We start from the raw sequence: 71244 nt of genomic DNA, 5'->3' as shown, positions 1-71244 counted from the left end.
GAAGAACAGTAGGAGCCTGTTCCCAGTGTGCACATGCGCAGAGCTGCCAGAAGAACAGCTAAGAAATCAGGGTAAAGTCACAAGTGGAAGGTGATTGGCCCCTCCCATAGGAAATAAAAGAGGAGCGAAAGGTGAGTGGGCTTTGCAGGAAACAATTTGTTCATCCGTTCGTTTCAGGAGTGTGAAGATCTGTCCGTGAATCTCAGAGACTCTGCGCCAAGTCTTTCCTTGCACTGCACCGCGTTTGGAAAATATTTACCTGGCAGCTTTCCAAGATAGATAAGGTCTGTGGTTATAAATTCACCTTTGAAATACTGTTTACCAGGCCTTGCTGAATGTGAATAAGAGGAATTCACATTCGTTTAATAAAAGGGGTTTTGTCAGGACCAGGAATTTGCTTCGTGCTTTTTGGGAAAGCCTAGATCAGAACAATGGCTTACAAAATTAGGATAGGAAGAAAATGCTGAATAAGCCTAAACATTTTTTCCCAGTGGGGGGAAAATGGTCGTTAAAGCAAATCTCGCTTCCTGCAATGACTTTGTTTGTGGGACCTCAGCTGGGATGGTTGCAAACGGGGATCCCGTGACCCGGGGACAGAGCAATGGTCATAAATAAACGCCGGTTGGTGAACACTCCGAATTTTTGATCACGTAACCATGGGGGATGCTGCAACCGGGATTGAGTCACTTTTTTTCAGTGAAGCTGTAACTTTGAACGGTCCCTCAATAAATGGTGGTTCCCTGTACAGGAGTGGGCACAAAGGATGCCAATGAGGCCATCTCATACCTGAGGGAAAGCTAAAAAGAAAGGACAGCCCTCGAAGAAGCCCACCCACTTTTTAAAGTTCTCCCAAGGAACTTTTTATAGGAACGCATGGCACAACATAGGAGAACAAATCCTGAATCGGGATTAGATTCAACAGTCCACCTGCATTTCAAAGACAAAAGGCCACACTTTTGAAGTCAGCAAAGTCCACATTTTGGACAGAGAGGACCGCTGGTTTGAAAGAGGGGTCCAAGACCCCATTTATGTCAAAACTGAACAGCCCTCTCCTAACAGAGGGGGAGGGATATGACATCATCTATCTCCAGTTTACAACACAGTCCTTTCAACAGTTCCAAGAAGGCTCCACACCCATTTGCACCACTCCGGTGACCCTGAGGACACAGATAAACCACCAGGTGACCTTAACGACCCTCTAGGAGGAGGCAAATGACCAGCTGTCCGAAAGGAGTATAAATCCTTCCATTCCGCACCTTCCAGTCAGAGGAGAAGAAGCTTCTTGGATGAGAAGCAAAATTGTCTTCAAAGAAAAACCAGAAAGTTCAGTTGCCTCTTGGAAAAAAAGCACCTTTGGGACAATCATGACCTGAATGGATGACTGAGAATCTCTATAGATTTGTTCTTACAACAAATTATGAGTACTTTATATGTATTTCCAGAGGCATCTCCCTGGTTGAACCCAAACTCAAGATAGTTGTATGGTGGGATGAGCTTCAGGCTGTTGCAGGATCCAATCTGGGTCAGCCATCGGGACCAATGTTTAGCCTTCCAAACTCTTGCTGGAGCCCATCCCAAGGGAAGAAGGATGGGCTCCAGCGTCAGTCCGAAAGCTTAGAAGGCAGAATCTCTAGTCCCAGGGACTGGCCCAGATTGGATCCTGCAACATTATCCTGGGACACGGATACAGGTATTCCTTGACTTACAACAGACCATTTAGTGTCCATTCAAAGCTAAAAAGGCACTGAAAAAAAATTACTTGGGATCGTTTCTCACTTATGACCACTGCAGCATCCCCACGTTCACATGATCAGAATACAGATGCTTGGCAACGGACTCCTATTTATGACGGCTGCAGTGTCCCGGGGTCATGTAATATCCCCTTTTGCAACCTTCTGACAAGCAAAGTCAATGGGGAAGCACGACTCCCTTGACAACCATGTTACTCACTTAATGACTGCAAGTGATTGAGTTGACAAATGTGGCACTTTGGAGCCTGGGCGTGGCTTAGCCGTGTAGCTCTGAATCTGTGCAAAAGCTGCAAACTAATCTGCTGTCTGAAACTGAAACGAAAAACTGTTCTTTCCTCTGCAAGAAAGGTCGTAAAATGGCACAAAATTCCCTTAATGAACGTCTCACTTAGCAGCTGGAAATTTTGGGCTCAATTGTGGTTGTAAGTCGAGGACTACCTGCAAATTGTGAACTTTGTAATGTCTGAGATGCCAGTGAGAACGTTGAGCGTCCACAGTTCTACGGCCATAACATTGTTTTTAAGGAAAGATAATTTAGTTTGAACACATCTCTGTCAGAGTAGAGATATTCATGAGCTGGAATAGGGCTTAGTAACAAGGTCAGCCAATGGGAGCTGAAACACTTTGGAGCCTGGGTGTAGCTTAGCTGTGTAGCTCTGAATCTGTGCAAAAGCTGCAAACTAATCTGCTCTCTGAAACTGAAACGAAAAACTGTTCTTTCCTTGCCTGTGTGTTTGTACTTTCTACCATGTTGGAAGACCCAGCCATTGGTATTGTATATGTCTCATGTGTTATGACATATATAAAGAAGTTAATGAATCTTGTTGAATCAGTTACCTGTGTGTGCTTTCTGGATTTGATTTCTGCAACAAACTCTGACCATCTCGATCTGTCTTAAGTTTGCAGTTTAGGTTTATTTCAATGCTAAGATCAAGCCTGTTGCAAGATGAGAAACATTTTTATTACAGGAAAAGGATACCCTTCCTTCCCCCTAAAAAGACAAAAACAACCTTGCCAAGTGCACAAGAATTTAAAAAAAAACACCAAATGCCTCTTTCCTAAACTACAGAAGTCTTTGGTTGATATTCTGGTTGGCTTCTGTGGCAGCAGTTCCCCTGTAAGGAGTAGCTTATTTTTCATTTTGGCATATTAAAAAGCAGATTTTCCCAGATTGAGTCGGTAGAGGTGGCAAAGGTGAGCAAACGTGCTGCTAAGAAGTCAGATAATGAAGCCGGGATGAACAGAAACGGGATGGAAGTTAAGAATTGCCTTTCTTTTCTTTTCTTTTCTTTAATTGCAAAGTGCTTTAAGTTGACCCATCTTGAGAAAACAAGGTAGATCCGACGGTTTACGGCAAATATCCTTTTTTGAGAGGGGATCCATTTTTTTTGATCTCCTGTTATTTTTCTGCTAGCAGGCAATTTGTATTTGGCATTTGAACAGATTCCTCCGAAAAGTTATTATCCTGGGAGATCTTATTTTCAGGGAAACAGGGTAGTAGAATGAGAATTTCATTTTTCCAAAGGGAAATAGTACCTCCCCAGCTTTCGGTTAAGCAAAGTGCCTTATCTTGCTGGGATGCAGTGTGCAAACACATCTGTACACATCTGGGTGTTTCTTAGTAAATACCACCATGCTGCTTTACAGGTTTACGGATGGACTTTTTAAAAAAAAATGGTTTCAGTTTCTATGCAAGAAATCAGGGCTACTGAGCATCCTTAAAAAATATTTAAAAAACAGCAACTCTCATCCTTTTATCACGTGGAAAGAACCCTTAGACCCGTGATGGTGAACCTTGATACACGTGCCCAAAGTGGCACGCACAGCTATGTCGCCTGGCACGCATGGGATCACCCATTCCTCTTTCGGGTTTCTGGCACGCATGCACACGCGGCGATCAGCTGGTCTTTGTGCATGCAGCAGTGCCAGAAACTGGAAGAGCTGGTCTTCCGTTTTCCAGCATGAACATGCGCGCCGCCCAGTTGATCATCGTGCACGCATGCTGGCAGGCCTGCATGTGTGCAGCGGAAATCAGAAGTTAATTTTCCGGCTGGCAGATACCTGCTGGGCAGGTCCTCTTCCAGGTTGTGACCCAGACGAGCGCCAACGCACTCCCTTTTTGGCACTGAGTGCCGAAAAGATTCGCCATCGCTGCCTTAGAAAAAGAAAACACTGTTCAACAAATGTATGGGAGTATAAGCTTTTGGAGGCGGGTAGGCGGTTTGCCATCGTGGTTAGAAGAGGGTCTGTGGCATCGTTTGACTCGGGAGGGCATGGGACAATTTGCCGCAGCCGCGGGACAATTTAACAATTCTACTTCATTATTTAACAATAAGTAAGTCGTTTTGATTTTTGCCACTCACATTTCATTCCTCTCCCTCCTTTTGCACCCTTTCTTTTAAAGATTCGATCCCACGGTTTCTTTGGATATTAGTGTCAATCTTGTCCCATACAGAGATGGCCGTGGCGAGTGGATTGTGGCGAATTGTCATAGACAACCCCCCCCCCCCCAATATGGATTTGGTCTCAAAACCACCAGACATGCTAATTGCCTTTTCTTTCCTAGAGTAGCTTCACTCTCCGTCTGCAAAAACACGCGATGTAGAACCAAGGATAATGCTGCAGGAACCTTCTGCGACCAACAAAGCAACACGTTTGCCTTCCCAAGATGCCACAAGTCTTTCTCAACCTTGGCATGTTTTAAGATGTGCAGACTTCCATTCCCAGAATTCCCCATGGCTGGCTGGGGAATTCTGGGAACGGACGTCCGCACAATTTAAAGCTGCCAAGGTTGAGAAATGCTATGCCAGGCGGCCTCTTTTAAAGAGGAGCGAAGTTAAATCAGAAGGAGCACTCAATCGTGGGTCTTCCTTATTTGCGTATAAAGTGCAAGAAGCTTTTTTTTAAAAAAGTCAAAAAGCGATTGCTAAAAGAGTAAAAAATCCTCTCCTTTTTTTTTACCCCCCCACTAGTCTCAGCCCGGTGTTGGGAGGCGAAAACAGAGGGTGAAAAGTGAAGAGGATGGAAAATCTTTCCTTCCTGGTTGCTTTTGGTGTTAACGTTCAAGCAAACATCCACGCTTTAAATACAGACAAAGCAGATGGGGAACGGCCTCATCAATTCGAATGAAAGCCCCATTCACCTTTCTGCAATTTAGAACTGGTGTGGGGGGTCCCCCCCCATTTAATTCTTCATCTTTGAACACCATGCTTGCTTCTTCATCCGCCATCTCGCTCAAGGGCTCGAAATGGACAGAGAGAAAGCAGAAGTTGTCCCTCTTTCAAAGCGTATCCTGTTCTTGGAAAATTGTCCCATATTGTACACGAACTTAGGGAAAAGATTTGAAGAGCCCCAAATCTCAAATCCGGAGACGCAATTCTGGGAGCTGCCTCCCCATCTTTGCTTCTTCTGGGTTTTGACCACCGTTGACACCCCCCCCCCCCCGAAGCAGCTGCTTGTTCACACAACAGCCTTCTCCTTGTTGTGAGGCACGGACCATTTGGTACAATGAGAATTGGCTGGCGCCAAGCTGACCTTGGCAATATTCGGCTGTTTTATGAATTTGTGGCCCAAGTCAAGTGACGTACAGATTGTTCTCCCTTTCACATCTTCTGCAGGACTTGCAAAAAATGAAGACTCCAGGAGTGGGGACTCTGTACCAGTGGTCGGATCCTACCGTTTAACAACCGGTTGGGAAGATCACGCGCTTCGCCCGAACCGGTCGAATCCCACCCCTGCTCTACACCAAAGGTCTATTGCGTTGATCTCCAGGATCTTACTGATCTTCTCCAGATGGTCACCAGGTAGCAATTCACAGCATGATCCATTCCCACAAATGCTTGTTTGGCATGTTCTCAGCAAGGCAATGATTTCCAAAGAAACGGGACTGATAAATTTAGGAGTCTGTCTCCTTTCAAGGTGTCAAAGGTCGCTCACCCTATTCCGTCTGAGGGGTTTCCTTTGCACGTACCCACGCTTTACCCTACTCAATATCTGCTTCCTTCTCATTGAAGGAAGGTTTACCCTGTGCAAATTTTCAGTAGTCCACGTGCGTCCATCAGGGATCTTATTTTTTAAAAAAAAATTCTTTTCAGTCACTGATGGGACCCGTTTTCTGAGAATTCTCAGGCATTAGGAACGGCAGGCAACGCACCGAAAATCTGCCTCTTTCGCCGCGCTATAACTGCAGCCCGCACAGGCTACGTGGTACCAGGCGTCGCAGCCATCACACTGGACCCACTCCACTATCTCGTCTTGGGGAAGGCGGCACCGGGGAGCTGCACATGGCTGCAGGGAAGACAAAGTCTGGGAGAAAACTTGGCCAGCGCTTCCCAGAGGATTCTTCCGAGGCCGGCCACGTCGCTTCCTGGAAAGAACCAAAACAGAGATAACACATTTGTAACACATCATAATCACACCCAGGCGCATTCCTGAGATGGTGTCAGACCTGCCCCAACTTAGATCCTTAGGAAAGAAAGGCCCTCGACTACCATTTGGTTGAAGTGATAGGTTCTTTTATTAAAGACAAGTGGTTGCGGCGAAGGTAAGGCTAGATCTGAGTATTCCCATGCAAAAGGCTATTATTTTCCCCTTTCCTTGGCCCTCCTCCCTTGACCAGTTCAACCGTGTCCAATAGCATCTTGATTGGATGTTTTGGGAAACGCTCTGAAACTGGGCACTTCTCTCAGTGGTTTCACATTCAGTTCCCATTCCTAGGCATCCTTGGCGGTGGATTGGGCTGAAAGAGAGAGTGAGTGGCCCAAAGTCACCCAATTGGCTTTCTTGCCTAAGGCAGGACTAAAACTCATTCCTGATTTCTAGCCTGGTGCCTTAACCACTACATCAAATTGGCTCTCAGACAGAAGTATTTTGTTAAGAGAAGTGAAAAAACAGAAGGGATTCCCTGTCTAGTTGGGTCCGATTCCAGGACAAGATGTTCATCTCTGTTTCTTGGCCGAGGGAGCCAAGCATTGTCCAAAAACATTTTCTGCGGTCACCTGACTAGCATGGCTGTACACCAAAGGCACACAGAACACTGTTACCTTCCCACTGAAGTGGTATCTATTTATCTACTTGCATTTGCATGCGTTCAAACTGTTAGCTGGGCAGGTGCTGAGGCATGGCGAAATTCAATTTTTTTTACTATCGGTTCTGTGGAGGTAGCTTGGTGGGCATGGCAGGGGAAGGATACTGCAAAATCTCCATTCCCTCCTCACTCCTGGGGGAAGGATACTGCAAAATCCCCTTTCCCTTCCCACTCCTGGGGGAAGGATACTGCAAAAATCTCCATTCCCTCCTCACTCCTGGGGGAAGGATACTGCAAAAATTTCCATTCCCTCCCCACTCCTGGGGGAAGGATACTGCAAAATCTCCATTCCCTTCCCACTCCTGGGGGAAAGATACTGCAAAAATCTCCATTCCCTCCACACTCCTGGGGGAAGGATACTGAAAAAATCCCCTTTCCCTCCCCATTCCTGGGGGAAGGATACTGCAAAAATCTCCATTCCCTCCTCACTCCTGGGGAAAGGATACTGCAAAAATTTCCATTCCCTCCCCACTCCTGGGGGAAGGATACTGCAAAAATCTCCATCCCCTCCCCACTCCTGCGGAAAGGATATTGCAAAATCCCCTTTCCCTCCCCACTCCTGGGGGAAGGATACTGCAAAAATCTCCATCCCCTCCCCACTCCTGGGGAAAGGATATTGCAAAATCTCCTTTCCCTCCTCACTCCTGGGGGAAGGATACTGAAAAATCCCCTTTCCCTCCCCACTCCTGGGGGAAGGATACTGCAAAATCTCCATTCCCTCCCCACTCCTGGGGGAAGGATACTGCAAAAATTTCCATTCCCTTCCCACTCCTGGGGGAAGGATACTGCAAAAATCTCCATCCCCTCCCCACTCCTGGGGAAAGGATATTGCAAAATCCCCTTTCCCTCCCCACACCTGGGGGAAAGATATTGCAAAATCCCCTTTCCCTCCCCACTCCTAGGGAAAGGATACTGCAAAATCTCCATTCCCACCCCACTCTTGGGGAAAGGATACTGCAAAATCTCCTTTTCCTCCTCACTCCTGGGGGAAGGATATTGAAAAATCCCCTTTCCCTCCCCACTCCTGGGGGAAGGATACTGCAAAAATCTCCATTCCCTCCTCACTCCTGGGGGAAGGATACTGCAAAATCCCCATTCCCTCCCCACTCCCGGGGAAAGGATACTGCAAAATCTCCATTCACACACCACTCTGGGGCCAGCTAGAGGTGGTATTTGCTAGTTCTCTGTACTACTAAAAATTTCCTCTCCCGGTTCTCCAGAACCTGTCATAACCTGCTAAATTTCACCTGTGAGCTGGGGCAAGGAACGGAAGCTCACCCCTTTGCAGGAGAATGGTCCCAAACCCAGATTGTCAGCTTTTCAGCTGACAAGCTCAGTGTCTTTGCATTTATATTGCATATAAATCCAATAAAACTCCAACTCCAACTCAAACTTTAACTGTGCCCCTTTAAGAAAAATAACGTTGCATATAACATAGAACTTAAAGGGACTCACCCAGTCGGCGTGATGTGAAGCTTTGGTTCTACATCTTCCTTGATGTTGTTGCTCCCTTCTTGCACTCTTTGCTGGAGCCTCAAATTGCTACTCTGGCAACACCGGTAAGTCCCCAAGCGCTGCTCCTTATCTGGGGGTGGCTGTTCCTCTTCCAGGCGTGCGATTTCATCCTCTAGTTCAGGAAGCACCGTGTGAGCTGACTTACGGCGGTTGCGGGATGGTTTCGGCTGGGCGGGAGGATCCGTTAATCGACTCCGACTCAAAGAGAAAGTAAAGGGCTGGGGCTTCAGCTTGCTAAGGCTGCCGATGGAGCTGAGGATGAGGGTGGCTTTGGGGCGGCACGAGAGGGAGGTGGGCGAATGACGGGATAGGGGACGGATGCGATGGTTGTCGGAAGGCAACACCGGCCGAAAGCCAGAGGAAGAAGCCCACGGGGCTTTGGGTTCGGTGATAGCTGCAAAGTCTTGCGGACGGACGCGGACTTTCTGGAAGAGGAAATAAAACTCGGAGTCGCCGTGCGGCGGTGGCAACACACAACCCTCAGGCACCGGACTGGGATGGCCGAAAGTCAGAAGGTCTCCGTCGTTCAGATCGACCCGTTGGCCATGGGACATGCGGAGAGCGTTGATGTATGTGCCTGAAAGGATAATTACACGTGGAGGAAAAATGTTACGTGTAGTCTAATCCTCAAGGTATGACCAGCCGCTAAACAATTGGTTGAAGTCACAACAGACCCCCAAAATGTACTTATGATCCAGATGTGAAGTTCTGATGGGCAGTTCTCTCCCCCCCCCCCCCCATGATCATATTTTGGGCACATGTATGGCCGTTTGCAGCATCCCACATTGGATGACATGACCCTGATTGATGACGGTTTTCTGTCAGAAACCGGCATTTATTTCCAGTTTCTGGCAAAAAAACACCCACTGCAGACAATAGATTCAGCATTCACTTAAGAATTATTGCCCCACCAAAAAAGTAAAATCAGGCCAAGCCTGTGATAACCTGCTTAAGGACAGGTATGACTTACAATCATAATTCTGAGCTCAAGTATGGTTGTTAAGTCAAGGACTATAATGAGCCACGGTGGTGCAGTGGTTAGAATGTAGTACTGCAGGCTACTTCAGCTGACTGCTAGCTGCAGTTCAGCAGTTCAAATCTCACCAGGCTCAAGGCTGACTCAGCCTTCCATCCTTCCAAGGTGGGCAAAATAAGGACCCAGATTATTGGGGGCAATAGGCTGACTCTGTAAACTGCTTAGAGAGGGCTGGAAAGCACTGGGAAGCGGTATATAAGTCTAGGTGCTATTGCTACCTGTATAGGTAGTCCTCGACTTACAACAGTTCACTTAGTGACCATTTGAAGTTACAACGGCACTGAAAAAACAATTTATGACCATTTTTCGCACTTACGACCGTTGCGACATCCCCCCGGTCACGTGATTTACATTCGAATGCTTGGCAATTGACTCGCATTTATGACGGTCGCAGTGTCCCAGGGTCACACAAACACCTTTCGCAACCTTCTGATCAGTCTATGGGGAAGCCAGATTTATTTAACAACCGTGTCACTAACGGAGCAATTCCAGTGATTCACTTAACAACGGTGGCCAGAAAGGTTGTAAAATGGGACAAAACATCTATCTCACATAGCATAGAAATTTTGGGCTCAATTATGGTCATAACCCCCGAAATAAGCCTTATTTCGGGGGTCAACTTGGCCTTATTTTGGGGGAGGTCTTATTATTTTTGGGGAGGTGGCGAGCGTGGTCACCTCATGGCTGCTGCTGTGTTGCAATATTTTCGGGGAGGGCTTATTTTGGGGGGTGGACTTATTGTAGTGCATGCGCTCAAAAGCCTGATTGGGCTTATTATCCAGGGAAAGTCTTATTTTCAGAGAAACAGGGTGCCTGTATTGTAGTGTGTTTAATATCAGGCCTTTTGGAATGTGTATTTCTCCTTCAGAAATGAACTTGAGTTTTAAAGTAGAAGGTTGACGCCCCTTATATAAATATCACCTGTACTGGTCTATGCAATTATTCAACTTCTGAGTTGTGGGTTTTGTTTTGAAGTCCTCAAAATAAATGAACAAATAAAAGCAATTCTTAACCCTCAAAAATCCAGCCATGCTCAAATTCAACACATTTAGGAAGAAGTGTCTGAACTCTTTGGTATAGTGGTTAAGGCACCGGACTTAGAAACCAAGAGATCCTGAGTTGGACCAATCACTCTCTCAGCCCAACCCACCTCACAGGGTTGTTGTTGTTGTGGGAAAATAGGAGGCGCAAAGAGTATTATGTGTGCTGGCCCCCTTGAGCTATTTATAAAAATAATGGTGGGATGTAAATAAACAATTAGGCCAGGATTTAGCAGTGCAATACAGGTAATCCTCTACTTATGACCACAATTGAGCCCAAAATTTATGTTACTAAGCGAGAGATTTATTAAGTGAATTTAGCCCCATTTTATGACCTTCCTTGCCACAGCAAGTGAATCGCTACTATTGTTAAATTAGCAAACACAACTGCAAAAAGCTTCCCCATTGACTTTGCTTGTCGCAAAAAGTGATCCCATGACCCTGGGACAACACAACCGTCATAACTATGCGTCAGTTGCCAGGCGTCTGAATTTTGATCACGTGGCCACGGGGACGCTGCAAGGGTCGTAAGTGTGAAAAAGTCACACTTTTCAGTGCTGTTGTAACTTTGACCACTAAACATTCATTTAGTGAACTGTGAACACTTCACTAAATGAACAGTTGTCAGTCAAAGGCTATTTGTGTTCCCAAGAACTCACCATAACTGCTGCAGTCCACCAGGCCAACTCGCCACTCCCCAGCCATGCTGTCGGCATCCCGTTCTGCATGTATCTCCGCATGGACCCGGGAGATCAAAGCCGGGTTCTGGTCGGACACCAGAATGACATCACAAACTTCATCTCGGCGACCCAGACGATAAACGCAGCTGGGCTTGGCAGGTCGGAAAGTGTAGAGATCCCGGTTTGGCAAATCCCCAGAAGAGGCCGGGCCCATCCGGAGCAGCTGGAAGCAGGGCAGAGCTTCAGAAAGCATGGCTAGAGCTCCTTCAAGCCAAAGACGAGGTCAGGTGACAAACAGGTGGGGCAGGGGTTCAATCACTCCACCTGCAAGCCGGCAAGTTGACTTCCAGCTGTGGCAGCTGCAAACTTTTTTTTAATGGAAAAGCAGAAATAGCAGGTGCAAGAGAAGAGGGTCAATTGCAAACTGAGATGGCTGCCAAAAATTGGCCACATGCCCCAAATCACAGGCTGTCGTGCAATGACAGGTTCATCTCTACCTGAAGATGGGTGGGTCCTTCCATCAGCTTCCTGGATTAAACCCAGTTGATTTAACTACAAAGAAAAAAAAATAAGGCTCCTTCAGTCATGCAACCGGTTTCATCTCCTCATGACACGCGTTGCAAAGACGGCTTCAGACGTTTTAAGGGCAATTATTTCCTCAAGAGCAATTTCGAGTCAGACTGACTCCTGACCCGCATTGCGGGTGCAAACACCCGTGTCTGCCACTCGCCATGGGAATTCTTGCATGAAGTCTTTCCCCCCCCCCCTCCTTCCCTTCTGCAGGAAGGTTCCAGGCTTCCACTGCAGGGACAATAAATAACTCGCGATCCTTTAAAACTACCCCGCAGGTCCCGTGGAAGTTCGTGGAAAATCAGCCCCGCTGGGTCTTTTCGAGCATCCTCGGGAGAGGGAGGATGCAGATGTCGATGGACCGGATCGAAACCGGCTCGGCTTTTCTCAGCAGGCTGAGGATCCTTGGAATGAATTCGAATTTATATCAGCGGCCACAAAAAAAGTTGCAGGTTTCTTGTCCGTCGGTCTCTCCGATTTTTGCCCGGCAGCGAAGTCGACCGCCCTTCCTTTGCAAGCGTTCTGGAACATCCACGCCCAGGCAACGCGGTTCGGTTCTAGAACCCTGGCGATGTCGTAGCAATGAGAGATCTTGGGCAGAGTGGGAGGGGGGGGCGGGAGGGTTCTCGAATCGCCGTCTCCTTGGCGACGCCTCGAATCGCCCGAAAGGAAGGAGCTCCCGTCCGCTTCGCTTCTGGCCTCCTTGTCAAAGCCGCTCCCCGGGCTCCGAGCGGCGCGCGCTGCCTTCCGATTGGCCCGGCTGGAGCGAGGGGAAGGAGGAGCGGCCGTGGCCTCCGACGCCGATTGGCCGCTCGATGAGAAAGCCTTGCTATCCCGTTGGTTGGAAAGGCTGGAGGGCGGGTCGGCGTGCATAAAGCGCGCGCGAGGCCCGACGCAGGGCTGGGGCGGAGGAAGGCCCTGAGTGGTTGGGATCGTTAGGGTGGGCCTTCGGCATCGTTGGCGCGTTCGGCCAGCGGAAGGCGATTGGGTGGCGGGAGGAGGAAAGAGGGGAGGGAGGGGGGAGGAGCGATAACTATTGGCGGGATGGGCCGCTTTGGCCCCGCCTTCCGAGCTTCGCTTTCTAGCTAGAAAGTTGCCAAGTAACAGGAATCCTCGACTTACTTCGTTTAGTGACCGTTCAAAGTTAGAACTGCGCTGAAAAAGATGACCCAAAAGTGTTTTTTTTTCCCAAGAGGCAACTGGACTGTCTGGTTTTTCTTTGAAGACGTTTCGCTTCAAAGAAGCTTAAATAAGCTTCTTCTTGGAGTCTTAAAAGAAAAACCCAAGAAAGTCCAGTTGCCTCTTGAAAAAAAAGCACCTTTGGGTCCCAAGTCACTTTTTTCAGAGCCATTCTAACTTTGAACTCTTGCTGAATGCACTGTTGTAAGTCGAGGACTACCTGTCTTCAGTTTTGACAAGGATGCTTGTCAGTTCTGTAAAGATTATGAGTCCTCCAGGTCATGGACGTCTGCGACCCACCACATGTTTATTGGACCCGTGTCCCTCCTGGCTTGTACTGGCATCCTGGGAGGTTACACGTGACTGGCTCCTGGTCCTAGTGAACACTTCGTTGGGTGAGGGGTCTCTACCAGCCGCCTTGAAAGAGGCGGTGGTGAGACCCCTGCTCAAGAAGTCTTCCCTGGACCCGACGGACCTAGTCAATTATCGTCCAGTCTCCAACCTTCCTTTTTTAGCGAAGGTTGTAGAGAGTGTGGTGGCACAGCAGTTCCCACGCCACCTGGAGGAAAATGATTATCTAGACCCGCGCCAGTCCGGCTTCCGACCCGGGCACAGCACGGAGACGGCCTTGGTCGCATTGGTGGATGATCTCTGGCGGGCCAGAGATAGGGGTTGTTCCTCTATCCTGGTCCTATTAGACCTCTCGGCGGCTTTCGATACCATCGACCATGGTATCCTGTTGCACCGGCTGGAGGGGCTGGGAGTCAGGGGCACCGTGTTACGGTGGTTTGGCTCCTACCTCACTGACCGGACGCAACGTGTGTTGGCAGGGGAGCAGAGATCGACCCGGAGGCCTCTCACATGTGGAGTGCCACGGGGTTCGGTACTCTCGCCTCTCCTGTTCAACACATACATGAAACCGCTGGGCGAGATCATCCGTGGTTTTGGGGTGGGATATCATCTGTATGCTGATGACACTCAGCTATACATCTCCACCCCAAACCACCCCAATGAGGCCATCGAAGTGATGTCCCGGTGTTTGGAGGCCGTACGGATCTGGATGGATGGCAACCGACTGAAACTCAACCCTTCCAAGACGGAGTGGCTGTGGCTTCCGGCGCCCCGGTTCAACCAGGTGTGTCCTTCTCTGGCCATTGGGGGCGTGCAACTAGCCCCTATGGAACAGGTGCGCAATTTGGGCGTCCTCCTGGATGCCCGGCTGTCCATGGATGACCATGTAACAGCCGTGGCAAGGGGGGCGTTCCATCAGGTTCGCCTGATGCGCCAATTGCGCCCCTTATTGGACCGGGATGCCCTACGCACAGTCACCCATGCGCTGGTGACGTCTCGCCTGGACTACTGCAATGCTCTCTACATGGGGCTTCCTTTGAGATGCACTCGGAGACTACAGTTGGTCCAGAACGCGGCCGCGCGGGTGATTATGGGGAGGACTAGATTCTCCCCTGTAACACCTCTCCTGCGCGAGCTGCACTGGCTTCCTGTGGTCTTCCGAGTGCGTTTCAAGGTCTTGATTATGATCTTTAAAGCGCTCCATGGCACAGGGCCTAGTTACATGCAGGATCGCATCCTGCCCCACACATCCCTACGACCAATCCGCTCTCACAGAGAGGGACTTCTCCGGGTGCCGACCGCCAAACAGTGTCGGGGGGCGACACCCAGGAGCAGAGCCTTCTCTGTGATGGGCCCAGCCCTGTGGAATGACCTCCCCCGGGACATCAGGATGACTTCCGATCTCCGCTCCTTCCGTGTACAACTGAAAACCCACCTCTTCCAACTATCTGGCCTGGCTCAACCGTAATTTCCTCGTACTCCTCCTGACTGTCTGTTTTTAATCATTTTGAATTGGATTGTACATGGGGTATTGTAACTAGGGTTTTTAATGGTTTTTAACTGTCTATGTATTGTATCTGTCAACCTCCTCCGAACATGTGTGTCCTTGTACTTATGTGTGTCGTGGATTTATGTAAATGTTATATGTTTTTACTCCATTGTACGCCGCCCCGAGTCCTTTTCGGAAAGGGAGCGGCTAATAAATTTAAATTATTATTATTATTATTATTATGGTTGTCCCAAAGATGCTTCCCCCCCCCCCCAAGAGGCAACTGGATTTTCTTTGGATGAGAGACATTTTGTTTCTCATCCAAGCCTTCTTCAGCTCTGACTGGATGGTGGGGAATGGAAGGATTTATATTCCTTGCAAACATTTGCATCCTTTATGAGGGTCTTTGATACACTTGGAGGTTAATCTGTGTCCTCAGGGTCACATGAGTAGTGTAAATGTTTCTTTTAGTCTGCAATTCCCCCCCCCCCCCCCTGTAAATCCATTCCTACTTGCACACCATTCAAAGGGTGTTCATCCCAAATTGTATGGCTAAAGGTCTGTAGAGATTCTCAGTCATCTAGGTCATGGTTGTCCCAAAGGTGCTTATTCTGGAAGCAACTGGACTTTGTTTTTTTCTTTGAAGATATTTCACTTCTCATCCAAGAAGCTGAAGAAGCTTCTTGGATGTGAAGTGAAGTGAAACGTCTTAAAAAACAACAACCCAGAAGTCTAGTTGCCTCCAGAATAAGCACCTTGGGATGCTCTGCAGTTGATCTTTGCAGGTGGTGGAAACAACAGGGCTGTTTGGTAGCTCCTCTTGCTTCTCTTATCTCTGCCTTTTTCTCCAAAGTTGGGAAAGCAAATGTCAGCTATCCCAAAGGTGCTTTTTCAAGAGGCAAGAAGCTTCTTCAGTCTTCAAAGAAAAACAAGCCTAGTTGCCTCTTGAGTAAGCATCTTTGGGGCAACCATGACTTGGATGACTGAGAATCTTCAACTAATTCATATTCGTGACCATTGCTGTGTCCCAAGGTCACATGATCACCTTTTGCAATGTTCTGACAAGCAAAGTGCCAGATTCGCTTAACAACGGGTTACTAAGTTATCAACTGCAGGGATTGACTTAACAATGAGGCAAGAAAGGTCCTAAAATGGGGCAAAGCTCACTTAACAAATGTCTCACTTAGCAACAGAAATTTTGGGCTCAATTGGGGTCGTACGTTGAAACTACAACCTGCATGGGAAAGCCGAGGATACCCTTGAACGATGGGCAGGAGGTGACATGGCGAGAAAATCTGCAAGAAAGATTTCTTGTCTGAAAGAAGAGCTGGATGTGGCCGCTTTGAAGGAATGAATTGAAAGTAATCAAGGAGAAAACCCATATAGAACTAAGGAGAAATTTCCAGATAATTAGAACTATTAATCAAAGGAAGGACTTGCTTTTAGAAGTTGTGGTGTTCCATCATTGGAGATTTTTAAGAAAAGACTGGACAGCCACATGTCTGAAATGGTATAGGGTCTCCTGCTTGAGCAAGGAGTTGGACTAGAAAGCCTCCAGGGTCCCTTCCAACTCAAGTTATTTAGTTATTTATTGAGGTCATCAGTCAACGGTCAAAAGAACACCCTCTTCTGTTCTTCCCTGTATTGGAAAAAAACAAGCAGCAGAGGAACACACCAGGCTGACAATCATTTCTGAAGGACTTCATCCTGCCCTCTTCCTAGAAAACAGAGACAGATATTTCTCTGTAAATGTAATATACAAAAGGTGGCATAGGGCCACCAGGTCAGGTACTTTTAAAATACAGCAGGTATTGTAAATTGGAGAGAAAACGAGAATGGTCTCTGTTTAAGAACTTTTGAGCATTTAGTCTGCTTAACACACTGAAATTATTCAAAGCAAAATGGGAGCACCAGAACAGACATTTCCACCAAACCAATCAAGATTCAGTCAAATCAAGAGATGGTTAAACATAAAAGTATCCCAAATCCTCTAGTAAGCAGGATAAAATTCCCTATTCCCAATGTTTAGCAAATGTGGAATCTCCATTTTCATAGTTCAATTAAATCCCTTCCCTGCCAATTTTTCCTGCTTTTTCCAAACAATAATTCCTTAAAAAACAAATCAAGAAAGGTATGGAGTAGGTCAGGGAGGGAATAAACCAATTTGGAGTGGTTATGTGGAATAAATTTGCTCACATGGAAACACTAGCCAGTGTGCCTTTGAGCCTCTCTGTTTTTTGTCTAGAAATGGTGAGCATAGTTAAATAAGCATGAAGAGCTTATTTCACTTATTAGCAGATTCTTAAACCGTGGCAGTAAAAGTACTCAGAAAGCTAGATGTTTTCTTAAAGAAATGGCACTATGTGTCAGCTATCTGTATTTTCTAGAGGGTAACTGGTTCTCTTTGGTCTAGGTGACAAATTCCTTTAAGAGCATAACATCTTTCCTTTTTTATTTGGTGCAGCAAAGAATGAGTGGTTGAAATTTAATCTAATGTTCTTTATTATATAGCATTTACAGAGTTCATGCAGTCACTGATATACAGATTTACTTTAAAGCATCAGAATGTGTGTGTGTGTGTGTGTTTTTGTATGTATGTAAGATATATGGACAATACAATATAGGATAATATATTAAGACAAGACCATAATAAAATCACCATAATATGAAGCCATAGAATTACAATAAGATGGATGTTATAACTTGATATCTAAAGAAACTAATCATTACCGTATTTTTCGCCCTATAAGATGCACTTTTTTACTCCAAAAGAGGGTGAAAATCTGGGTGCGTCTTATAGGCCAAATGTAGCCACCTGGGCAGTGGTGGGTTTCTGCCGGTTGGTCAATGAACCCGGAAGCTCCGCCCCTGTCACTCACTCGCAAGTCCTTGGTGTTTTTTTTGCATCGGGGCTTGCTGCAAGAGAGAGGGAGCAAAGACCTTTTCTCTCTCTCCAACGTTCTTTCTTTCTCTTTCTATCTTTGTCTCTCTCTCTCCCTTCCTTCCTTTCTCTCTTACTCTTTCTTTCTCACTCCCCACCTCTCACACACACATACGTACCTTCCAGTTGGCAAAAATTTCTGTTTTGCCAGCTGGGAGGCTGGCAAAGAAGCCTCATTTTCCCTGCCGCCCGTGGCACTTCACTTGCTGCAACTCGGACAATGGGGAGGTGGGAGTAGTGCTGTCCGGGTTGCAGCAAGAAGGATCGGCTGCGGGAGTCCGGCAGAGCAGCGTGCGGAGCCGCGCGGAGCCCCGGGGAGACGGGCTCTGCGCGCTGCTCTGCCGGGCTGCCGATCATCCGCTGACCCCTAAAGAAGGATCAGCTGCGGGAATCCGGCAGAGCAGCGTGCGGAGCCGCGCGGAGCCCCGGGGAGACGGGCTCTGCGCGCTGCCGATCATCCGCTGACCCCTAAAGAAGAAGAATCGGCTGCGGGAGTCCGGCAGAGCAGCGCGCGGAGCCCGTCTCCCCGGGGCTCCGCGCAGCTCCGCACGCTGCTCTGCCGGACTCCCACAGCCGATCCTTCTTCTTGCTGCAACCCGGACAGCGCTACTCCCACCTCCCCATTGTCCGAGTTGCAGCAAGTGAAGTGCCACGGGCGGCAGGGAAAACGAGGCTTTTTTGCCAGCCTCCCAGCTGGCAAAACAGAAATTTTTGCCAACTGGAAGGTACGTATGTGTGTGTGAGAGGGGGGGGGGGAGAGTGAGAAAGAAAGAGTAAGAGAGAAAGGAAGGAAGGGAGAGAGAGAGACAAAGATAGAAAGAGAAAGAAAGAACGTTGGAGAGAGAGAGACACAAGAAAGGAAGGAAGGAAAGGAAGGAAGGAAGGAAGGAAGGAAGGAAGGAAGGAAGGAAGGAAGGAAGGAAGGAAAGAAAGAAAGAAAGAGACACACAAGAAATGAAGAAGGAAGGAAGGAAGGAAGAAAAAGAAAGAAAGAAAGAAAAAGGAAGAGAACTTATGATCACAATTGAGCCCAAAGTTTTGGTTGCTAAGCAAGAGCATTGTTAAATGAGTTTCATGAGTTTTTACAATCTCCTTTCCAGCAGCATTCACTCAAACCAGATGCATATGAGGGGGTTACGAGACCACCAGATGAAATATGGGGGTTAGAGAGCACCAGATGAGATATGAGGGGTTATGAGACCACTAGATGAAATATGGCTGGATAAGAGAGCACCAGATGAAATATAAGTGGGGAGGGGAAATGAAGAACATATTGGTAATATTGACAGTTCTTTCATTTCTGGATTTCTTGCTGTTTCTTGCTCTGACTGTTAATGAGAGTAAAGATAGTTCTTAATATGTTACAGTTGACATAAAATTGTTCTTAAACTGCTGTTAACTTTATACAGTTGATATAAAATATTTTACTATAGTATTTGGTTCATAATCTTTTTTGTCTAGATTTTCCTCCTTTAAAATTGGGTGCGTCTTATATTCCGGAGCATCCTATAGGGCGAAAAATACGGTAATTGCTTCTGGTGTGTGGCTCTGGTGAAATCACCCCAAGTGCTTTAAAAGTGGATGTAATTAATTCATCTGTTAAGAACAATATAGCAAGGAATAGAAAGGCCTAACTGTGTTGTTTAATATCAATTGGTATGACTTTCAGAGATCCTGAACTATTTTTCCACATCCAAAATGTGTGAGATCTATGATGGTCTTTATGAGACAATCCGAACTTGATAAAAGTAACCAAGCATTTCAATAAATAAAATAACATAATAATAAAATAAATTTATTTACATTGTTTTTATTACAAATATCTGCTCTCTCATCTTTGCTTCTCCAATATTTTCCCCACTGTATTTTTAAGTGTCCATCATGGTGCTTGTATTTTTGTCAGGCTTTTCCTCCTCCATGATAGCAGCACCCAGAGTTTGTAAGTCATCCAACACAGCAAATAGGGATTCTGTGAAAAGAAATTTTTTTTAAGGATATGATGTCATAGAGGCAGGAAGTATTCAACAAAATCCTGGACCGGACATCCTTAAGCTAGAAGAAAAAGTAACACAAAAATGTAGAAAAGATTCTGAAGATTTACAAATAAGCTATCAATAAGAATTGCAAAGGATTACACGAAATCTATACCTTTAGATAGAGGACTAGTTCCTGTCTTTCCAATTGACTTAGCTGGGACTGCTGACTGCCGATTCTTTCGATACTGGGCTAATAGCCCTTCTTGCCTCAAGGTGGCCTGTAAGAGGAAGGAAGTAATTTTAATGAAAAGCCAGCAATGGGGTAAACAATTCCCCCTTACTGCTTGAACATACCATTAACACGTTTTTGTCCCTCTCAAGCTCTTTCAGACGTCCTTCCAGACGGGCCATTTCCTGTTGTGTTGCAGACTCCTGAATTGTTGCCAGTTCCTCACTCCTTGCTTTGTCTCTGGCTGTCTGCCGCTCAGCTTGCCGTAGGGCAACCACTAAGGATGTAAGCACATTTAAAGGCTTCATGTTGCTGAGAGTGAGGAACACAAGCCTCTTGCCACTAGATACTCGACTGCCCTAAGGTCAAGTCAACCGATGCAGGCCATCTACTGTGAATGGCAGCATCTCTCTGGACGTTCAGATAAAGGTAATTCCAGGCTAAGCATAAGAGTTCTGGGTAGAATGGGTTTCCCCCCTGAATTGCAATCTGCCGTCCAGTCCCTTGATAGTGAGACAGGTAGCATGTAAATTTAATAAATAAGCAAGGACCTGAGTAGTCCATTTTGCAACCTTAACTGTAGCTCAGCCTTGTGTAAAAATCTTCTGTTATCCCTTTACCACAAAATACTTTTTAAAATATTTCTGCCACAGATAAAACATCTTCAGCCTTCTTCCATTGACAACAGTGTGACAACTCTTACCTGCTTTGGCGTGTTCTCTCCGTGCTGTATTAAGTGCTTTTTCCATTTCTGAGAGATCCTTCCGCAGTTGCGTTTCAACTTCTGTTACTTTTTCCTGCAGGGCTGAGGAAAAAACGGCATTGACCTTAAATAAATGCTTCTCATTACTGTGTGTAACTCCTGTTTTTCTAAGCTTTTTTTTTTTTAATTTTTAATTTTAAACATAAACACATCAACAAAAACAAACACATTACTTAAAACAACACAGGAACTAAAGATTCTGTCATACAGCAGTTCCATATCGGTGTATCTTTACAATTAGTATCTTCCCTTCTATATGTTTATCTCTTACATTCGTGGTCCCCTTAGTCATTACTCACTTTTATGTACAATTCCATACTTATTTATACTTAGCTGTTTATATCATAATATCGTCTTTACTATCATTTAGACTGTACATTAGACTATCATTACATCTTAACATGTCTTTACTATCTCCTGTCTTATCACTATGTCCTAATGTTCTACTACATCGTTATTTTACATTTCCCTGTTTCTTATTTCTGTCACTTAACCATTTATACCATTTTTTTCCAAATTAAATAGTATTCTGATTCCTCCTTTCCTTGTATTTCCTTCGTCTATTTGTCCTTCTCCATGCATTCCAAGATCTTATCACCTTCTCTTCCTTTGGTACTACATTATTTTGTAGTATACCGTATTTTGGGTATATGTTATTCTGGCTGCAGTTATATGTAGGATTTGATACAGTGTTTCTCTGCTATGCTTTTTTGTGGCTATACCTAATAAAAACCTTCCAGTGTATATGATCCCCCGTTATTTCTTCGAATCACTTTTTAATTTTGGTCCAGTATTTTTTCACCATCTCACATGTCCACCATGTATGGCAATAAAGCCCATTTAATTTTTTACACTTCCAACACATCGGTGATATGTTTGGAATCATCTTTGCAAGCCTCCCAGGAGGTAAATGCCATCTATAAAACATCTTGTACTGGTTTTCCTTGTATGCAGCCAACATGGTCAGTTTCAAATTTATTTCCCAAAGTTTTTCCCATTTTTCCAACTCTATTTTATACCCAAAGTTTTTTGCCTACCTTATCATTGTATTTTTGACGATTTTGTCCTCCATTTTATATCTCAGCAAGAATTTGTATATTTTCCTAATCAGTTTTTTCTCTGTGCTTTGTAGTATTTTATTTAATTCAAGTTGCTCCAATTGAAATTCATATGTTTTGATATCACTGTTACATCTGGATTGGAGTTGTATGTATGTGAGCCAATCAATGTTTACTCCCTGCCTTTTTAATTCTTGTATGGTTTTCAAATTCCCTTGACCTTTTATTAAATCTTTATATCTCAGTAGTTTATCTATAAAATTTGGGTGTTTCGATGCTTCTATTGTGGATAGCCAATTTGATATTTTAATATAATGGGTTTTCTTTATTTTTTGCCAAATCTGTAGCAACAGTCCTGATTAGATGCCTTTGAAAATATTTTTGTGATGTTTTTTTCATCCCAAATGAATACATGCCGTCCTACCTGAAGATCGTGTCCTTCTAATGTCAAGATTCTCTTATTTTTTAACTCTATCTACCCCTTGGCCCATGTTAATGCTGCTGCCTGGTAATACAGTTCCCAGTCTGGGATTGCTAAACCTCCTTTTTCTTTACTGTCATTTTTCTAAGCTTAATACCCTGGATTCCATGTGATTTCTGCTATTGGTTAATGCTCCTTTCTCATTTGACCATTGCCACCGCCAACTCTCCATACTGAAATGCAACAACCAAATTGAAACAGAGATCTTTTCATTATGCATAATTGCTCATCAGGTTCATTAATTATACCCACCCCTATCCATCACTCATAGATCATAAGCCTCCAAACTCGATTAAATAATTTTTAGATTTTAACTAGGAAGATTTGGGAGATTTTGTATATACCCCATGAGGATTCCAGCAATGAGTGGCCCATCTAGTATTAAACTGTTGAGGCACCAGTTATATGAATATATCGATAGCCATTTTGTTGTTATATTATTAATGATAATATTTGAGAATATTACTGCATCTGGGAAATTGGAATGAAATGACTTTGGAAGTTCTACAATCTGATCACATTCTGTCGGCCTGAAAAATTTACTTAACCGTCTCAGAAGGAATAATAGCAGGGAAAAAACCCCAAGTGTTCATTAAGGGGGATATTAAATAGATGGGAACCTTTTTTAAAAAAAACCTTCGTATCTCAGGTGCATCTTCAACCCAGCTTTTCTCATTAAGCTAAAAAAACCAAACACCCACAATTATTGTTCACACTCAGGAAAGAACGGGCTGATCCAATATTTTAGAAAGGTCTAAGTCTCTGATACATCACAGAAAATTCAGTTTACAGATAATATACCTGAGATATAAGGCAAATCTTAACACAGAGCTGTAGCTTTCTATGTGTTTTTGGTGTTACAATAGGATTCCTGCCACCACAGGAATTTCTAATTGTTTCTACTCATCATAATAGAGAAAAAATGAACCTTCTAATGCAAGAGCTTATTTTATTTATCTCCAGAAATAAATTCTTCCCACCTCTGAAGAACTTAACGTACCTCTCTCATACTCTCCTCTTAATTGTCCCACCTCCTGTCGCAAACTATCTGCAGCTCCGGCATTCCTCTGGAGCTCACGGTTGGTTGTTTCCAGTTGCTTTTCTGTAGCCTCCAACTGTTGCCTCAGTTCCCGTTCTACCGCTGTCTTTGCCTCTAGTGTCTCCTCCAGGCTCTGCAATGTTCCCCTCATTTTGCTCAGATCAGTCTCCACTGTTTGGGAGAAGAAGAGAGAAAATAAATGATTAAATTGAGGAGACAGCAGACCAATATTTCTATAGATCCCTTCCCCAGAACTTGGAAAAAAGCTGCTCAATTCAGCCTTAAAAACAGGGAAGCATCAGTGAACAAAAACAGCCTCCTTCCCGCATTATTTCAGATTCCAGCTGTGGACACAGATTAATTTTCTTCCACGTGAAGGATTTCCTGTATCTCTGGGTGATGGCGAGGCTAAATCTTGACCATTTTCTAAAATTTTGGTTTATGTGGAATATCCTGCCAGCCTGCACCCACTGTCTGAAATATGACAGTAGCAAAATCACCTCTCTCTCTTGCTTCAGCCACCTTCTTCTCTATCAGTTGAGCCCCATGTTTAAGCTCTGCAGAGAGTCGGTCTCGTTCTTCATGCAACTTGTGTAACTCAGCTTGTAGATCTTCATACGATGGCTGAATCCTGGAAAGAAAGGGCAAGCAGAAGCCATAACTGCTTCTGAATCATAGTTGGGGCTTTCTCTTTTCACCTTGTCAAAGTATATATTGTGACTTAACTGCACCGGCACTTAGAAGTTCTGATTTCTAGTTCTACCTCCAAATACAGGTAATCCTCGACTTACAACAGTTCATTTAGTGACTGTTCGGAGTTACAACAGCACCGTAAAAAAAGTGACTTTTGACTGTTTTCCTCACTTACGACTGTTACAGCATTCCCATGGTCACATGATCAAAATTCAGAGGCTTGGCAACTGACTCATACTTATCACGGTTGCAGTGTCCTGGGGCCATGTGATCCCCTTTTAAGGCCTTCTGACAAGCAAAATCAACGGGCAAGACAGATTCGCTTCACAACCATGTGATTTCACTTTAACAATGATTCACTTAACAACTGTGGAAAGAAGGGTCGCAAAATGGGGCTAAGCTCACTTAACAAATGTCTCACTTAGCAATAGAAATTTTAAGCTCCATTGTGGTCGTAACTGGAGGACTACCTGCACTCAAAATATCGGAGGCATTCGTTCCAGCTTTTCTCTCTGTGATATAATTCACCATCACGGATGGGGTTTTGAGATTTCGCCATGTTTATGTCTTACTTAATCTGTAAATGGATCTGGATGAAAAATCAACAGATGGGGGCTTTTAGCCACTTTTTTGCATACGAGAGGGAAGGTCTGGAGAAGTTTTAAAAGTTACAAAATGTCACCCCATTTTAGAGCTGTATGAGGGCACAAATGGGTGCTGGGGCCCATAGGCAGTCTAACACAAGGATGGGCTATCTGCAGAAAAGTATAGCACTTGGTTGGAACTCAAAGCATTTTAGCCACGTATGTGCTGAATAATCATAAGGAGTAATTTATCAGCCTCAAGATCCATACATAATGCCCCACTCAGAATAATCTGTAATATGTAAATAAGTGGAGAAATTAATTGGCACTGGCCCTTCAAATAAACATACAGAATTATCAAGAGCTTAACTAAAACCTGCCTTTTACAGTAGTTATTTATGGACGCTTGAATTTTGAACTTACTCTTGGTCTGTCCCTGCAACGTGTTTTTCTTCTTGCTGTAGTTTTGCCAGTGCTATTTTCCGACATACCAGCCCTAGAACACAAAATAGAAACTGAACTGAAAAAAATGAACTCCTAAACCGAGATGTGTGTAAGTGTATAATTGCAGCGTGGGAAGGAGCGTAGCGTATGAAATATAAAGGCTGTTTGAATGAATGCAGAAATACCAGAGTTCAGGAAGCCATCTCATACAGAACTATATTTAATAAAAACAAAATTATCCCTCACTCCTGAATACGCAAAAGTCTGAAAGACTTATTTTTCCTTGAAGATGAAAAGGAACAACAGTGTGTGATCACTTCAATGACAATAAGCCCAATCCTCCACAAAAGAAATACCCCCAATAAGGGGGCAACATTTATTTATTTAGCATATGGCAGTGATGGTGAACCTTTTTCGCCTCGGGTGCCAAAAGGCTATCGCGCGCACTCGCATTCCTCCATAATTTAATACCCTCCCCCGCTGCCCATGCATGTGCACATGGCTTTCTTGGAGCCTGGGGAGGGTGAAAACAGCCCCCCCAAGCCAAAAACGGCCCGTTTTCTGACTAGGTCCGTTTTTCACCTTCCCCAGGCTCCAGCAGCTTTCTAGGAGCCTGGGGAGGGCGAAAACGGCCTTCCCTGTCACCCGGAGGCTGGAAACAGCCCGGTTTTCTGACTTCTGGGTTGTCTATTGGGCCGTTTTTCTCCCTCCGGAGGCTTCAGGAGGCTTCCCTGCAGCCTCTGGAGGGCAAAAAATGGCCCAATGCACAAATTTGGGAACTAACTTCCGGATTGCCCATTGGGCCATTTTTCTCCTTCTGGAGGCTTCAGGAGGCTTCCCTGAAGCCTCCGAAAGGCAGGAAAATGGCCAAACATGCAAAACGGAAGTTCGGTAATGAATTGTTTCCTGCAAAAGCCCCCTCCCCGTTCACTCCTCTTTTGTTTCCTACGGGAGGGACCAATCGCCTCCAAGTGTGGCTTTACTCCTAAGTCGACCCTCCTTTCTTAGTTGTTCTTGTCTTCTGGCAGCTCTGCACATGCGCACTCTGGCAACAGGCTCCAGTTGTTCTTCTGCCTCACTGCTATCTAACTGCCTCTCTACTTCCAACACAGAACCCTCGTCTAAATTTTCCTCAACCCCCAGAACTGGCCCATGTTCCTCCCCAACCTCCTCACTGCCCGACTCTGCTGCCAGCTTCACAACACTTACAAACAACTCATGGCCAGAGGTTGGGGGGCCCTTGTCTAGGCCATCTAACCACTGAGGTGCAAAAAAAAAAACCTCCCAAAAAAAAAAAGGCCCCACAAAATAAGCACTATAAGTTGATCACAGTAATCAAGTTTTGTTTCACGTTATCCATCCATCCATCCATCCTCCCAACTCACCAAAGGCAAGTCTGGTATTAGGATAAGAAGTGGTGGGCAAGCAGCTGTAATGGTTTTAGAGAAGGGAAAGATTTCTGGCATACCACAAGTTCATCATTTGTTTAATACCAGTTTCATATCATGGCTTCCATTAGCTTAATGAAGAGGGTCATATTTCTATTTGCATTTATTTCACACCATTGTTAAGGTGTAGTCCACCAAACTATTGTAGAAATCTTTAACTTTCACAATGCACCATAACTATTTCTTACTTTTGTCCTTGTTTGTTTTTTTAAATTTCATTATCTTATTTTTTTTCTTCCTTGTTGTTATTTTAGAACACATCACAATTTTTTAAATTTTTTTTACAATTTACAAGTGCTATATTATTACTACCGAGCGTAGTTACATTGCAGCAGGATACACATATATTTATACATATTTATGTGTGCAAGTCAAACTTGACTTTGGGTAATTGCAAGGATAAGCCCATGCAATGTTCTAGGCTACATTTTTGGAAGAGGCTTGCCACTGCCTTCTTTCTATGTGCTGAGAGGAAATGAGTGATCCAAAATAACCAATAAAGGTAAGACTAGAACTCAGGTTTCTCTGCTCTTTAATGACTTTACCAGACCGGACAGCAAAAAGAAATGTTTAATATTAAGATTGTCTATGCATACTGGAATCCAAATTAATATTTTTGCCTCAGCACAGTAAAATGAATGAGAGCCCACCAACTTACTTGATAATTGGACCGACTGTTTAAATATTCATGCTTACGATGCTTTTTATAATACCCCACTGAAATCAGCTTTAAAGTTTTATCTCATGCCCTGCACTCTGTTGTGAGAGAAGCCCTGAACTTCTCTGTGAAACATGTTGCAATATTTGGTATTATTGTAACAAAACAAAGCCCAGAGGGAATTTCCTTTATTTGAATTAGTATTTGCAATAAGCCAAGAGAAATGTTTAGAATTTCCATCTCAGTGCCTTCAACAGACAATAGCGGCAAATTTCTAAAAATAACACCCACCAGAAGGGCAGGAAGCTTACTTGAAAACAGTAATTCAAAACAAATGTTTTGTAAAACCACAGCTGAATTGCTTTTTCTTGTTGTATGGGAAGTAACATACAGGTAGTTCTCGACTTTCAACAGTTCATTTAGTGGCCGTTCAAGGTTACAAGGGCACTGGGGAAAAAAAGGGACTTATGACCATTTTTCACACTTACAATCGTTGTAGCATCCCCATGGTCATGTGATCAAAAATTGGACGCTTGGCAACTAGCTCATATTTATGACCGTCGTAGTGTCCTGGGGTCCCCTTTTGTAACTTTCTGAAGAGCAAAGTCAATGTGGAATCCAGATTCACTTAACAACTGTGTTACCAACTTAACAACTGCAATGATTCACTTAACCACTGTGGAAAGATAAGTCGCAAAATGGGGAGAACTCCCTTAAATAATGTTTCACTCAGCCACATAAATTTTGGGCTCAATTGTGGTCGTAACCCAATTGACTTACCTGTAATGGTTTAATGGTATAAAGCAAGGGTGGGAAACCATGGCCCTTTTAGGACAGGGGGATTTCAACTCCCAGAATTCTTGAGCCATTATATTATAGGAAGCCAGCAGGGCTGCCTCGAGAATTCTGGGAATTGAAGTCCACCAGTCATAAAAGGGCCATGGCTCCTCACCCCTGCTTTATACCATTACACCATTATATTCCTTCCTGTAATATAATGGCTCAGGAATTCTGGGAGTTGAAATCCACCAGTTATAAAAGGGTCATGGTTCCCCTTCCCTGGTATAAAAAATTAATTGAATCGCGATGGGCGGCTCTAGAAATTGAAAAAATAAATGGGGAAAAACATGCCAGACAAGATTACAGTGAAGATCAATAATGCCCAGATTGCTCCATAGCTTACCTTGGATGGTATCGACTCTCTTAGTTGCAAAACTGACCCTATTTCCCAGGCCCAGAAGCCGTGACAAAGCTGCCTTCCATCTCTCTTCTTGCCCCATTAGCTGTTGCTTCAGCCTAAAAAGCAATTGGTTTGAGTTTTAAAACTTTTCAAGTTTTAAGTTCTCTAATTTGGAAAGTAGAGGGTTTGTGATATATACCAAGGCTCTAAACCAGTATTATCTGTGATTAAAATCAATTAACTTTGGCAAAACAGAGCGTCTAATTACCTGGGAATGTATTGTAAAGAACAATCTAATTACTGATTTCCTAACCAGTTGTTCTTCTTCAGCAGGGAACAGATGTGGATGTATGGCAACGAATTCTTTTTACACTTTCATTTTATTTTAATGTTGCGAATTTTCTCTAGGATATATTCAGTGATTGAATTATTACAGGGTGCAGGAGCCGTCACACCAATGGTGACAATCATCCCGATGAGGAATTTGGGCCCTTCAAGACTTCAGGTTTTTACAACCTCCTAAAACTAAATGTGAATTTCCAGCTTAGCTGGCAATAAACAGAACATCCTATAGAGCAGTGATGGTGAACCCTTTTCAGCACCGAGTGCCCGTCTGGGCCGTGAACAGGAAGAGGAGCTGCCCAGGGAGCATGCGCATACCAGAAAATGAACTTCCACTTTCCGGCACAGTCTTCCGGTTATTGCTACACATGTACATGCACCGATCAGCTGGCCGGCGCACATGCTCATGCCGGATAACGGAAGACCAACTCTTCTGGTTTCTGGCACTGTCGCACGTACAAAGGCCAGCTGATTGTTGCATGTGCGTGCCCACCAGAAACCTGGAAGAGGAACAGGCGACGCAGCTCGTGCCAGGCGACATGGCTCCATGTGCTACTTTGGGCACACATGTGATTGGTTCGCCATCACGATTATAGATACTGGACCAATTCTGTCAGTACCTCAAAAAGGATATTGCAGAGCTGGAGAAGATGTAAAAAGAGCAAGCAAAAATCGTTGCTAGGATAGTCCTCACTTACCACCATTCTTTTGGTGACTGTTAGAAGTTACAACAGCCCTGAACAAAGTGACAGGACTAGTTTTGACATGGCCATTGCAGGATCCCCATCGTGCGTGTATTTATGACAGTTGCAGTGTCTCAGGGTCGTTTGATCCTCTTTTTTAACCTGACAAGCAAATTCAATGCAGAAGCCACATTCACTTAACCATCATGTTATTTAACAGATTAATAGAATTGGAAGGCATCTTGTAGGTCATCTAGTCCAACCCCCGCCCAAGCAGACCCTACACTATTTCTGACAGATGGCAGTCCAGTCTTTTCTTGAAAGCTTCCAGCAATGAAGCTCCCACAATTCCGAAGGCAAAGCTGTTCCATTGGTTGATTATTCTCACTGTCAGAAAATTTCATATTTCCAGGTTGAATCGCTCCTGGTTCAGTTTCCATCCATTATTCCTTGACTGGCCTTCAGGTGCTTTTGGAAAATAGCTTGACTCCCTCCTCTCTGTGCCAGCCCCTCAAATTTTGGAACACTGCAGAGATTCACTTAACAGTTGTGCCAAACAAGGTCATAAAGTGTGGCAAAACTCATTTAACAATTGTCTTGTTTAGCCAGAGTTTTGGACTCAATTATGGTTGTTAGTCAAGGACTATCATACTCCAATGAAAAACTACAATGATTAGTTTTTTAATGTGGATACGTGACTGAAGACATAAAATCATTCAAGATACAGAAAATGTAAGTTAGGAACACTTCCCTCTCGTAATTCTAGGTTTTTAAATAATCCACTGAAACTAAACGCAATTTTTTTCGCAACAAATAGTTAAATTGTGGAATGTGCTGCTGTCAATGTAGATTATTTTACTAACATGGATTATTTTTAAAAGACTGGACAAATTCATGAACAATTATGCTACTGATGCCATCTCCATACTTTAAATACCAGTTGTATGATGCAACAAGAGGAAAGGGCTAGGCCTTCCAGTCTGTGCTTGTAAATATTCCAGATATACTTGGCTGGTCAATATTGACACAGAAAACTAGAGTAGATGAGTCAGCTCCGTGATCCTAGATAGCTTTTCTTATAATTAAGAGGGGAGAGGACCAAAAAACAAAGGGAATAAAAATCACAACGGCACAAAGCAATATGTTGATTTAAAGCCAGAAATATTTTTGTTAGGTAAATTATCAGAAAAATAAGACACAGGGAATATATATTTAATACTACATGTCTTGACAGCAGCGAGAATTGTATTTGCACAGCATTGGAAAAATGAGGAAACTCCTACAGATGAAAAAATAATTTTAAAAATACTAGATTGTGCAGAAATAGATAGGTTAACATTAAAGATAAAGGATAAAGAAGATACAGAATATTTCTCAAAATGGGATTTCAATTATTAGATAATAGAGGTAGAAATTAGAAGTTGAAAGATTATTACTATGTATAAGTAAATATTATCACTATTATTATAAATAAGTAAAGTGATCCAGGCAATACAGTTTACTAAGCACTTATGTATATTAAAGAAAAATATGTATGTATGTATGTATGTATGTATGTATGTATGTATGTATGTATGTGTATTCTGTGGATTCTGCACTATTTGTTGTTCAACAAAATGTCTCACAAATGAAAGAGGCGCCACTGAAGACAGCTAATCTGTGATTAGATTTATATTGTGCCTTTCCTCTAGAATCTCAAGTGATTTATGCGAGGTCTCCTTTTTGTTATTTGCAATAACAAAAACAACTTATAAGGATAAAAGTGAGAGAGCGTGTGCAAGGCACTCTACAGCAGAGACAAATGTAGCTGAGAAAGCCAGCAAAACGTTACAGCTAGTCCTTGGCTTACAACCACAATCGAGGCCAAAATTCATGTCGCTGAGTGAGACAGACATTTCAGTGGATTTTGCCCCATTTTATGACTTTTCATGTCACTGTTGTTAAATGAATCATTGCAGCGGTTACATTAGCGACAGGTCATTAAGTGAATTTGGCTCCTCCGATTACTTTGCTTGTCAGGGGGCGGCAAATGGTGATGCCATGAACCCTGGGAGACTGCAATGGTCATAAATACAAGTCCATGGCCAAGTATCTGAATTTTGATCAAGTGACTATGGGGATGTTGCAATGGTCTTCCATGGGAAAATGGTCAAAAGTCACTTTTTCCAGTGCCATTGTAACATTGAAGCTCTTTCCACTCTGTGCATTTATATGGTTTCACTCCTGTGTGAACCCTTTTATGATCAGTAAGGTATCTTTTCCGAGGGAAACCCTTTCCACACTGCAGGCATTTATATGGTCTCCCTCCTGTGTGAATTCTTTTATGAGAATTAAGTTTCCCTAAATGAACCGTTGTAAGTCGAGGACTACCTGTACAAACTGACTCGGTATTTGATGAAAAAGCCCAGAATCCATCCATTCTTCCCCATTACCTGCTGACAAAGTCAGCCAATTCCCGAAGGGCTTTTTCACCAGCCTCTGCCCTCTGTTGAAAACCATGCATTTGTTCGTTGGAGCGCACCATCTCTGCTTGCAGAGTCTGTAAGAAAAGGAAGGTTCTTTGTTGAATAGGCCGGAAAATTAATTCTTGTGATCTCTTCGGAATATATACGGTAGAAACTCTTTAATGCTATTGCGAGGCCCTATTTTGGGGTTAAAGAACTATCTTTCTCATTCTAAGTTCCAATTTTAACTGTGTTTCTGGGTATGCCAGTGGAAACAGCTGTCTGATCAGGTTAAGGTCAGTATAAAACCAGGACCCGGATTGTTGAAGGCAATACGCTGACTCTGTAAACCGCTTAGAGGGGACTGTGAAGCACTGTGAAGTGGTCTATAAGTCTAAATACTATTGCTAGATGAATTCTATTTTTTTTTATTTACTTCCCATCTTTGGATGGCTACCAATAATTCCTAACACCTTCTCCCTAGGCAGATAGCAATAAAAGGTACACAGAGATTACCTCTTGGCACAGCCATTTCTTTATTCAGGGACTGCTATCATCTCTTTTGGTTGGGAAGAACATTAGAGGTGAAATTCTGAGGGGGAAAAATGGCCACCTCTCACGAGAATGCAGAAAGCACCAGGATGAGAAGCTGCATCTTCATTTTAGAATCTCTTTTTTTAAATGAAAGATCCAAAATGGTGCTGAGCCATCGATAATAGGAAAAGGTGAGAACTGAACTGCTCCAGTCTTATGCTGTCAAGAAAACCAACTCCTGGCTTTCCTGATACTTTCAATTAACAAGAAAAGGCCCTTCCAGTCTTCATCTATGATGCACAAACTATCATGCCTTGTGTTAAGTTTATCTCCTTTTGGAGATTAGAGTTGAGTAGCAGAAGGTAGTAACGAATGTGCCGCTGACTAGTCACTCACAGCCAACGAAGGTAAAACAAGGATAGCTTTACTTTTGTTAACAAAAATAGGATAAACAGTCTCCCAAAACAAGCTATAAGTAGTCTTGAATTATATACAGTCTATGATACAACACGTTGATATACAGTTGCTCAACTGGCACTTCACCATGTAGACAGGTAACTAATATACAGAGTAGCCACCATCCAATACACAGTATTCAATCCCAATACCAAGCACCAGAACATACAGGAACAACCAGGAACAAACAGTAAGAGTCCCTACCTCCTTTTATGGCTGCTTAAAGCAACAGCATCCAATTACATCTCACTTGCATTTAAAGTAACAGATACATTGTTACAATCATGGTTTATGTATGTGTATATATATATATATATATATATATATATATATATATATATATATATATATATATATATATATATATATATATATATATATATATATATATATATATATATATATATATATATATACACATACGGTATTTATCGGCGTATAACACGCACAGGCGTATAACACGCACCTTCATTTTAAGAGGGAAATTTCAGGAAAAAAATTTAAATTTCAAATAAAGAACTTTGAAGCAAAATAAGGGTAGCTCAGAACTTTTTTTTTATTAATATTATTACCACTTATAAGGTAAATAATGTAAAAGGACAGTAAAAGCAACTATGAACACTGCTGCTTTCACTGCTACTATCTTCCACCCTCCCTTCCTCCTTCCCTTCCTTCCTGCCTCCCTTCCAGTTCCCTCCTTCCTCTTTCCTCCTGCCTGCCTGCCTTCTTTCCCTCCTGCTTATCTATGCTTCCTTCCTTCCTTGCACCTCCCTCCCTTCTGCCTGCCTGCCTTCTTTCCTCTTTCCCTATCCTCCTATCCTTCCTTTCTCCCTCCCTCCTTCCCTGCCTCCCTTCCAGTTCCCTCCTTCCTCTTTCCTCCTGCCTGCCTGCCTTCTTTCCCTCCTGCTTATCTATGCTTCCTTCCTTCCTTGCACCTCCCTCCCTTCTGCCTGCCTGCCTTCTTTCCTCTTTCCCTATCCTCCTATCCTTCCTTTCTCCCTCCCTCCTTCCCTGCCTCCCTTCCAGTTCCATCCTTCCCTCCTTCCTTTTTTTTATTAACTTTTAGTCGGGAGTCCGGGGAGAGGAGAGACGGCTCATCCATTCTCTCCTCCTCTCACCCACACCCCGCTGTCTAAAGCGCTTCCTTTCGCCCGCCCGAGCTCTTCCGCGGGCGAAAGAAAGTGTTTTAGTCGGGTGTCTGGGAGAGGAGAGACGGCTCATCCATTCTCTCCTCCTCTCGCCCACACCCCGCTGAGTAGCGCTCCGTGATCCTTTTCTGTGCGCCTGGTGTTTAGATAGATAGCCGGATGTTTAAAACGCCAGGCGCACAGAAAAGCAGCTGCTTTGGGGGCGAAGCGCTCCGCGATCCTTTTCTGTGCGCCTGGCGTTTAAAACATCCGGCTATCTATCTAAACGCCAGGCGCACAGAAAAGGATCGCGGAGCGCTTCGCCCCAACAGCAGCTGCTTTTCTGTGCGCCTGGCGTTTAAAACATCCGGCTATCTATCTAAACGGCTGCTGTTGGGGCGAAGCGCTCCGCGATCCTTTTCTGTGCGCCTGGCGTTTAGATAGATAGCCGGATGTTTTAAACGCCAGGCGCACAGAAAAGCAGCTGCTTTTGGGGCGAAGCGCTCCGTGATCCTTTTCTGTGCACCTGGTGTATATCGCCTGGCGTATATCGGCGTATAACACGCATACATCATTTGCCCCCTATTTTTCGGGGGGGAAAGTGCGTGTTATACGCCGATAAATACGGTATATATATATATATACACACACACACACACACACGCACATATATACACACACATACATACACACACACACATTGCCAAGCCAAGACTAGGGTTACATCCCTAACACCTTGACATCTGCCCATCCTGTGTGCACTTGGGAGTCCCCAAGTGATCCCTATAAGTCACTTCAGACCCACAGAAGACACCTCTTTGTTTGTATATCACCTTACATCCAGATAATGAAAGTAGGTGGTTGGCTGTAATAGATTAATCCACTAAGGCCAGTCAGCATGTTGCTCAAATAATAGCAATAGCACTCATATACTGCTTCACAGTGATTTTACAGCCCTCTCTAAGCCGGCATATTGTCCCCCAACAATCTGGCTCCTTATTTTACTGACCTCGGAAGGATGGAAGGCTGACTCAACCTTAAGCCAGTCAGGATCGAACTCCTGGCAGTGAGCAGTGTTAGCCTGCAATGTTGCATTCTAACCACTGAGCCACCATGGCTCTAATAAATCTAGGATAAATAAATTATGTAGAGCTTTGCAAAAAAAAAGACCCAACTTTAGAGGAAAGCAGAATATAACTAGGATAGAGAGAGACTGCTTTTTCTCATTCTAGATATTGTTATAAGCTTTTTAGTTTGGCCACATTATGCATAAACTTTTTGATTTGTTTATACATACATATACATATATAAATATAGTGAATGGGAGGAACAACTTAGCTTTCAGAACACCCTCCTCTGTAGGAAAATAGACAGTTCAATCAAAAATATAATAGTATTTTAATGCACAAACTCTAGTTATCCAAGGGGGATATTAGAGAATAAGTAGACTGCACTTAATCAAAAATAAAGCCATGCTCCTTCTCTACAATGGTTACACTTTCCACTGAGACAATCTCTCCTAAAACACAGCTATTTCTCCTCCTTTGATTTTCTTCCATCAATTGCCGACTATTATCGGTCACTTCAGGGACAACCATTTCCAAATAATACAGAGGGAGTGACTGTAGTCACATATCTTTCTCTTTCAAGAGGGGTTGTGCGAGAATAATTACCTTGTTTCTTACTCTTTCCATATCAGCTTCAGCAGTTTTGTCCTCAAGACTGTGTAGCAACAGGGCTGCTTTCTGTTCTCCAGCTGCCACTTCTTCTTCCAGTTCTTTCACCTGGGGACAGTGAATTAGCTACTTATTTATTATATTTTTATCCCATCTTTATTACTTTATAAGTAACTCAAGACAGTGAACATACATAATATTCGGGTTGTTGCGGGAGTCCCTAGGTACTCCTGCGTAACACCTCTCCTGCGCGGGCTACACTGGCTACCTGTGGCTTTTCGGGTGCATTTCAAGGTATTGGTTATCATCTTTAAAGCGCTCCATGGCACAGGACCAAGGTACTTGCGGGATCGTATCCTGGCCCATACATCCCTTCGACCGATCCGCTCTCACAGAGAGGGGCTCCTCCGGGTGCCGTCCACAAGGCAGTGCCAGCGGGCGACGCCCAGGAGTAGGGCCTTCTCTGTGATGGGCCCGACCCTCTGGAATGACCTCCCCCGTGACATCAGAACAACCACTGATCTCCGCTCCTTCCGTAAGATGCTCAAGACCCACCTGTTTAGTTTAGCGGGCCTGGCCTAATTCCCGATCTAGTCCCTCAATTCTGTACTTTTAAATTTTTGGGGTTGTTTTAAGCTGATTTTTAACTTTTATTACTATGTACAGCTCTACTGTTTAATTGGTTTTTATCTATTTTATACTAGGTTTTAATCTGGTGTCTGTACACCGCCCCAGTCCCTTCGGGGAGAGGGGGCGGTCTATAAATTTAATAAAATAAATAAATAAATAAATAAATTCTTTCTTCCTTTTATTTTCCCCACAACAAACCAGCCTGTGAGATGGGTTGGGCTGAGAGAGAAAGATTGGCACAAATTCACCCAGTCGGTTTTCATGTCTAAGGTGGGGCTAGAACTCAGTCTCCTGGCTTTTAGGTCAGCACTTTAAGCACTACATTAAACTGGCTCTGATTTCTTGGGTTTCAAGGCTGCCAACTCCAAAAAGACTCTGGAGGGCTTACAGTTTTTAAAAGAATAGCACTTAGACTTATATACTGCTTCACAGTGCTTTACAATCCACTCTAAGCAGTTTACAGAATCAGCATATGGCCCCCAAAGAATCTGCGTCCTCATTTTACCCACCTCAGAAGGATGGAAGACTGACTCAACCTTAAGCCCCATTAGGATCAAACTGCTGGCAGTGAGCAGTGTTAGCCTGCAATACTGCTTTCTAACCACAGAGCCTGATAAGTTGAGGAGTTCCCATTTGTAAAATGCACAACCGCTGGTATTTTCTGTGTGTACTCTAATCTTCTCAAGCCCCCAGTCCTTCTTCATGCCCATACCTTCTTCTCCAAAAGTTTAGTATCATCCCTATGGCTCAGCTCCTGAGACTTCAGCTGAACCAGGAGAGAAAATACTTTCTCCCGCCATCTGGTCAGCAGGCACTGAAGTTTTTGAGATGACTCAGACTGGAATGGGTCCTGGAGATGCACCTGAGAAGATAAAACACAAAATCAGACCGCCAACATACTTAGCATCCCTTTCTACTCGGAATGATTGCAGATCTCAGGAAGGACACACAAATGGAAAAAGCCAAAGTCTTGTTCTCAGGAATGCTAGACTTTTCAGATGCAAGAAAAAGCTTCCACTCGCAAAATTCGAAAACTATCAAGATATGAAAGCCCCTGGGAATCCATCAATTTCAGCAGGGCTACATCCATTCCTCCAACTTTTTTATGTTTCGGTAACTAAGACCAGGATCCACAATATGATACCCAGAGCCAAATATGAAAATGGATATTACTCTTAGATCCTGCCAGGCTCTCACCACCCCATCTGACTTTTTTACATTTAAAAATGTGCGCAATTAAAAACATGAGTTGCAAGTTTGTCTCCAGCACTGTTGGCAAGAATCCTTATTGTTTCAGTATGTTTTCTTATAAGGTGAACATGACAGGAGAGGCAGTTTGGTGCAGTGGTAAAGGCATCAGGCTAGAACAGTGATGGCTAACCTTTTTGTTCTCGCGTGCAGAAAGTGCATGCACGCGCACACACGGCAGCAAATGTGCATGGGCCCACACCCATAATACAATGCTTCCACCCTCCCTGCCCCATTTTGGGCCTAGCAGGCCTGCCTGAAGTCTCCGGGGACCAAAAATGGGGTGTAGGGGGGCGTACACACTCGTGCATGCTTACACTGTTATAGGAGTTATGTTGGCCTTGTATGCAGCTTTATTCCTCTCTAGCATTCATCTCCATTGTTCAATGATGCATTTCCTGCCTCTCTAGGATTTACCTCTACCTGCTCCTGTGAGGCACTTCCTGTTCCTGTTGGATATATATATCGATGGCTTGTATAGTGTTTTGCAGATCGGAAAATCAGCTGGTTGGCGGCGTATGCTTGGTGGAGCTCAGCTGGGGTTCACGTGCCGGCTGAGTGGCCTCTGCTTGCCACCTGTGCCATAGGTTCGCCATCACGGGGCTAAAAGGAGCCTTGGTGGTGCAGTGGTTCGAATGCAGTATTGCAGGTTAACTCTGCCCACTGATAGGAGTTCAATCCTTACCAGGCTCAAGGTTGACTCAGCCTTCTATCCTTCCGAGGTCAATAAAATGAGGACCCAGATCGTTGGGGGCAACATGCTGACTCTGTAAACTTAGAGCATGGGTGTCAAACTAAAGGCCCACGGGCCAGATCCAGCCCACAGGGTGCTTAGATTATGGCTGGCATGGTGTTGCAGGAGTCCATCCCGTCTTCCCCCACACACCCCAACTGGCCCAGGGAAGAGAACTACAATGCTGATCCGGCCCTCAAAGAAATCCAGTTTGACAACCCTGCAGTCCAGTATCCAAATCTTACATTGTGCAGGGTTTTATATTCCTTTACAAGTACTGGTATTACAGAAATGTTATATGGATCATTATATTCCAAACCCTAATTAGAGAAGACGTCAAGACTTTCTAAAGCACTCAAACGAAATCACCTTTTTATCAAGCTCCGTCTCCTGCAGACTCAAGATGTCGCCTAACGAAGCCACCCGAACTTGCAGAAGCTCAGCTGTCATTTTCAGAGCCTCCTTCTCATCCTCAAGTTGCTGAAACAAAAAGAAAAACAGTGCCCAGGTAGTCCTCAACTCTACCATCCTTCGTTTAGCGACCGTTCAAAGTTGCGACGTCACTGAAAAAAGTGACTTTGGGGCCAATTTTCACACACAACCACCGGCATGGAATTCAAGGCATGTTATGACTATTAGCTTCAATGGAAGTGAGACTGCCTTCGAAGTGTCAGGGTTCCAGTTAACACACCCAACGGAATCAAAACTCCAAGGCAGGCCTATTCCTCAAAGTATAGATTTATTAGGCATGTCATATTGGCACATCTGGGGAAACCCGACTCTAACACCCCCCCCCCGGATTTATCCCTTAATTAAAAGTAAAATTCGCTTTCGCCTGCCCATGCCATCCATCATGTGGTCCAATTTGTTCACAGTCCAAGGGTCAGTTGGTCCCAGATCCCACCTCCTTGCTCCTGGTGGGAACGTCCTCGATTCTCAGAGGAAAGAATTTTATTTTGGCTATAATCCCCCAGCTCTCTACCTCCCCCCTCCTGTTCCCACAGCTCCACTCATCTCCGCTGTGGCAGCCCTGAAGGTGCCAGGGGAAAATGGCTTCAGGGCTGACACGAAGGCCATCTGCTGGTTGACTAATGGGCTTCCGAATGGAGCTCTTCGAAAGAGCAGACTGCTAGACTGGATGGGCCAGAAGACCAAACCAGCAGCCCTGCTTATAGTCTCACCTGTATTCGATTTATCAGCCGCTCCTGTTCCAAACCAGGCTTACTTGACTTTTGCTCCCCCACGTAGGTCTTAAACTGCAGCACCAGAGCATTCTGGGAAGCCAGTTCTGCCTCAGTCACGCTGGAAGAAAGAAACCAGGCTGTTCTGACCCAGGCTTCCTTTGAAAGCAAGAAGCAAAATCTTGGTCCCGACAAAACCTCTTTTATTTACACGACTGTGAATTCCTTTCATTCACAGTCAGCAAGGCTTTAACAAACAGTCGTCCAGAGCAATGTTTATCCACACGCACCTTATCGCGTTTAGAGCGCTGCCAGATAACTAGTTTCCAAACAGAGCAAAGCAAAACTTGCCAGAGTCTCTTAGAATCACAATCAGAATTTTCCAGACCGAATGAATGAACTATTTCCTGGAAAAGCCCCCTCCCTGTTCGCTCCTCTTTTGTTTCCTATGGGAGGGGCCACTCACCTCCAAGGTGTAGCTTTTCTCTTAAGTCGATCCTGCTTTCTTAGTTGTTCTTGTCTTCTGGCAGCTCTGTGCATGCGCGAACAGGCTCCAGCTGCTCTTCTGCCTCACTGCTGTCTAGCTCCCTCTCTGCCTCCGATGCAGAGCCCTCGTCTGAGTTTTTCTCAACCCCCAGGACTGGCCCATGTTCCTCCCCAGCCTCCTCACTGTCTAGCTGCGCTGGCTGCCAGTGGGACTACCTTGAATAAAATCCCTGTACCAGGGAAGGGAGAGGTGTGACGAGGGGGAGTGAAGAAAAATAAATCAACCTGAGTTGGTTCTGGAGTGTATCTTTTTTCTCCCTTAACTGGCTGGCTTCCTTTCGCTGAGCTTCCAAATCCTGCTGGAATGCGCATATCTGACGCTTCAAGGAAGTCGCTTCAGCTTCGTAGGCTTCAGACAGCTTATCCAACTGTGAAAGGAAAAAGAGATGCTGGAGACTTGGTACATAGGCTCACCTCTATTACTCTATTTGAAATTACAGGTGGTCCTCGACTTACGGCTACAAGGGAGTCCAAAATTTCTGTTGCTAAGCGAGGCAGTCGTGAAGGGACTTTTGTCCCATTTTGCTACCTGTCTTGCCACAGTGGTTAAGTGAATCACTTCAGTTGTTAAATTAGTAACGCAGATATTAGGTGAATCTGGCTTCCCTGTTGACCTTTGCTTGTCAAAACGTCGCAAAAGGTCATCCGCGTGACCCTGGGATACTGCAATCGTCATAAATATGAGTCGGTTGCCAAGCGTCTGAATTTTGATCACTGTTGAGGCTGTAACGGTTGCTAAGTGTGGAAAAATGGTCTTAAGTCATTTTTTTTCCAGTGCCGCTGTTAACTTTGAACTGTCACTAACTGAACTGTTGTAAGTTGAGGACTACCTGTAACTGCCCTCCAACGCGTTCTTTTCCAGAGAGCTTTGCAACTTATTTTATTCTATGCCTTTTCTCAAAAAAGAAAAGCACATAGTTTATCAACATGATTTGGTGAGAACCGTGGTTAGAATGCAGTACTGCAAGCTGGTTCTGCCCACCTCCAGGAGTTCAATCCTGGCAAGGTTCAGTGTTGACTCAGTCTTCCATCCTTCCATGGTCGTTAAAATGAGGACCCAGATTGTTGAGGGTGGGGGGGATATGCTGACTCTATAAACCGCTTAGAGAGGGCTGTGAAGCAGTATATAAGTCTAGATCAGTGATGGCGAACCTTTTTTGGCTCGCGTGCCACAAGTGGGGGGAGCGCGGGGGGGGGGGGTCGAGTGCGGGCATGCCGCACCCATAATGCAACGCACGACCCCCCCCCCATTTTTACAATTTTTTTGCCCTCCCCAGGCTCCAGGCTCCCGACCCCCCGGAGGCCCTCCGGAGGCTTCAGGGACTGTCCGGAGGCTTCCCTGAAGCCTTCGGAGCGCTTAAAACCACCCTCCGAGCAACCCGGAAGTCACTTCCAGTTTGCTCGGAGGGTGGTTTTAAGCGTTCCAAAGGCTTCAGGGATGGTCCCTGAAGCCTCCGGGGGGGCGGGGAGGCTCTTTTCATCCTCCCCAGGCTCCTATAAAGCCTCTGGAGCTTGGGGAAGGCAAAAAATAGCTTTTAAAAAGGTGAACTCAGCTGGCCAGCGCGCGCATGCGCGCTGGCCAGCTGACAGGGCAGCGCCTCACGTGCCCTGACAAATGGCTCCGCGTGCCACTTGTGGCACACGTGCCATAGGTTCGCCATCACGGGTCTACATGCTATTGCTATTGTTCATTCTGCAGTTACCTGTGTTTGGTAATCTTTCAGCACTAACTGTTGGCATTCTTGAACCATGGCCTCCTGTCTCCTCCGCTCCACCTCTCGCTCTTCCCTCATCTGCTGCAGCTCTCCCTGTGCCGCGGCGATTTCATGGTTGCTCCTTTCTTTGGCTGACTCCAGTTCCTCCCTCAGGAAATCTGCTTTTAACTGACTTTGCTTCCTGAGCTCTTCTAATTCATTCCTCAGGGCCTCTTTCTCTTGCTGGCTGCTTTTCCTGACTTCTTCCAGTTCGGTCTTCAGGTTAGCAACTTCAGTAAGGTTCTGGCCTTTGAGGAAGGTTAGTTCTCCTTGGAGATTGGACAGGGTACTTTCCCGAGCAGCTATGGTTGCCTCCTGTTGGGCGGAGGAAACTCGGAGGGCGCTAACTTCTGACTCCAAGCGTTGGATCTCGTGGAGCTGATGGGAGATGATTTCAGCCTGTTGAGACATTGCCAGGGTCACATTTGAAGGCTCGGACAACCTATCCAAGGACCTTGGATAGAAGAGAGGAAGATGTCAGGACGTTCTCCTATCTCAAGAGAGAATGCTCTAGGCCAGTGGTGTCAAACTCAATTTCATTGAGGGCCATATCAGGTTGTGTTTGACCTTGGGGTGTGTGGCCGGGCATGGCCAGCTCAACGTCACTCATGTCAGGGGCACCTGTGTTGGCCAAGTACTAAGGCAGGACTTCCCTCACACCCTCCCTCCCAGTATAATCTTCCTTCCTTCCTTCCTTCCTTCCTTCCTTCCTTCCTTCCTTCCTTCCTTCCTTCCTTCCTTCCTTCCACCTTCCCTCCTTCCCCTTCTCTTCTCAAGGCCTTTGCTGTTTCCAGGGCGGCCCCACGGGCCAGATCTAAGCATCCCGTGAGCCGGATCTGGTCCACAGGCCTTGAGTTTGACACTCCTGCTCTAGGCAGACTTCCTCATCCTGATTGCAACCTTCCAGATTTGTGAGCTTTAGTTCACAGAACTGCCTAGCTGGCATAGCTATTGCTGTGAATCCTGGTATTTGATGTCCATACAATCTGAAGGGCATCTACATTAGGAAGGACAATTCTAGGAACTGCTCACTTAATAACAGAAACAATGGAATGCATATTCCCCCGCTAAAAGCTACGCATCAAGGAGACCATAAATGGGTTGATCTGCTATACAGATAGTCCTCAACTTATCACCCGTTTGTTTAATGACCGTTCAAAGTTACAATGGCACTGAAAAAAGTGACTTACAATCATTTGGTTCACACTTACAACCATTGCACCATCCCCGTGGTCACATGATTAAAATGCAGACGCTTGGCAACTGGCATGTATTTATGACGGTTGCAGTGTCCCGGGGGTGTATGTGTGTCATGTGATCACTTTTTGTGTCCTTCTCACAAGCAAAGTCAATGGAGAAGCCAGATTCATTTAACAACTATGTTACTCATTTAACTGCAGTGATTCACTTAACAACTGTGACAAGAAAGGTTATAAAATGGATGAAACCCCACTTAACAGCTGTCCTAGCAATGGAAATTTTGGGCTCTATTATTATGGTTATAAGTGGAGGATTACCTGCATAGTGTCCAAAGAAAACAGAACAAAAGTAGAGAAAAATGAATCTAAAAGGAGCCGCTCTCAATTGTTCAGCTAAGGAACAGTTCAAAGCAGCCTTCTTCTAATAGTTTCCTCTCCCAGCTCACACAGAATTTAAAAAGTTCAGAGAATTTAATTTAATTTTATTTATAGACCGCCCCCTCTCCCCAAAGGGACTCGGGGCGGTGTACAGACCACAATAAAACAATATACAAACTTAAATAATTATAAATACCCATTAAAACAAATTATATGATAGGCTGTACAATATAGTTAAAAATTAAAACAACCTAAAAAATCTATCCCTAAACATTTAAAATTTAAAATACAGGCTAGAGGGACACAAAAGCTACAGTTAGGCCAGGCCAGCTAAATTAAACAGGTGGGTCTTTAGTTTGTTACGGAAGGAGCAGAGATCGGTCGTTATTCTAATGTCAGGGGGGAGGTCATTCCAGAGGCTCGGGCCCATCACAGAGAAGGTCCTACTCCTGGGCGTCGCCCGCTGGCCCTGCCTAGTGGACGGCACCCGGAGGAGTCCCTCCCTGTGAGAGCGAATCGGCCGCAGGGATGTATGGGGCAGGATGCGATCCCGCAGGTAGCTAGGTCCTGAGCCATGGAGCGCTTTAAAGATGATAGTCAATACCTTGAAACGCACCCGAAAAGCCACAGGTAGCCAGTGCAGCCCGCGCAGGAGAGGTGTTACATGGGAGTATCTGGTACCTCCCATAATTGCCCGCGCGGCCGCATTCTGGACCAACTGCAGCCTTCGGGTGCATCTCAAGGGAAGCCCCATGTAGAGAGCATTGCAACAATCCAGTCGGGACGTCACCAGTGCATGGGTGACTGTGCGCAGGGCGCCCCGGTCCAATGGGGGGCGCAATTGGCGCACCAAGCGAACCTGGTGGAACGCCCCCCTTGCCACGGCCGTCACATGGTCATCCATTGACAGCCGGGCATCCAGGATGCCCAAATTGCGCGCCCGCTCCACGGGGGCCAGCTGTTCGCCCCCAATGGCCAGTGATGGAACCCACTGGTTGAACCGGGGTGCCGGTAACCACAGCCACTCCGTCTTGGAGGGGTTGAGTTTGAGTCTGTTACTGCCCATCCAGGCCCGTACGGCCTCCAGGCACCGGGACATCATTTCGACGGCCTCGTTGGGGTGGTTCGGGGTAGATATGTACAGCTGAGTATCGTCAGCGTACAGATGGTACTCAACCCCAAAACCGCGAATGATCTCACCCAGCAGCTTCATATATATGTTGAACAGGAGAGGCGAGAGGACCGACCCCTGTGGCACCCCACAAGTGAGCGGCCTCAGGGTCGACCTCTGCCCCCCCCCCGTCAGCACACATTGCGCTCGGCCAGAGAGGTAGGAGGAGAACCACCGCAAAACGGTACCCCTCACCCCCAACCCCTCTAGACGGCGCAATAGGATACCATGGTCGATGGTATCAAAAGCAGCCGAGAGATCTAATAGGACCAGGATGGAGGAGCAACCCCCATCTCTGGCCCTCCAGAGATCATCCACCAACGCGACCAAAGCCGTCTCCGTGCTGTGGCCGGGCCGGAAACCGGACTGGCGCAGGTCTAGATAATCAATTTCATCCAAGTGGCGTGGGAACTGTTGTGCCACCACACTCTCTACAACTTTTGCCAAAAAGCAAAGGTTGGAGACAGGACGATAGTTAGCTAATATAGCTGGATCCAGGGAAGGCTTCTTGAGTAGGGGCCTCACCACCGCCTCTTTTAAGACGGCTGTCAAGAACCCCTCTCAAGGAGGCGTTGACTAACTCCTGGAGCCAGCCTCGTGTGACCTCCCAGGATGCCAGTACAAGCCAGGAGGGACACGGGTCCAGTAAACATGTGGTGGCTCACAGTCGACCACGCAACCTGTCCATATCTTCGGCAGTAACAGAGTCAAACTCCTCCCAAGATGGTCCCTCAAGACTCGCCTCTGGCGACCCTCCTAGACCACTGCAGGGGATCCACTCGCTGCGGATCTGAGCGATTTTGTCCCGCAGATATTCCCCAAATTCCTCTGCTCTACCCTGCAAAGGGGCTTCCCACGGAGGGAGCGGGTCACCCAGAACAGGGCGGTTGTCTGCGGACGCAATAAGAGCGGCACAGTATCGACGCTTAGCCACTCTTAATGCCACAAGGTAGGTCCGTAAATAGGCTCTTACCTGTGTTCGGTCAGATTCAGAGCGTGAAGATCTCCATCTGCTCTCTAGGCGTCTCTTGTGGCGCTTCATCACCCTCAGCTCCTCGGAAAACCAAGGGGCCTGGGTGGATCGCTGCCACAGGAGAGGCCGCAAAGGCGCAACCCGGTCTAAGGCCCCGGCAGCCGCACTGTTCCATGCGGCCACCAGTTCCTCCATCCGGGAGCGGGTCAGGACTACAGGAAGTGGCCCAAGCTCCGTCTGGAACCTATCAGGTTCCATCAGGCGCCTTGGGGCGGAACCATCTAGGACATTCCGGTTCCGTCTCCCCGCGATGGGGGGTAGCGCCCAGGAAGTCGAGCCGGAGAAGTGAGTGATCTGACCATGACGGGTGTAATAGCTAGTTCCCCTACTCAAGAAACAGAATTGTTCACCTGGCTTTATCTTTTGGGTCTTCTGTTGTATCGACTTTTGTATTCCATCTTTGGAGTTCGTCTTTCAAACGCAAATTCTCACGTCGGAGTTCAGCAACCTCCTCCCAGTTAGGGTAAGCTGTGGCCCCCAAGAGCCCAGTAGTAGACACTGTTGGAGGTGGTGCTGATTGGCTCTGGAAATGTGAAGGTGGAATCAATTCTCTAAATCCTAAGATGGGGGGAAAACACAGAAAACACCTAGATCATGATTTTCAATTTGGATATATAATGCTATAATGAGCCACGGTGGTGCAGTGGTTAGAATGCAGTACTGCAGGCTACCTCTGCTGACTGCCGGCTGCCTGCAATTTGGCAATTCAAATCTCACCAGGCTCAAGGTTGACTCAGCCTTCCATCCTTCCGAGGTGGGTAAAATGAGGACCCAGATTGTTGGGGGCAATAGGCTGACTCTGTAAACCGCTTAGAGAGGGCTGTAAAGCACTGTGAAGCTGTATATAAATCTAAGTGGTATTGCTAAGATTTCAATATTATTGCTATTGCTTCCTGGGGCTGAGAGGCAGTGACTAGCTGAAGATTACTCAGCTGGCTTTGTGCCTAAAGGAGGACTAGAATTCCCAGTCTCCTGTTTTTTAGACTGGTGCCTCAACAACTATACCAAACTGGTTCTGTAATGGTTTTATAAGTAACATTTTAAACTCCAACCAGAAATGGATCAGTGTCATAATTTAACAATTGGCAAGTTATAATTTTTATTTATATATATATATATATATATATATATATATATATATATATATATATATATATATATATATATATATATATATATATATATATATATATGAAATAATCTGGAAAATGTACTTTGTTCTTAGTGGATTTCAGGCAGATTTCTACAGAATACACATAATGCATTAGAAAGGCTAGCTTAGAAGTTGCAACCGTAGCAATAACTTTATGGCTGGGTTATCTCTAAGAAGGAATTTGCTGATTCTTTTACCAGTTGGCCTTGTAGTCTGGAATACAGCAGGGGGGTCCAGGTGCTTGCCTAAATCTTTCCTCTTGTCCATGGTCTCACTCCAAGGTCCTTCAAAATATACAAATACAATGAGTAATAAAAATTTCAATTCTACTCATGACTATTTAAACACATTATTAAAACAAAATGTCACTATCAAATCAAACACATTCATGTGAAAATTATATCTATTGGAATTGAAGGCTTTTTTGTGGGACTCTAAAAGAAGCTAGACTCCTGATTAAGGAAAAAATGCCCCATAACCATAAAGGCAATGACTGAGAATAACAGAGTTGGAAAGGATTTTGGAAGACTTCTAGTCAAACCCTTTGGCTCAAGCAGGAGACCCTACACCAAATGGCTGTCCAATGACAGAAGACTGATCATAAGTCACAATCTGATGAGTTGATAGCACTCGGGAGTATCTTTCCAGCTAAGTCCACTATCTGCGAAGGATTACATAAAGCAGTCACTCTTAAAGGGTGATCTTGGCATCCCTGGGATCCCCCAAGATCCTCTCATTGGTCCATGAAATCAAAAGTATTTGCCAGCCTATGTTGAAAGTACAATATTAAAATCTTATCAAACAGTTGTAAGAAGTGGTAATGGCAGTGAATGCATCAATTTTAATTTTTAATATAGTAAATATCAATAAATATAACCCACACAAATAAATGTTCTTTTGGGGTTCTCCATAATTTTAAAAATGGGAAGGAATCCTGAAAAAAAAGTGTTAAGAAACAGTGACATAGAGAAACAGCGTATAAAAATGGTCTTTTCTTAGGTAAAATTAACCTAATTTAGGTGTTTAAGATGATAGTCAATGCTTCAAAACAGCATTTTATCTGGAAATCTATAGGAAATCAGTATAACTATTTAAAAACAGACAAATCATTCCCCCCCCCCAAATAACCCTATAAACATTTTTTTCTGCTACCTTACTGAAAATTACATGCAGATGTGGTGTATGTGTGTGTGTGTATAGACACATACATAATGTCACATATACTTCACATATACCATATACTTCATATATAGCAAACATTGCAACATTCCATTTTGCAGGAAACCTTATGATGCATCACTGTTTGAAGATCAGTTAGATCTTTAAGGAAAGGAAGATCTAACGGTCAAGGAAAGTCTGGAGCTATCAAATCAATTTCAGCTGATAAAAGCCTCAACCTGAAACACTGAGTTCATTCCCCCTTACCCCACAAAAAAATATTTGTTTGGATTAATTCCAGTTTATTTCTGATTGAGTTATTATTGCTTGTAGACAAATACTGGGGGAGATCATTACATTATCCAAGAAGGATAGCAAACAGATTTGAGTGTCCTGACTGGGGAATTCTGGGAGTTGAAGTCCAAACATCTTAAAAATTGAAAAGACTCTAAACCAGTGTTTCTCAACCGTAGCTGCTTTACTTAGCCACCATGCTGATTGAGGAATTCTGGGAACTGAAGTCCACAAAACGTAAACCTTGCTAAGGTTGAGAAACACTGCTCCTCACCAATCTTACAATCTCAGATGCTTTTTAGGCTATGAAACCAACCTGGGACTCCACATGACTGGAAGTTGCAGTCTCTACATTGGGGAAGATGGATTTACTTTTAGCCACATGATTCTCAGTTACAGTTCCTACGTGGGCAACCCCAGGACGGGATTTTTTTTTTCATTTATTGGATTTTTAAACTTTCTGAATCTTATCAGTTATTTAAAACAATCTGATGAAACATCATTCACCTCATTTCATGCAGTGAGTGCTTTGGGTTCAGAGAAATGTATATGCTTCTGGTCTAATTTCCTGGTTGGCAAATCCAGCATAAACCGTACCCCTAAAGTAACCAATCAATCAATGGAGCTGGAAGGGACCTTGGAGATCTTCTAGTCCAGCCCCCCCCCCCCCCCCCCCCGCTCAAGCAAGAGACACGATACCATTTCAGGCAAGTGTTTGTCCAGTCTCTTCTTAAAAACCTGCAGTGATGACGATTCCCTTAACCAGCATTGGCCATTCAGACAGCCCCAATGCCCCACAATTAAGTTGTAATGTACTTCTCTTGGCTATGTTACTGTACATTTCATAGCTACCTGCGCATGGAGCCTCCTTTGGTTCAATTCCAATTTTTGTCCCACAGCTCTTAATGTAAACCCAAATAAGAAACAAAAACTGGCGACTCAAGGCGACGTCCACCCTTCAAAGCAGTTTACACACCTCTCCCACGTTTCAACTCACCCAGCATCCGCGAGTTTTCTGATTGGCTGTGCGATGCTGGAACCCCGGCTCCCCAGGGTCCTCCCGTCTTTTCATTGGTTAGTTCCTCGTTCCAATATGCCCCCACACACACACACACACACGCCTCCGCCCCCGCTCCTTTCGAACCTTTACCAACGGTCCCTAACGTTCGGTCAACAAACGGAGACTCTCAAACTGCTCATGCGCGCAGTGGCGCGGGCCGGATTGGAATTTTTTTGGAGGGAGAAGCTTCGGTTGCCAAGAGAGAAGCACTAGCTCCGCCCATCCGCCCATAGCCAATGAAAACGGAGAAGAGCAATATAAACGATGAGGGCGCTAGATAGACTTCAGTAAAAGTAGTGGACAGATTCCGTCCAATAAGAGAATCTTATATTTAAACGACCGCTTCCATGGTTCTGATGCAAAACTGTGAATTCTCTTTTAAACCAGTATTTCTCATCCTTGGCCACTTAAATTCGTGTGGACTTCAACTCCCAGAAATCCTGAGGCAGCTGGCTCTGTGGGGAATTCTGGGAGTTGAAATCCACAAGCCTTAAAGTTGCCAAGCATTTTTTTTTAAAGACTAAACAGAAATGAATCCCCGAATCCAAATATAGTTTGTCTAGTTGTAATCTATTTGTAATCTAAGCGGACTCTTGAGTTTGTTTGCTTTCATTAGGAAAAGGCTGGGCTGTAGGCGGAAGAGTTTTGCCAAAGGAGAAAATATCATTCCTGAAATGCATTTTATTGCTTTTTTCACCTTCCTTATTGTTGCCTTGTAATTCTGCCTCCTATCACCTGGCATTCATAGGTCCAGGATAGACAGCGGGCATATTGTTGCATTGCAAAAAAACAGCACACTACTAGCAATGCAGTATTACACTTCTGTTGCTAAGAATCTGAGTTATTCATCCATTATGGCATCTTGACATTTATTCATTTTGTTCACTATCATTTTAATGTGAAGTTTGATAAAAGATTCATCATAATTGTAACTAAGATCATCTCTGACATTTGAGGAGGTCAACAAACTCATAATCTAGAATGCCTATTTCTTTCACTTTAAATACAGCCAATTGTGTAATACGCCTTCTTCCAGTCCTTCAGGTAGAATAAAAGTACACTTTCTTAAATGATTTATGTCATCTAGCATTCCATGGATGATCAAGCAGTTTATCTAATAAAATGAATTATCTTTTTGTTAGATCTGGGCAACGAGAGGACAGACTGCGGACACGAAGTGACTTATCAGCTCTTTATTAATAGTAGTAGTGATCCAGCTTGCTCTGTGGTCGGAGGGTTCCCCTTTTATAGGGATCGGGTACGCCCCTCGACCAATCAGAACGATACCTGCTTCCCGCTGTAGCAGCGGACCAGAGGGGAGACTTGCCACGATATATGCTAATATCTAACACCCCTCCCCTCCTAGACGGAACGTTGCGGTAGGTAACATAGTCTTTTAGGTATGTTGGGGGTTGCCTTACTCGGGAGGAACGTCGTGGTTCTGGTTGGTCAGAAATGGTTTCCGGATCGGATGCTTTTCCCGTTCCACGTTCGGGAGGTTTCGTACCCTCGTTGCTAGGGCGTTCCGGAGTCTGCTCAGTTGCGTTGCCTGGGGTTTGCTCTGCTTCGTGCGTGCTTTCTTGTTCCGAGCTTGGTTCGCAGGTGTCGTAGTTTTCTATGATGGGGCTCTCGCGTGGCTGACTTTCTGTAGGCAGGAACATCTCGTCTTCGTTTCGAAGGTCTGAGTGCGCTAGGCGACCCCGAAGTTGATCGATGTGCTTTTCCAGTTCCGCCCATCTTCCAGTTCCAGCAGATACGATCGTGGACCCGTGATGCCAATGACCTTTGCCGGCATCCACAATGTTCCCCCTGCATAGTTGTGGGCGTATACTGAATCCCCTATGCTAAAAGACCGAATTTTGCTTGTGGAGTCTGGGGGAGCTGTGGCAGAGTAATTTGGGTGAAGACGGTCCAGGTGAGAACGTAGACGGCGGCCCATGAGTAGTTCAGCGGGGCTCCTACCCGTCGTTGCACTTGGGGTGATATGCTGAATTAAAAGGTAATGATCAATGCGTGTTTGCCAATCACCTGGACCCATCCTAGCGAGGGCCTCTTTTGCGAATCATACCATTCTCTCCGCCTGTCCATTTGATGCCGGATGGAATGGCGCGACGAGGGCGTGCCGAATTCCCTGACCTGCTAGATATGTCTCAAATTGCATGGCCGTGAACTGGGGCCCGTTATCGGAGACCAGGAGGTCGGGCAGGCCATGGGTGGCGAAAAGTCGCCGTAGAACCTTAATGACTGCCTCTGCCGTGGTTGAAGTCATTAGGACTACTTCTAGCCATTTTGAGTATGCATCCACAACTATAAGGAAAGTCTGACCTTGGAATGGCCCTGCGAAGTCGATGTGTATTCTCGACCAGGGTGCTTTAGGTTTCTCCCATTCTGTGGCGGGCGCTTCCGGGGGTGCTAGTCTCGATTCCTGGCATGGGTCGCAAGTGGCCACCCACTCCTCTATTTCTTTGTCCATGTTTGGCCACCAAACGTAACTTCTTGCTAACACCTTCATGCTAACAATCCCCGGATGACCCACATGTAAAGCATCTAATACATTCCTACGTAAAGCATACGGAATAACAACTCGATCCCCCCACAATAAACACCCTTGTAGCACTGAGAGTTCGTCCCGTTTTGACCAAAACACTTTGAATTCCGGGCCCACGTTTCCCTTCGGCCACCCCCTCCAAACCCAAGTTTGAACTTGCTTTATTAAATTGTCTTTAGAGGAGAACCTTGCAACGTCGTATGAAGAAACCGGTCCAGAGTCCAAACAGTCAATGAGCAATACCGGTACTTCTGGAGTGGGGTCTGGCAGAATGTCAGGTAATGGGCAACGGCTGAGTGCGTCTGCGTGTCCGAGAGTGGAGCCCGGTCAATGAATCAATTTGTATGAGTACGCAGCCAGGAAAACAGTCCACCTGGTCATGCGTGGAGAAAGGGAGACCGGAGTAGGGCGGTTTCCCGCCAAAAGTCCCAACAGCGGTTTGTGATCCGTAATAAGTTCAAAATCGCGGCCGTAGAGGTATTCGTGGAAGCGTTTTACTCCAGCTACAGCAGCTAGCGCTTCCCTGTCCATTTGGCTGTAATTCCTTTCGGCCGATGAAAGAGTCCTGGAGTAGAAGGCGATGGGTGCTTCTTTTCCGTCGGGCATCCTGTGGCTGAGGACTGCTCCAACTCCGAGGGGTGATGCGTCGCAGGTCAAAACCAGCGGTAGGGTCTGGCTGTATTGGACAAGCAGTGAGTCAGTGGTGAGCAGGCGCTTTACTCTGGCGAAAGCTGCAGCTTCGGATCGTCCCCATTTCCATGGTGCGTTCCTCTGGAGTAGACGGTGTAGTGGCTCAGCAACGGTCGCCTTCTGCCTCAGAAAAACGCTGTAGAAGTTAAGTAGTCCGAGGAAGGCCTGCAACTCGGTCTGATTTCGTGGTGTGGGGGCGTCCTGGATCGCCTTAATTTTCTTTGAAGTGGGGTGTATTCCCTGACCATCGATTCTATAACCCAGGAATTCTACGCTAGGCACGTTAATTTGGCATTTTTCCTTTTTGAGGCGGAGACCCTTTTCTCTGATTCTGGCCAAAACAGTTCTGACTCTTTTATTCAATTGCTCCTCATTTGCAGCGGACACCAAGATGTCGTCAAAATAGGGGACGACTCCCGGTATCCCTTGCAAAAGTTGTTCCATGACGCTCTGGAACAATCCTGGGGCAATGCTCACGCCGAATTGTAGCCGGTTGCATTTGAATGCTCCTCTATGCGTCACTATAGTTTGGGCCTCCGCTGTGGCGCTATCCACTGGCAGTTGCTGGTAAGCTTGTGCCATGTCTAATTTAGCAAATACCTTTCCTGGCCCCAACGAGTGCAATAAGTGCTGTACTACAGGCACAGGATATGCGCTCTGTTGTAGCGCGACATTAATTGTGCATTTATAGTCAGCGCAGATGCGGACTGATCCGTCTGGTTTGACTGGGGTCACGATGGGTGTTTCCCAGCGCGCGTGGTCCACCGGCTCAAGGATCCCTTGTTCCACTAACTTATCTATTTCCTTATTTATTTTTGGGCGGAGTGCAAAAGGCACTCGTCTCGGTTTAAGTCGGATTGGCGCCACTTTGGGGTCTAAATTGAATGATATTGGTTTACCCACATACTTACCAAGACCGGGGCTGAATACATCCTCGAACTCCTTAAAAATCTGTTCAGCGCTGCTGTTTCTCACGGCGTTGATTCCGGTAACTTCTAACCCCAGGGCTTCAAACCAATCAAGCCCCAGAAGGTTCTGTAATGGCGCACTGGCGATGGTCATGGGCAGCTGGGCTACGATGTCCTTGAAACGGATTTGGAATGTGCCTTGGCCCACGATGGGGACTTGGTTCCCCTGGTAGTCTCGTAGCAGGACGTCTGGAGCGCGTAGTTGGCTCTTTCTGAGGCTAGGGATAGCCTGTTTCATGGATGCCCATGAAATGATCGTCAGGGTCGATCCTGTGTCAACTTCTAGCTCGCAAGGTGAGCCCTCTAAGAGGACTGTGACTCTCAGCCTTTTGGGCCGCTTGGGGCGGACCTGATGTATCGTAGTGAGATACGTTCGCAACTCCTCTCTCTGGGTCAACTCTATCTCACCGTCTATATCCTGGAAATACTCTCGTTGAGCGTCTTGATAGAACGCTCTTTCAGCTCTTTGTGTGTATTCTCTCTGGGGATACGCTCGCTCAGCTCCTTGTGAGTAATCTCTCTGGGGATACGCTCGCTCAGCTCTTTGGGAATTTTCTCTCTGGGTATACACTTGTGGATTTCTCTCTGGGCGCCCTTTCTGATTTCGCCAAGCCCCTGGGTTGGGCTTCTGTTGGCGGTACATGGGTGGCTGCCATGAGGCAGGGACTCCGCTCCGGCACACTCGTGCGATGTGCCCAAGTTTGTTGCAGTGCGAACAAACAACGTTCCTGAACCTACAAGTAGACCTGGGGTGATTCCCTCCGCAACTTGCGCAGGGCGGCAAACGGGATCCGGGTCTCCCCCCAGGCCTCAAGTGACTGCTCTGCATCAGGTGACTGTCCTTGAACTCGGGATTCTTGTAGTCGGGGCTTGTGTCCTCGTAGTGTACTCTGGTTTGTCTTGGTGCTGGCTGGTTTACGTTGGCCCCTCGTTGTATGGTCACCGATGATTTCTCCGCTGACTCTGACGCTCTTGCTTCATTTAGCGCTATCTGTAGGGTTAAATTCGGGTTTGCCAACAGCTTCTTTTGTAGTGAAATGTCTCTTAACCCACAGATGAGCTGCGCTAAGATGTGCTCGTCCAGATCCCTGAACTCGCAGTGAGTCGCTGCCTTTCGTAGGGCTGCAACATATTGATTTATGGATTCTCCCGCCTTCTGGTTCCTCGTGTTGAATTCCTTGCGGCAGACATGGCGGGAAGGTTTTGGCGCGTAATGAGTTTGCAGGGCCTGTTGCAACGCCGTCCACGATACTGCCTGTATTGGAGTAGGCGCGGTGAGGTCTCTGGCCGTATTGAAGACTTCCTTTCCGCAGTAGCCGAGGAAGATGTTTTTCTTCCTCGCGTCGGTGATCCCCGTGTATTCGTTCGCTTCGAGGAAACACTCGAAACGAATCATGAAGGCTTCCCATTCGTCGTTTGCTGGGTCGAAAGGAGCGGGGGGAGCGTGCATCGCCATCTTCTCTGTTTGAATTTGCCGCGCTGCGGTGACCTGAGATGGCTGCCGGAATTTCTGCTGAATTCCTGGGCTGGATCAAATCCGGAGATTCTGGAGGTAGCGTTCTTCGTCCTATCTGCCTCTCGATCCCATCCTCGTCGCCAATGTTAGATCTGGGCAACGAGAGGACAGACTGCGGACACGAAGTGACTTATCAGCTCTTTATTAATAGTAGTAGTGATCCAGCTTGCTCTGTGGTCGGAGGGTTCCCCTTTTATAGGGATCGGGTACGCCCCTCGACCAATCAGAACGATACCTGCTTCCCGCTGTAGCAGCGGACCAGAGGGGAGACTTGCCACGATATATGCTAATATCTAACACTTTTATTTCCAAACCATGCTCCTCTGCAGTCACCTTTCCTTTTAAGGTCTGCTGGTGCCGCTATTCATTGAGAAAAGGACAAAGTAATGTTTTTCAAACTTGGCAGCTTTAAGCCAGGGAATTGTTGGAGCTGAAGACCACACATTTTAAAATTGCCAAGTTTGAAACACACTGAGTTAAAGCTATTGATGGAGAATCTCTTTTCTCGTTCTTCCTTAGCAGGTACTGTTTTGTCTGCTGAGGGGAAAAACACTCTTTTAAGAGTTTTAGTGAAAGGAGTTTGGGATGGCACCTTTAGTCACCCGTCAAATTATTTGATGTTTTCCAAATGTAGGACCATTCCTCTCTTGAAGGAATGTTGGAGTTGCATCTAAAGATACTTGGGTCGATAAGTTATAGGCATGGCAGAGGGATATACATTCATAAAGCAAGACAGATCTTGTCACTGAAAATCTGGTATTTTTCATAGCCTCAGTATTTCCATCAAGTAGTCTTGACATCTTCAAAACCAACCAATTTATTGTTGTACAAGCAGGTTTCAACAAATACAGGAAGACTGCTTTTCAGTGTTCAGAGGAATGCAAATAAACGTGTAAATGCAAGCATTCAGTCACATTTCGGTTATCAAAAGTACAAACTGTAATATTTTTATTAGAATGGGCATCTGGAAGTCCAGAAGTATTGGACTAGCGTTTCCAAAAACACTTGGTCAGAAAGGAGAAGATTGGGGAAAATGAATTAAAACATGGATGGCTCTGTGGGCTATTAATACAAAGACACGCTGCACTCATTCTACATTTCTCACCTAGAAACAAGTCTTTTCTTGGAAGAAAAAAAGGCAAAAGTGACTAGAAAACACGATAGCTTTCCGAATTGAAGATTGTAGCATCCACCTTCTTGACAAAGACACAGGACACTTGTATAATAAAACTCTCATCTTGGAAGCACCTACTAGAAAAATAGTCATGCTAAACTACAATAGGACTTGGATAACCTATCTAGAAGTTGTACTTCAACATGGCTACAAAGCAAATAGGTGGGAAAAGCGTTGCCATTGGGCGGCATAACAAAATGTGTATGTCATTTCAGTATTTAGTTCCATGTTGGCATCTTATAAGGAACCAATAAATACAATGAAGGTAGTTTTTGAGTTATTATGAATCAGAGCCGTGGTGGGGCACTGGTTAGAATGCAGTATTGAAAGCTAATTCTACGAACTGCCAGGAGTTCAATCCTGACCGGCTCAAGGTTGACTCAGCCTTCCATCCTTCCGTGGTTGGCAAAATGAGGACCCAGATTGTTGGGAACAATATGCTGAATTTGTAAACTGCTTGGAGAGGACTGTAAATCACTGTGAAGCAGTATATAAGTCTAAGTGCTATTGCTATAATGCTATAATGGAACCTGCCCAATGGTTTACCATGGGCCAATTTTGCTGAAAATCAGAAGTAAATGCCAGTTTCTGGTAAAATCACTGCAAAACATGTTCGTGTGGCCGCAGGATAGTGCAAATGGCCATAAATCTGGGCGGATTGCTGAGTGCTTAAAATGGAGTCATTTGACTGAGAGGAGGGGCAGCCATCAGAACTTTGAGTTGTAAGTAGCTGTTGGGGAGATCGGTCATGACTTTAAGCTGTTAAGCAACTGGTCATAAATTGAGAACAACCTGTACCCAGTCATGTTAATGAAACATGGAGGAGGCCATGGAAACATTAATAATCCTGCAACGTGCTCTTTCCTACTCTGCTTTTCAGAGTCTTCACTGCTTTCTTTATTTCCAGAACTGAATCCTGGATTTTCTGATTCTGAAGGAATGCTTCCCCACTCTTCTCACCCATCACGTGTGCAATGTCCCCTAAGATGTCCACCAGCAACTCAGGGAAACAAGCATGTTGAGACATGACCGCGGCTGCATGAACCTTGCCTGCCAGTACGTCCAGCAGCCCAAGGCATTTTCTGACCCAGGATTGCTTTAACAGAACATCCCCTTGGAAAGTAAGCAGCTCATTGCATTGGACTTGGGTCTGGATGATCTTCTGATTCACGGCATTTATCCCTTCTTGTAATTCCTGTTCCTTTTGGGAAAAGTGCATGAACTTATCATGGTAGCCAGCCACCTCTGCTGTATATTCTTCTACTGCTCCTTGAGCTTCTGCAACTAGCTTTTCAGATGACTCCAGGGCTATTTGATAACCAATTAACACACTAGCACCTAGAAGCAAAGATAAATCAGAGATATGGCTTTTGACTCCCAATTGTTTTCCAACAACAAGAACAGCAATATAAAAAAAAATCCCTCCAAATTCAGCTACTGAACTAAAGTAAAGTTTGAAGGGAGCTTTGTCTGAAAGGACTGCACCAGGGGTGGGTTCCTGCCAGTTCTAACCTCTTCTATAGAAGAGGTTCCACAAATCTACAGTGCCGTTTAGAACCAGTCCCAGCTCCCTCCCCCCGCCCGTCCGCACATCATCAAGATGAAGAGCAAGAGGAGGAATTCTGGGAGTTGAAGTCCACAAGTCTTAAAGCTGTCAAGTTTGAACACCCCTGGGTTTTTTTTTCTAAAGGGTTAGGTGTGCAAGTGTCTTGTAACTTGGCAGCTTTAACACTTCCGTGCTTCAAATGCCAGAGTTCCTGAGCCAACATGACTGGAGAAGGAATTCTGGGAGTTGAAGTCCACAAGTCTTAAAACTGTCAAGTTTGAACACCCCTGGGTTTTTTTTCCTAAAGGGTTAGGGGAGTAAGGGTCTTGTAACTTGACAGCTTTAAGACTTGTGTGCTTCAAATGCCAGAGTTTCTGAGCCAACATTTTGGTTGTTAAGCAAGAATAATAATATAATAATAAATATTTATTTCTTAGCCGCACCCTCTCCCGAAGGACTCGGGGCGGCGTACAATGAAACATATGAAATAAATATGTGGACAGAACAAACATATAACAGAGACATATACTGAGACATACACAAGGAGGAGGTCGGCTGATAAATAAAACAATTAAAATACAGTATTTAAAAACCCCTAGATAATTAAATATAATTAAAATACCCAGTAAAAACCCGTCAGGAGCGATATGGTTAGATCAAAGTTGAGCCAGGCCAGCTGCTTGGAAAAGGTGGGTCTTAAGCTTAATACGAAAGGAGCGGAGGTCAGAGGTATTCCTAATATCCGGAGGGAGGTCATTCCACAGGGCTGGGCCCGCCACAGAGAAGGCTCTACTCCTAGGCGCCGCCCCCCAACACTGTCTAGTGGACGGCACCTGGAGGAGGCCCTCTCTGTGCGAGCGGATTGGTCGCAGGGATGTATGGGGCAGAATACGATCCCGCAAGTAACTAGGTCCTGAGCCATGGAGCGCTTTAAAGATTATTATCAAAACCTTGAAACGCACCCGATAGACCACAGGAAGCCAGTGCAGCTCGCGCAGGAACGGTGTCACATGGGTGTACCTAGTACTCCCCATAATTACGCGCGTGGCTGCGTTCTGGACCAACTGTAGCCTCCGGGTGCATTTCAAGGGAAGCCCCATGTAGAGAGCGTTACAGTAGTCCAAGCGAGACGTCACCAGCGCATGAGTGACTGTGCGTAAGGCGTCCCGGTCCAGTAGGGGGCGCAATTGACGCACCAGGCGAACCTGGTGGAACGCCCCCCTTGCCACGGCTGTCACATGGTCATCCATGGACAGCCGGGCATCCAGGAGGACGCCCAAATTGCGCGCCCGCTCCACGGGGGCGAGTTGAACGCCCCCAATGGCCAATGATGGAATTAATTGGCTGAACCGGGGAGCTGGCACCCACAGCCACTCCGTCTTGGAGGGGTTGAGCTTGAGTCGGTTGTCATCCATCCAGATCCGTACGGCTTCCACACACCGGGACATCACTTCGATGGCCTCGTTGGGGTGGTTCGGGGTGGAAAAGTACAGCTGAGTATCATCAGCGTACAGATGGTATCCCACCCCGAAACCAGGGATGATCTCACCCAGCGGCTTCATATATGTGTTGAAGAGGAGTGGCGAGAGGACCGACCCCTGTGGCACCCCACAAGTAAGGGGGCGTAGGGTCGACCTCTCCTCTCCTGCCAACACACGCTGCGTCTGGTCAGAAAGGTAGGAGCCGAACCACTGCAAAACGGTGCCCCGGACCCCCAACCCCTCCAGCCGGCGCAGCAGGATACCATGGTCGATGGTATCAAAAGCCGCCAAGAGGTCTAATAGGACCAGGACAGAGGAACAACCTCTGTCTCTGGCCCTCCAGAGATCATCCACCAACGCGACCAAGGCCGTCTCCGTGCTGTGACCGGGGCGGAAGCCGGACTGGCGCGGGTCTAGATAATCATTTTCCTCCAGATGTCGTGGAAACTGGTAGGCCACCACACTCTCTACAACCTTCGCCAAAAAGGGAAGGTTGGAGACAGGACGATAATTGGCCAGCTCCAAAGGGTCCAGGGAAGGCTTCTTGAGCAAGGGTCTCACCACCGCCTCTTTCAAGGCGGCCGGGAGAGACCCCTCGCTCAGCGAAGCATTCACTAGGCCCAGGAGCCAGTCTCGTGTAACCTCCCAGGATGCCAGTACAAGCCAGGAGGGGCACGGGTCCAATAAACATGTGGTGGGTCGCAGTCGTCCACGCAATCTGTCCAAATCCTCGATGGCAACCAAGTCAAACTCCTCCCAGATCGATACCTCAAGACTCGCCATGGACGTCTCCATTGGATCACTGACAGGAACCCAATCTCTCCGGATTTGAGCGATTTTATCCTGCAGATATTTACCAAATTCCTCTGCCCTGCCCTGTAGGGGGGCCTCCTGCGGCCTCTGAAACAAGAGGGAGCGGGACACCCGAAACAGGGCGGCAGGGCGGTTCTCCGCGGATGCAATGAGAGTGGCACAATATTGGCGTTTGGCCACTCTCAATGCCACAAGGTACGTCCTTAAATGGGCTCGTGCCTGTGTTCGATCAAATTCGGAGCGAGAGGATCTCCAACGACTCTCTAGACATCTCTTGCGGCACTTCATCACCCTTAGCTCCTCGGTAAACCAAGGGGCTAGGGTGGATCGTTGCCGCCGGAGAGGCCGCAAAGGCGCCATCCAGTTCAAGGCCCCGGTAGTTGCATTATTCCACGCAACTACCAGGTCCTCTACCCGGGGGCGGGTCAAGGTTACAGGAGGTGGCCCAAGCTCCGTCTGGAACCTATCAGGTTCCATCAGGCGCCTGGGGCGGAACCATCTGGAACTTTCTGGTTCCGCCTCCCCGCAGCGGGAGGTAGCACCAGGGAAGTCAAGACGAAGGAGTGAGTGATCTGACCATGACAGGGGAGTGATGGTTAAGTCCCCTCCTCCCAGATCACTCAGCCACTGGCCAGAGACAAAAACAAGGTCCAGAGTGTGTCCTCCCTCGTGTGTCGGGCCCTGAATCATTTGAGTCAGGTCCATGGCTGTCATGGAAGCCATGAACTCCCGAACCCCCTCTGATGCTTCTCCCATCGATGGCAGGTTAAAATCCCCCATCACTAGAAGTTTGGGGGTCTCAACCGCCACCGATGCGATCAGCTCGAGGAGTTCGGGCAGGGCCGCTGATGTATAGCGAGGAGCCAGGTATACTATCAGCAGGCCCAACTGTCTCCCAGGCCCCCATTTCACAACAAGGGATTCACATCCGGACGTCTGTGGCACAGTAGACTCCCTCGGCTCTAAGTCCTCCCGAATAATTGCTGCCACCCCACCACCCCTTCCCTGGGCCCGGGGCTGGTGAAATGCTCGGTAGCCTGGTGTGCACATTTCGACGAGGGGAAGACCTCCCTCGTGGCCCAACCAGGTCTCCGTTATTCCCGTGAGGTCCGGCTCCCCCTCTAAAATTAGATCGTGAATGAGGGGGGCCTTGTTAACAACGGACCTCGCATTGCATAACAACAGCCTCAGGCCTTGGGTCTGTAACTCTTGACCACCTAGAACGCGGGGGTTGGTACAAGCAACCAGGTGTAACCAGCAACCACGGTCTCCCAACCGACTGTAAGTTCTTAAGCTGTCCTCGTATCTGCCCCTCCCTGCGACCGTTGGAATTAAAGAGCCCTGTATAGGAATGGTGTCCTCCCCCTCCTCCTCCCTTCTGCCCCTTCTGCTCGCGACCACACCTGGAGGCCCGGCTCTCACATCGCTCCTGATCTGACCCACCCCCCCCCTCCCTGGAACCCCCTAAAAACAAAGTAAAACATTTGACTAAAAATCCCCTCAGCTTCCGTTTCTTCCACCTCTCGGGGTTCACAAACCCGTCATCAAGTCAGGCCCTTGTAAGAGCCAAGGGCCATACCTGCGAGAGAGGGGCCTCCCGCAGGCGGAGCAGGTCTAACCTTGAATAAATTGATAGAATATTAAAGCCCAATTGGGTAAGGGTGCAGGTAGTAAAAGTCAATAGCCGGAGGGCTAAGGTCTTAATGGGATACTAAAGCTGGAGGCTTTAGTATCCAGATAGTACTTGGAAAGGGGGCGGGGGGGAAATGTTCAAATATTCCCAAAGTGGAGCAAGGCAGAGATGTCATAAAAATGGGAAACAGTCTAAGGTGGTTGAGGATAGATATAATTACAGATGTGGGATCCTTAGTGGGTGGGGGGGGTCATTCTGAGCCCAGCTGTTTTTAATCTAGGCAATCAGTCAGGCCCATCCATAGCCCTGAAACGGGCCTCCAGTGGCCTCTGAAGTTCTAGGCCATCCCCAGCCGTTATTTTAGTTCCTCTCCTCACTTCTGGTTCCCCAACACATTCATCTTGGTCCCCATCCGGCGCCTCAGTGATCATTGCAATTTGGGTAAAGCTCTCAAAAATTGTAGGAACATTCTCCAGGTTCTCGGGAGCATGGGAGCAGCCAGGCTACAGCCAAATATCCTAGAGGAGTCCCTGGCTGCAGCTCTTTCCACACCTCCAACGCTGCAGCCATCTCCCTTTGCCGTTCCTGACTGTCTCCCTGATCTGCTCACCTCTCCGGAGCCTCCAGTGCCTCGTTGTCTTCTCTGGAGTCGTAGGGAGAACCTTGTTCTCTTTGGTGCCATTCTCTTGCTTTTTTCCCATTTTTTTTCATTTTTTTTTTCGCAACGCAGTTCAAATTTCACGCCTTCGTGCCGCTGCGCGCGCCGCCGCCATTGCCTCCCGGCTTCCTCCTCAGCCGCTCACAGCCGCTCCGCTCCTTCCACTCTCCGTTCTTCTCCGACCAACCCTGGTGGGCTAAAACGAGCCCAAAACAAGCCAGGGTGGTCGGGCTACCCAATTCTCGGCCCTCCGATGACATGAGGGCCGGCAGCAACCTCCTACCCAGTCGGGACACTCCATGGTAAGCTTAGGAGCTTAGGAAGGCGACCGCCATCGCCAGAAGCTCCTCCTCCCCCAAAGAGCGTTGTTAAGTGAGTTTCACCACATTTTACAAGTTGGCCATGCCCACCCAGTCACATGGCTGGCAGGCCACTCCCATCCAGTCACATGGCCGGAAGGCCACTCCCACAAAGCAGGCCACTCTACAGAAGAGGTTCTAAAAAATTTGAAACCCACCACTGGACTGCAGGCATTGTGTCAGTAATAAAACTGGTTAGAATAAATCACCAATTATCACATTAATAATCAACCAATTGTTAGAGACTCTGTTTTATAGTGTGCTGTATAGATTGTGTTGTGTCCAAGTTTATAGAGGTGGCCTTGCTACCAGAGGAATCAAAACGGTTTTTTAATTGTTTTGAATCTGCTGGATAATTGTATTCTAAATCAAATAAATAATAGTACTCTGAATCAAAGTTTCACTCTCTCTTTTTCCCTTTACTCAGTTGTTTCTCTAACACAGATACATTCTTGATCTAAGGCATACAAGATATATAATAGCAGAGTTGGAAGTGACCTTGGAAATCTTCTAGTCCAACCCCCTGCCTAGGCAAGAAACCCTATACCGTTTCAGACAAATGGCTATCCAACATCTTCTTAAAGACTTCCAGTGTTGGGGCGTTCACAACTTCTGAAGGCAACTTCTGTTCCACTGATTAATTGTTCTAACTGTCAGGAGGTTTTTCCTCAGTTCTAAGTTGCTTCTCTCCTTGATTAGTTTCCACCCATTGCTTCTTGTTCTACCCTCAGGTGCCTTGGAAAATACAATACAATACAATAATAGAGTTGGAAGGGACCTTGGAGGTCTTCTAGTCCAACCCCCTGGCTAGACAGGAAACCCTATACCGTCTCAGACAAATGGCTATCCAACATCTTCTTAAAGACTTCCAGTATTGGGGCATTCACAACTTCTAGAGGGAAGCTGTTCCACTGATTAATTGTTCCGTCAGGAAATTTCTCCTCAGTTCTAAGTTGCTTCTCTCCTTGATTAGTTTCCACCCATTGCTTCTTGTTCTACCCTCAGGTGCCTTGGAAAATAGTTTGACTCCCTCTTCTTTGTGGCAACCCCTGAGATATTGGAACACTGTTATCATGTTTCCCCTAGTCCTTCTTTCTATTAAACTAGACATACCTAGTTCCTGCAACCGTTCTTCATATGTTTTAGCCTCCAGTCCCCTAATCCTCTTTGTTGCTCTTCTCTGCACTCTTTCTAGAGTCTCCACATCTTTTCTACATCGTGGCGACCAGAACTGAATGCAGTATTCCAAGTGTGGCCTTACCAAGGCATTATAAAGTGGTATTAACACTTCACGTGATCTTGATTCTATCCCTCTGTTGATGCAGCCTAGAACTGTGTTGGCTTTTTTGGCAGCTGCTGCACACTGCTGGCTCATATTTAAATGATTGTCCACAAGGACTCCAAGATCCCTCTCACAGTTACTACTGTTGAGCAATAGTACCCACCTACACTAAGATGATCACAAACTGTTTTCACCTCGGATGCCAAAAGCATGTGTGTGCTATCGTGCCCGCTATTGTGTGCACTCGCATGCCCATCCCCATAATTTAATGACACACACACACATACTGTGACTCCTGTGCATGCATGCATGACACCCCACCGCCACCACCCCGCTGCCCTGTGCATGCGCACAAAGCTTTCTTGGAGCCTGGGGAGGGTGAAAATGACCTCCCCCCCCCAGAGGCCAGAAATGGTCAATTTTCCAACTTCCGGTGGGCCTGGTAGGTCCATTTTTTACCCGCCCCAGGCTCCAGAGGCTTTCTAGGCACCTGGGGAGGGCAATAAACAGCCCAACACGCACACCGGAAGTCCATTCCCAAACGTCCGGTTTGCTCATTGGGCGTTTTTCTGCCCTCCGGAGGCTTCAGGGAAGCCTCCGGAGGGCGAAAATCAAGGCCGAAAATCAGCTGGCAGGCATGCGCATACGCACTGGAGCTGACAGGGCAATTTATTTATTTATTTATTTCTTGGATTTCTAGACCGCCCCCTCTCCCAAGAAGGGACTCGGGGCGGTGTACAGTCAATGCAGATAAAAATACAATCATAAAACACTTAAATACATTTGGATGGAGGAGATAGGCTGTACAAGAAATAAATATATTCTAAAACCCTAAAAAACATCCCCAATTAAAAACCCAAACCCCATTAAAATAAATCCCCAGGAGATAAAACTAAGAGAGTGCCAGGCCAGCTGATTGAAATAGGTGAGTCTTTAACTTTTGACGGAAGGAACGGAGGTCGGTGGTAGTTCGAATGTCGGGGGGGAGGTCATTCCAGAGGGTTGGGCCCATCACAGAGAAGGACCTACCCCTAGGTGTCGCCCGCTGGCATTGCCTAGCGGACGGCACCAGGAGCAGTCCCTCCCTGTGTGAGCGGATAGGTCGCAGGGACGTGTGTGGTAGGATGCGATCCTGCAGATAACTAGGTCCTATGCCATGGAGCGCTTTAAAGATGGTAATCAATACCTTGAAACGCAATGCCTCGCGTGCCCTCAGAAATGGCTCCACCTGCCACACATGCCATAGTTTTGCCATCACAGATCTAAGGTATGTACCAAAGGCTTCCTGTTTCATTATTCTTCAAAATATCTGTCATGAATCAGTTTTATATCCAAATCCTGTATGAACTTCAAAGTTTATCTCCAAAGGATGGCATTTTCCTCCTCCTGCTCTAATTAGATCCTCTAAATATAATTAGATCCTCTAAATATAATTAGATCCTCTAATCCTCCTGCTCTAATTAGATCCTCTAATTAGATCCTCTAAATATAACACAATTATTAGGTTTTTATCCAACCTTTATTGTATTACTTTATAAAGAAGCAAACATACACAAAGCATCATCTTCCTCCTATTTACCCCACAACAATCCTGAGGAGTGACTGACTTAGAAATATTCAGCTGGCTTTCATACCTAAAGTGAGACTAGAACTCACAGTCTCCTGGTTTCTAGGCCAGCACCTTCACCACTATACCAAAACCTCTTATTATATATTATACATATCATGTATTATGAGCCGCAGTGGCGCAGTGGTTAGAGGGCAGTACTGCAGGCTACTTCCGTTGACCGCCGGCTGCCTGCAATTTGGCAATTCGAATCTCACCAGGCTCAAGGTTGACTCAGCCTTCCATCCTTCCGAGGTGGGTAAAATGAGGACCCAGATTGTTGGGGGCAAGAGGCTGGCAAGGTGTATAAGTCTAAGTGCTATTGTTATTATATACTATTATGTTTTATGTCAATCTTTAATCATTTGTGCTAATTTTTGTATTGGATTTGTTAAGGTTGCCCAACTCCAAGAGGACCGGGTCCGGGTGGTATATAAGTCTAATACATAAATTTAAAAAAAACATTTTTAAACAACACATAATTGCCCAAATTGAAAAACACTCCCCAACACATGAGAACTTAGTCAGGGGTTCTGTAACCCCAAGCTTGGGAGCAAAACCAGGTCTTAAGAAAATTCCAGAAATTAAGATCTCCAGGCCGCAGGCTATGAGTTAATCTACATTTAGTTGATAGGATATAGTAATGAATGATTTACAATATTTTGTATCATCTAACTAATGTTGCCTTAAACTGACAATAATGAAGGCAGGTTTTAAATTACCTCAATTTTACTTGAGGGATAACAGGTATGCTATAATCTCTACAGAGAAAGAGGTTATAGTTTTGAAGGAATCCCTTCAGATTCAAAATCTATTGGTTTGGGAATTAACTGACCTACCTATGAATGTCCCAAGTCCTGGAAGGATCATCAAGCGCATACCAATATCTCGTCCTGCACGGTTTTTCTCCATTTCCTCATGAGCTAATGTGAGCCTCTCCTTTGTGTTTTCCAGGTGCAACTTGGCAGTTTGCAACATTCCCACTGATTTCTTCTCGGCTCCTTGAAGGGCAACGATCTGAGCTTTCAAATCCGCCAGCTTCTTCTGCTTCTCCCTCAGATTATCTTCCATGAGTTTCTTCACCGTTATCAGGGCCTCAGATTGAGAATCAGCCAGCAGCAGTTGAGAGGCTACCTTCTCTTCGGCCTCTGAAAAATAGCTAAGGGCTGTGTCAACATAGCTACGGATTTTAACGCAGGCGTCTTCATCTGGCCGTAGAAGGAGTAGAAGCTCAGCTAGAAACACAAGTTGTTGCATTCCTGCCTCCAACTGTTCTTTGGTGGACTCGTTACAACTCTCGTTTTGCAAAGGAGCCATGAGAAGTGGAGATGGATTCCGAGCTAGGAGGCAAAATACAACAACAGAGACTGGTTAAATTTAAGAATACTTGTTTATTTGTATTCAAAATTTATTTGTTTGAACTTTGGAAGGGAGGTAGTGTGGTGAGTAGCAACATCTAGAAGTTCCTCATTGAGTTCTGAGTACTGTTGGATTCTCACCAGATCAGTAATTCTCAACCTTGGCAATTTTCAGATGTATCGACTTCAATACTTAGAATTCTTGATGTACAGGTAGTCCTTGACTTACAATCATTCATTTAGTGACTGTTTGAAGCAGGAGTAAGATTCAGCCAGTTCAGACTGATTCAGGCGAACCGGATATGATCAGCTGAGAGCGAACGGATTCACTCTGAGGATCAGGTGGGCCTGCTTGTCCACCCTTGTGCTTTACTTACCTATATCCTCTCAGCTGATTAGCGCGCCTCAGCTGTGTTACTCCCCAAGAAGTAACGTGGAAGGTAAGTTTTGGTAAAACTGTGCATGCACGAAACACATGATCACTGAACCGGTTGTTAAACCGGCAAGATCCCACCACTGGTTCGAAGTTCCAGTGGCACTTGAAAAGGCGACTGCTGACTGTTTTTCACACCTATGACCATTGCAGCATCCCTAAGGTCATATGATCAAAATTTGGACACTTGGGAACTGGTTCCTATTTATGAATAGTTGGGTCATGTGATTACCTTTTGCGACCTTCTGACAAGCAAAGTCAATGGGGAAGCCAGATTCGTTAAACAACCATGTTACTAACAACTGCAGTGATTAACAACTGTGGCAAGAAAGGTTATAAAATGAGGCAAAACTCACTTAACAGCTGCTTAGCAACAGAAATGTTGAGCTTGTTGTGAGGTCAGTTGTGCCTTCAGAAGTTGTGGGGGCTTCATCACTGGAAGCTTTCAAGAAGAGCCTAGACTGCCATCTATCAGAAATGATGTAGGGCCTCCTGTTTGGTGGTGGGTTCGACTAAGTGACCTTCAATTCCCTTCCAACTCTGTTAATTTGTTCAATCTGTAAATCGAGGACTACCTGTGTTTTTTCATTTACTGGACTTAAACAGACCACTCTTTCCAATAGTGGGATTCAGCCAGTTCGCAACACTTCAGGTTGTTAAGTTTTAGAGCAGTTGGTGAACTGGTTTTTGCAACAAATCATTAGGGCAGAGAGCCAGTTGTTAAATTATTTGAATCCCACCACTGACTCTTCCCCATTTGGTCTCCTAAAATAACATTTCCTGCACTTCTGTCATTCCTAGCCCAGCCATTCATTCTAAGCCAGTGTTTTTTCAACCTTGGGCACATTCAGACGAGTGGACTTCAACTCCTATGCTGGCTGGAGGATTCTGGGAGTTAAAGTCCATACCTCTTCCCAAGGTGGAGAAACATTGTTCTAAGCTCAAAAGTCCCTCTTCGGTGCTCTGACTTCAGATTGATTGAGAGCCCTTTTCTGCAGTGTTTCCAGTTCTGCGTGGCTCTCTTTTCAAAGTGATGGCCAAGGTTATATGCACAAGTGACCCAGTGATGTCTAAAAAGCTGGGGATGATAGAAGTTGATCTGCAACACATGAGAAGACCTCAGCAATCTGTCAAACCTAGAAGCCTTGTTTCTGTTCCTATTCTTTTAACAGGAGGGGAATTCCCTCCCGGAAGATCTGGAAGGAAATACTGTTTTCTGAACAAGAATTTCCCCTGAGATCAGCGTTTTTAAGACCGTGTCAGCCCTCCATCCCTGAGGCAGCCTTCACATTCCTTTAACTTTAAGAGGTTTGTGGCAGAGGTTATCACCTCACAGATAAAAACTGTAATAACACTGATAAGGAACAACTTAAATCAGCTCTGGGAGGGCAAGAAAACAAATAGAAGAGAATATCTGAAGCTCAGGGTTCAATTGTGGAGGCCTTGGTGCTCTCTGAGCTTCGTGGTTTGCTTGCAGACATTCAATTACCCCTCTAACATCAGTGGGAGGGAGTGTAGGGTTTGATCCTTGTTTATGTTGGAGTTTATGTACAATATATATATAGTAGTCTAGATATCGAGTGCAGAGAAGAGCAACGAAGATAATTAGGGGACTGGAGGCTAACACATATAAAGAACAGTTGCTGGAATTGGGTATGTCTAGTCTAGTGAAGAGGTCAGAGGAGGACTAGAGGTGACATGAGAGCAGTGTTCCAAATATTTGAGGAGGAGGTCAACCTATTTTACAAAACACCTGAAGGCCAGACAAGGAATGATGGATGGAAACTGATCAAGGAGAGATTGAAAGAAGACATTTTCTGACAGTGAGAACAATCAACCAATGGAACAGCTTTGCCTTCGGAAGTTGTGGAAGCTTCATCACTGGAAACTTTCAAGAAGAGACTGGACTGCCACCTGTCAGTAATGGTGTAGGGTCTCCTGCTTGGGTGAAGGATTGGACTAGATGACCTACAAGGATCCAACTCTGTTATTCTGTCATCGTAGCTTAACCAAGCTCAGAGAGCACTAAGGACTCCACAAAATGATTTTATTTCAGTGTGAAGGTGAGAAACCTGCTCACCATGTATAGGTAGTCCTGTAGAACATTTAGTGACCATTCAAAGTTACAACATCACTGAAAAAATGACATGACCATTTTTCACACTGACAACTGTGGCAGCATCCCCATGGTCACATGATCAAAATTCAGACTGTTGGAAACTGTCTCACATTTATGATTGTCGCATTGTCTCGGGATCAGGTGATCCCCTTTTGTGACCATCTGACAAGCAAAGTCAATGGATAAACCCGATTCACTTAAGAACTGTGTTGCTAACTTAACAACTCCAGTGATTCACTTAACGACTGTAGCAAGAAATGTCATAAAATAGAGCAAAACTCATTTAAAAAAATATATTGCTGAGCAACATACATTTTGGGCGCAGCTGTGGTTGTAGATTGAGGACTATCTGTAGATTATAGATTAAATTTAGAGGAAAATAGGGCATCCCCTAAGAAGGGAATGCCGTGGGACAATTTAAAATATTCAAATTATGTAATGTTGGATTATAGTCCTCAGACTCAGTGTTCACACAAATGAAAAACAGAAGCCTTGCAAACATTTTTGCATTTCTTAAAGGTGACATGAAATATTGTGATTTTTAAACATCAAAACTATTTTCCAGATTTGCGGAGATGAATCATCATCATTTCATTGCATCATACCCATTGCTGTGAATAAAAGACAGAATGGTGCATAAATAGGACAAGTGCAATTAGTCCACTAATATAGACAATTACAGAATATTTTTGCTTTTCATCAATCCATGGGAAAGTGGGTAGTATTGCTTTTTTCAGAGGCATATGTTGCATTTCGTTAAGAGATGCAATACATGATTTGGCAGTACGACGATCTCAGGCATGGCTGTTTTCAAGATTTGGGAAAAGATTTATCAAGATATATGAACAAGCAGCTCATAGCAAGCACAAGATCTCTGATCCTGAATTAACAGTTGTTATTGCAGAAAAGAACCGCAAGGATTACCTGTGACTTGCAAGCATTTTATGACATTCAAACTGGGAGAACATAGAACAAGAAAGATTTGGTCTTCTATTATATAGGGTAGAAAGGATGATTAAACTCACTAAGAAACTAGAAATGGACCTGCGCTAAAATCAGAATCAGAATACTTTTCAATGTGTTTTACACCTTCTCTATAGCCTGGTACATGCTTTCCAAATTTAAAAAAAAAACATTTACAACATCTTTTTAATATATATATTTCAAAGGGTGAACGTATTCTCTATCTCCATCCACTTGATACTTCTGCTTTCCATCTGTCATGACTTTCAATTCCCTGGTCATTCATGCCACATAGAGATTTGAGGCATGTTTAGTCTGCCTTGACAAGAACTATGAAAATTGCATTGAAAAACTTGATATCAAGTAAGATTTCTTACTCATCAGCTAGACGACCGGAACTCAAGCAAACATTTTCACATCTCCTACTATTTTAATCTCTCTCAACTTTTTTTTTAAATCTTAGAAACTTGCTACTTTCTGCACGAGAAGCTTGTCTGGGGTCCAAAGTATGATTCCTCCCTCCTTTTCATGTGTATACTAAGTTGTTTAAACTAAGGCATGTATGATCTAAAACGTATTTTTTTAGTATCAGAAACAAAATGCAATTGCCCATTTACCTCTTAGAGTAGTACTGTAAAACTTACCCAATTGAAAATCTTGAGTGTGTTCCCTGGTCTTGCTTGCAGTCTCATTCACTATTGTTTCCAATATCACCTTTCCTCCCACAGGAATAATGATAAAAATCAGTGATTGATGAGACAACCAACCAATCAGATGTCCCACAACTTGGGTATTTGTGCTAATTCCTTGGGTATGAAACTTTTCCCTCCTACCTCCCACCTCCCACCAGCCTTACAAATACTTTAAATCTCAGCTTGGGAGGAACTAAAATGTATGTTCCTGATGCGGCCAGGTTATTTTGAAAGATTTTGGAAGCTTGTGAGTCTCTGCACACGCCCTGGCACATGTTTGGGTTTTGCACTGAAACCTGAGCGTATTTTATCCTTATCTTTTGCTTCAATAAAAGGTGAGTGAATTCTGGGCAAGGTGGGGTGATACAAATCTATGATGTATTCTAAGATGTACGCAAAAAGAAGAACACTTTG

At 45.5% G+C, this 71244-nt stretch overlaps 2 protein-coding genes across 4 annotated transcripts; both read right to left on the bottom strand.

Annotated features, from left to right (window-relative positions):
* Nucleotides 1-3457: 3457 nt before the first annotated feature.
* TCF19 (transcription factor 19) lies at nt 3458-12425 on the bottom strand. Its single transcript, XM_081961338.1, has 4 exons — nt 11088-12425; nt 8293-8929; nt 4142-6117; nt 3458-4109 (listed from the first exon to the last, which is right to left on the bottom strand). The coding sequence occupies exons 1-3, from the start codon at nt 11359-11361 to the stop codon at nt 5883-5885; spliced, it is 1146 nt and encodes a 381-aa protein (XP_081817464.1). The 5' UTR covers nt 11362-12425; the 3' UTR covers nt 3458-4109; nt 4142-5882.
* A 6987-nt stretch (nt 12426-19412) lies between these two features.
* Nucleotides 19413-49026, bottom strand: CCHCR1 (coiled-coil alpha-helical rod protein 1). 3 transcript variants are annotated; one of them, XM_081939925.1, is made up of 18 exons: nt 48908-49026; nt 46677-46763; nt 45677-45884; nt 41495-41999; nt 40017-40159; nt 39246-39366; nt 38434-38544; nt 36796-36945; nt 35451-35561; nt 31649-31755; nt 28195-28307; nt 24885-24957; nt 23685-23815; nt 23146-23355; nt 20547-20648; nt 19969-20120; nt 19787-19892; nt 19413-19607 (listed from the first exon to the last, which is right to left on the bottom strand). In XM_081939925.1, the coding sequence occupies exons 1-18, from the start codon at nt 48933-48935 to the stop codon at nt 19507-19509; spliced, it is 2559 nt and encodes an 852-aa protein (XP_081796051.1). In that variant the 5' UTR covers nt 48936-49026; the 3' UTR covers nt 19413-19506. The 3 variants fall into 3 exon arrangements, with proteins under 3 accessions (XP_081796051.1, XP_081796052.1, XP_081796053.1); XM_081939926.1 differs by having other exon boundaries at nt 48784-48921; XM_081939927.1 differs by lacking the exon at nt 48908-49026 and adding an exon at nt 48439-48576.
* Between the last annotated feature and the right edge of the window lie 22218 nt (nt 49027-71244).

The sequence above is a fragment of the Natrix helvetica genome, assembly GCF_964273705.1.
Source record: "Natrix helvetica genome assembly, chromosome: 1".
NCBI classification, from domain to species: domain Eukaryota; kingdom Metazoa; phylum Chordata; class Lepidosauria; order Squamata; family Natricidae; genus Natrix; species Natrix helvetica.
This window is presented reverse-complemented; position numbering and strand designations above follow the sequence as displayed.

What these genes read in the sequence shown, in the direction of transcription:
- TCF19 (XM_081961338.1), bottom strand. Translation starts at nt 11,361, where the DNA reads ATGCTTTCTGAAGCTCTGCCCTGCTTCCAGCTGCTCCGGATGGGCCCG. An exon ending in GGTGGACTGCAGCAGTTATG is followed by an intron (nt 8,930 to 11,087) that starts GTGAGTTCTTGG and finishes TTATCCTTTCAG; the next exon opens with GCACATACATCAACGCTCTC. An exon ending in CTTCACATCACGCCGACTGG is followed by an intron (nt 6,118 to 8,292) that starts GTGAGTCCCTTT and finishes GGTTCTTTCCAG; the next exon opens with GAAGCGACGTGGCCGGCCTC.
- CCHCR1 (XM_081939925.1), bottom strand. Translation starts at nt 48,935, where the DNA reads ATGCTGGGTGAGTTGAAACGTGGGAGAG. An exon ending in CCAGACTACAAGGCCAACTG is followed by an intron (nt 45,885 to 46,676) that starts GTAAAAGAATCA and finishes CCCCCATCTTAG; the next exon opens with GATTTAGAGAATTGATTCCA. An exon ending in GAGAGTCGATACCATCCAAG is followed by an intron (nt 24,958 to 28,194) that starts GTAAGCTATGGA and finishes TTTGTGTTCTAG; the next exon opens with GGCTGGTATGTCGGAAAATA.